Here is a 72,089-nt window from a genome sequence, read left to right on the forward strand (position 1 = left end):
GTGCTCACAACACATGGCATGAACTGTGGGAGCTGTGGATATCTAATTTCAACCCCCAGCATTTGGTATATTGATATAAACATAGATAGATCTATGTCAGGGAATAGATTTTCAAAGATATGTAAATGCATTTGTGTACCTCTCATTGTGAGATCCAGCGTGGTGTAGTTGTATGAGCATTACACTATTATGACTCTGGAGGCTAGGGTTTGAAAATTCACTGAGTGACCTTGGGTATATCACACACTCCCAAGCCTAGAAAACCCTGTGATATGTTCACTTTAGGAGCGACATACGTCAGAAACAACTTGAAGACACATCACTACCAGCAATCTGGTCGGGGTCTAAAAATATTGGCTGCCATGAGACAAAAGGAGCTCACCTTTGTCTATCATAAGAAATAAATGACATTTGAAAAAATATGTAAGTAGGGAAAAAGGAACAATTACAATGATTTAAAAATAAATGTATATTTTTTTCAGATTTTGGATTTTAATGCTATATTAAGATGTTTTAATTCTATATTTTAATTTTATATGTCTGTTTATGTTCTGTGTTTAATATGATTTTAAGGTTTAATGTATAGTTAAGGTTTAATGTATTGTATATACGTTGGTATTGAATTTTGCCATTATTTATTTATTTTGTACATTTGTACCCCATCCTTCTCATTCTTGAGGGGGGACTCAGGGCGGCTTCACAACAGGCACTCGTTCAGTGCCATCCACATTCATGAAAATACATTTAAAACAATTCATTAAAACGTTACATTTTAAACAATACTTGTTTTACACCACTTTGAGTCTCCCCCAGGGGTAAGAAAAGCAGTATATAAATGCACTAAATAAATAAATGAATAAATATTTTAAAGTAATTACAGTATACAGATATTGTACATATTACAGATTGTTATAATTGAATTTTTACATATTTTTCAAATTTGAAATAAATGGTGGATTGGGTTGCTGTGAGTTTTCCATGCTGTGTGACCATGTTCCAGAAGCATTCTCTCCTGATGTTGCACCTGCATCTATGGCAGGCATCCTCAGAGGTTGTGAGGTCTGTTGGAAACTAGGCAAGTGAGGTTTATTTATCTGCGGAATGTCCAGGGTGGGAGAAAGAACTCTTGTCTGTTTGAGGCAAGAGTTGGCCACCTTGATTAGCACTGAATGGCCTTGCAGCTTCAACAGTGGATTGCCTAATGTTTAACAGGGCCTACTTGCATTCAGGCAATCTAACACTGACCAGTCCATGACTGACCACTAGAACAATGATGCACTATATATAATATACTATAGCTCCTTTTTGTACACTGTGTCACACATGCATCTTAAAAAGGTAAAGGTTTTCCCCTGACATTAAGTCTAGTTGTGTCCAACTCTGGGGTGTGGTGCTTATCTCCATTTCTAAGTCAAAGAGCCGGCATTGTCCGTAGACACCTCCAAGGTCATATGGCCAACATGACTGCATGGAGTGCCGTTACCTTCCTACCAGAGTGGTACCTATTGATCTACTCACATTTGCATGTTTTCGAACTGCTAGGTTGGCAGAAGCTGGGGTTGACAGCGGAAGCTCATGCCGCTCCCTGGATTTGAACCTGTGACCTTTCGGTCAACAAGCTCAGCAGGTCAGAGGTTTAACCCACTACCGGGGGCTCCACCTTAGCTCATCTTTTATCATCATTTTTTCATACTCACAATTTGTGCTATTGGGATTGGAGTACATATGTTTTTCCTGGAACTATCATAAGTACCTCTTATGCAGGAACAGGGATGGGAATGAGAGACAGTTTCCCAATATCATCACTCATGATATGAAATGTTGGCCCCTGGGTAATTTTGGATTCTGTTTTATAGAGGGGAACAGAAGACAAAACAAAAGCCCTATCTACTCTTATATTCGGTCCTCACACAAAAAAACAGAAGCTTACTAAGAGCCGCCTACTTATGTTCTTCAGAAGCTGGCACTCGGAAGCTTCTGATGTTGGAGATAATATCCAGCCAGCATTATATAGCTAGTAGCCATTTTGTAACCATATCCTCCGTGAATTTGTTTAATCCCTTTTCAAAGCTGTCCAAGTTGGCAGCATGTCATTAGGTCTTGTGGCAGCAAATTCCATCGTGTGACTGCATGCTTTATGGAAAAAGTACTTCCTCTTCTCTGTTGCAAATCTCTTCCCATTCAGCTTCATTGGAATGTTCTGGTTTTATACAAGTAGAAGTCAATAGATCCCTCTGGGTCCTTCCACACAGCCATATAACCCAGAATATCAAGGCAGAATAACCCACCATATCTGCTTTGAACCGGACTATTGGAGTCCACACTGCCATATATCCCAGTTTAAAGCAGATAATGTGGGATTTTATTCTTCTTTATCCAAACAATTTTTGCAGCTTTTATCATATCATATCTCCCTCCTCCCTTGCTTATTCAGTTTTTTTTCTTAATTAAAAGTCTTAAAACATTATTTATCAAACAGAGGCATTGTTTCTGCACTTTTATTATTTTAGTTGGGCTTTTTGTGTGGACCTAATCTTAAATGTCCATTTAAGGTGTGGTGACCAGACATGTATGTAGGATTCCAAAGGTTATTGCACTACAGATTTCTAAAAAGGCATTATGATACTGATTTTATTTTGAATTCCTTCCTAATGATCCCTAAGAAGACACCCGCCCTTTCCACCAAAATAGATATATTTTTATTGGACAATAGTACAATAGTTTGATTGTTGGACTGGGACTCTCAAATCAGATAATCTGCTTTGAACTGGATTATAAGAGTCTACACTGCCATATAATCCAGTTCAAAGCAGATAATTTGGATTTTATATGGCATTGCAGAAGGGGCCTTAGAGAGAGAGGGAGAGAGCATCCCCTCTAATTGTCATTGTAGTTTCTCATTGATCTAAAGCAGAGGTTAAGATCTGCTCTTCCTCTCAGCTCTGGTCAACATAGCCAATTATATAACATGATGGGAGTTGCAGTCCAACAAAATCTGGAGGGCTACAATTTGTCTAAACTATGCCTGGGCGAGGCTCTGCAGATGTTGTCTTTTCCGTTCCAACTCCCATCGTCTCTGATAATTGGTCTTGAAGGATGAGGCTGATATATGTTCAAGTCCCAACAACATCTGAAAGGTCACAGCTTCCCCACCCTGAAAAGAATTTCATAAAATAGAAGTTAGATAATCTCAAATTGAAATGCTCATTAACTCCTGTGACTGAATGATTTGGCCCAATAGAGGGAAAAATCCCAAAAATGGGCCTGCGTTTTCTACTTTAGTTCAGCAAAAAAGAAAAGGAACTGAAGAGGATAGGCACTCCCCTTCCTCCAGATAGGAATTAACTCCTGGTCGCTTCAAATAAGGAAATGTGATTTTAAAGCATGGATTTTTGAATGAATTAAAGGGTAAATTCCTCATAGTTGGCTTGTATTATTTGTACAGGCAGTCTCCAAGTTACGAACACGATATGTTTGGTAGCTTATTCTTAAGTTGAATTTGCATTGAAGTTGGAATAGGTACATTTTGAAGTGTAACTAGTCCAGCCAAAAATATATATTATATAGTTTTGGATAGCGGTGTTCATTTTGCTGTCTGTTCCCCTGTTCAGAAGATTTCACCTCACTTTCTGTCCCTGTGAGAATTGGATTTTGAAAATTTTGTCTTCTTGTGGAAACAAGGATTGGTGAGAAAGCTTCAGTGGAGACACCTTTTCTCCATGATAACTCTTTCACGAGTGAACTTACCTTCCGAGGGGGAGATTTCTCTCACTTCCTGTTGTCTCACCCCTCTGCTTAACTATCAGTCATTTGCCAGTTAGATGTTTGTAACTCAGGGACTGCTTGTACTCATTTTGTTTTCTACTTATCCCTAGATATCCTAAAGTCACTAGATCTCACCTGATCTTGGATCAGCCTTCGTTAGTATTTGGATAGAAAACTGCCAACAAATTTCAGGTGCTGTAGGCTATATTTCAGAGAAAGGTGCTGACAAAACCAGCAGCTGACATTTCAGGTTTGGGTTGCTGTGGGTTTTTCAGGCTGTATGGCCATGTTCCAGAAGCATTCTCTTCTGACATTCCAGAAGCATTCTCTTCTGACAGATGTAGGATTTCGCCTACATTTGTGGAAAGCATTCACACTTGCTTCAGACAAGAGTTCTTTCTCCCGCCCTGGACATGCCACAGATAATAGTTCATTCATCTCATTTCCAACAGATCTCTGAACAAAACCTCTGAAGATGCTTGCCACAGATAAAGGTGAAACGTCAGGAGAGAATGCTACTGGAACATGCCCATACAGCCTGAAAAACCCACAGTAACCCAAACCTGAAATGTCAACTACTTTTTTCCTCTTATTGGATGTCAAACCTAGACAATTTGTGGCCCATCTCCCCTACACTATCTCTACAAACCAAATATGAAAGAAAACAAGGAAGATTTTGAATCAATTTGTGGATGCTGTGTAGGATTAAAGAGTAACTTTAATTTTATTTGACCACAAATTGATAGAAAAACTGTATTTTTTATTTGGTTACCATCTCTACTCGGAGTGACTGGTCAGTTTGTAACAGCTCTATGCCTTGTGATAATATTTGTGAAATCAACAACTACATCCTTTGTGATCCTATAAAGCTGGATTAAGGATTAATTAGCTTGCCAAATGTTTTAGACTACAGGTTCCAGTTTCTTACCACCTTTCATTTAAACTTCTAGAAGCTAAGTCCAAAACATATAATGAGCCAAATATTCCCTACCCAGACATAAAAGCTGTTATAACAACAGTCTTCTTGTTACAAATGGTTAGGTGTGACTATTTCTTTCTCAGGAACTTGGGTTATTAATAGCTCAATTCCTCAGGATATATCATGTTAATAGCCAAAGATAGTTGGTCAGTGTTAATCCCAAAAGAGGTGCTTTTTAGCACATGGCATCTCTCCTGCAAATCATTTTAACATTTATTTTGGCATGAATAGTGCTGTGGTTGGGGAACATCATGAGCACTGCCAAGTCAGCAGGTTATCACATTTTATCGTTATTTATGGTGCATTTAATGTTTTTAGTTTCTGTAGATACATCATTACGTACATATGTGCAAATATAGGCATTCCAAAATCTGAAAAAAATATTCAGTGTGGTCACAAGCATTTTTAAAAAAGGGTATTCAACCTGTAATACTATTGGTTCCTATGAGTTTTCTGGGCTGTATGGCCATGTTCCAGAAGCATTCTCTCCTGATGTTTCATCCACATCTATGGCATCTATGGCATCCTCAGTGGTTGTGAGGTCTGTTACAAACTAGGCAAGTGAGGTTTATATATCTGTGAAATGTCCAGGGTGGGAGAAAGAACTCTTGTCTGCTTGAGGCAACTGTAAATGTTGCAATTGGCTACCTTGATTATCATTTAATGGCCTTGCAGCTTCGAAGCCTGGCTGATTGCTGACCGGGGGATCCTTTGTTGGGATGTGTTAGCTGGCCCTGATTGATTCTTTTCTGGAACTCTCCTGGTTTTTTTTTTTTTTAGTGTTATTCTTTATTTATTGTCCTGATTTTAGAGTTTTTTAAATACTGGAAGTCAGATTTTGTTCATTTTCATTGTTTCCTCCTTTTTGTTTGCTATCAAGGGGGCCTTCCACACAGCCTTATATCCCAGAATATCAAGGCAGGAAATCCCACATTACCTGAGTTACTTACTTACTTACTTAGGCAATCCCTCGTTGTCTGAGTAGGATTGTCTTACAAGATCGCTGTACTGGCGGTGGGTAACTGTGGAGCCCTATTCTTGATCTGCATGTTCTCCTGCAGTGAAGGCATTGATTTCCAGGTGCAAGGCGTTCCCGGTCGGGGTTGGCTTGACGCGCCTTCCTCTTGGCACGTTTCTCTCTTTCGCCCTCCATTCGTGACTCTTCAAATTCTACAGCACTGCTGATCACAACTGATCTCCAGCTGGAATGCTCAAGGGCCATGGCTTCCCAGTTCTCAGTGTCTATGCCAAAGTTTGTAAGGTTGGCTTTGAGCCCATCTTTAACTCTCTTTTCCTGCCCGCCAACATTCCATTTTCCGTTCTCGAGTAGCCCAGTTCAAAGCAGATATTGTGGGATCTTCTGCCTTGATATTCTGGGATATAGGGCTGTGTGGAAGGGCCCAAAGAATCAAGAGGCATTTCCATAACTAACCCATGTTAGAAACGCTACCGTCACATTGGAACACGCATGCTTGAGAAGGACTCTTCAAAGATGTCAACCTTTTTCTTTCTATCAACCAACATAGGCACTCACCCATTCCCCAACCCACCTACCCAAACAATTATAGGTAGTCAGGTTCCTCCATTAGAAAAAATATCTAAAAGGTTTCAGACCCATCTCTTTCTTTCCTCAAAGCTCTATGTAAAGCAATCTTATCAGAAGCACCATAGAAAGGAACCAAAGAATCAAAAAGGCTTGTAGAGAAATAAAACCTTTTCTACAGTCAGCAGGATCAGATTTGTGTTTCAGAAAGCAGTAAGATCAGATTTACTACTTCCAACTTACAACACTGTTTTCTGAACAATTAAACTGATTAACTTCCAAATTCAAACAATGGGTATACAGCTGAGAATTGCACAGAATGGCCGTGACATTTGTTTGCTCTTAGTTTGAACTTTAAAGCAGCAGAGCTCAAAGTAAGATAGGCTAAACAGAAGACGTACTGAGGGGTGGCTGTCTTGGCCAGGCAGCAGAATCCAGCAAAATCCACAAAACAGTGAATCTTTTATTAAGCAATCTAAAATGCATTATGCAAGCTTTAGATCAGGCATGGGCAAACTTTGGCCCTCCAGGTGTTTTGGACTTCAACTCTCACAATTCCTAACAGCCAGTAAGCTGTTAGGAATTGTGGGAGTTGAAGTCCAAAATACCCGAAGGGTCAAAATTTTCCCATGTCTGCTTTAAAAGTTTCATTGGCTTTTTCATCAGGGTAAGACATGAAAAATCTTACAGGAGAAAAGTGATGGTGTTAGAGTGAAACACCTTCATTTTGTCTCAGATGGTACTTCTGTTGTCAATTAAGAAACCAGAGGGATATTAATGCAAGTAAATGACATTTTCCTTCTTGGGGTGCACCTATACTATGGAATTAATGCAGTTTGACCCCACTTTAACTGCATGACTCGGTGTTCCATTTTCAATATTACTCTAACAACAGAAAAAAGCAGGTCATAAGATACATCAGATGTACATTTTTCTGAGATTTATAGTCTGATGAGGAACCAGCCTATTTGGCAGAGAAGGCTAAAGACATCATAAAACTACAACTTCCAGGATTGCATAGCATTGAGCCATGATGGCAGTTAAATGGTGTCAAACTTCATTATTTCTACAGTGTAAATCCACCCTTGGCCAGGTGAGGATGGGGTCAAATTGTAGTGAAATACAGGCAATAACTTTCAAATCCATTAGCAGTGACAAAGTAACTTCCATTAAAAAGCCTTGCATGGAACTATCTGCTTATAAACTTACATGGGATAATTTGCCTAGATCAGTGAAGCTGCCTTTCTTAAGCAGAGAGCACAGCATTTCTCAAAAGGTCTCTGTAGTGTTACATCTGGAAAAAGTTAGAACACATCACTGCTTTGTGGATTTTGGACTAGGCTAAACCGCTGTCAATCTATCTTCTGTTGTGCCTCAAATATCAATCCATAGAAAGCTTCCTCCCCCTAGTGTCCCATTTTCAATATTACTCTCACAACAGAAAAAAAAACAGGTCATAAGATACATTAGATGTACATTTTTCTTTAATTTTCAATTATTAATTTGAATATCGTGAGCCTGAATGCTGTCTCTATTTGGTAGCAAAACTGAGACTGGATAAGTGGCAATGATGTGAAGGGAGGAATAATTGTATTAATATGTTGTCGAAGGCTTTCATGGTTGGAATCACTGAATTGCTATGGGGTTGCCCAGAATGGGAGAAAGAACTCTTGCCTGCTTGAGGCAAGTGTGAATGTTGCAATTGGCTACCTTGATTAGCATTTAATGGCCTTGTAGCTTCAAAGCCTGGCTGGTTGCTGCCTGGGGAATCCTTTGTTAGGAGGTGTTAGTTGGCCCTGATTGATTCTTTTCTGGAATTTCCCAGGTTTTTTTAGTGCAGCTCTTTATTTACTGTCCTTATTTTAGAGGGTTTTTTTAAATACAGGTAGCCAGATTTTGTTCATTTTCATGGTTTCTTCCTTTCTGTTGAAATTGTCCACATGCTTGTGGATTTCAATGGCTGTTCTGTGTAGCCTGGACATTCCACAGATATATAAAGTGTCACTTGCTTAGTTTCCAACAGGCCTCACAACCTCTGAAGATATGCCATAGATATGGGTGAAACGTCAAGAGAGAATGCTTCTGGAACATGGCCATACAGCCTGGAAAACCCACATCAATCCTTTGTATTAATATTATTCGTGCAATTTTTTTATCCTGGATACAAAACACAAAGGGAACGGTCTTACATAAGAAAGAAAAAAACTCTGATAATATCTTGATTAGAACTGAAAAACCATAAAATATGTAAGCTTTTGAATGGTTAAAACTCAGCTTCAGGCTGATTGTTAAGCAATGTTGGTTGAAGCTGCAAGGCCTGGATTTAGCTACAGCTTTTTGTTAGAAGTATGTGGCAGGCTATCCATGCAATACAAATGTTGCTGTTGTGAGTATTCAAGACCTTTAAGACTTAGGCCTCTTCTACACTGCCAAATAATCCAGATTATCAAAGTAGATAATCCACATTTTCTGCTTTGAACTAGATTATATGAGTGTACACTACCAGATAATCCAGTTCGACACAGATAATCTCGATTTTATATGGCAGTGTAGACTGGGCTTCAAAATGACCCTAAAGCCTTGGTGAGATTTGTTAAGAGGGGATTTGCTCTGAGATGTATACAGCAGCGGAGCTTTAACAGTATTAATTTCAGGTAGGGTAGCCATATCAATCCATTATAGAAAAACAACAATGAATGTTGTGACATCTCTAAAATTAAAAGTGCATAAACCTTTATGGATTTCATCAGATGGAAAGTGATGAAAACCAGAAAGGGGCATAACCAGGAGCAGTTATCTCCCATACACACTAAACAATGTAATCTTCAATCAGGGGCTGTCATCCAAAACTTCTGGCGACCACAGTTTACCTGTCTTTTTCATGTCATAAGAACTATCATGTGCCAGATACTTTGTTATTGTTTCAGTTGGATTTGGCTTTACAACATACTAGGTTATTTTGAGGTTGTATTTAAGACTTCAGTGACACTGGCTTTTAAACTCCTCTTCTGTTTTCTGTCAGAGCATGTCATATTCTGATGGAAATTCCCTTTTGTCCCGTGCAGTCAGAAGATGTTTCCATTGAAAATAAGCATGCACACAGGTATACAATATTTATCATTACCTATTTTATAAGGGTTATCCATCTCAATCAGCAGATTTTAGGTATCAAGAAAAAGTAGCAAATTGTTTGGTGCCTTTCAGCCAATTCTGTCTTAGCACAGCTCAATCCTAGGGTTTTGTTGGCAACATTTATTCAGAAGAGGTTTGTCATTGCCTTCCTCTAAGGCTGAGAGAGTGTGATTTGCCCAAGATCTCCCAGTAGGTTTCCACTGCTGGGAGGAAATCCCAACTCTGGTCTTCTAGAGCCTTACTCTTGAACCACTATAAAGCACTGACTATCCAGTAAGCAATGTTTTATTATCTGTCAATTATCTGACTCATCAACCTCTAAGTGCATCAAAACACTGATTTACAAAACACCAGTTTACAAGAAAGCTACACAAGCTATAAGAATTTAAAACCCAAGTGAAGACCCATCTCTTCTAGCAGGCCTACACAGTCAACTTTGAATCACGGGTTTTGGATATGCATGTTGATTTTTGTACCCTGTATTTACTGTATGTTATTTTAATAATGGTGTGTTTTGATCTATATATTTTATTCAGTGTGTTTTATATTGATATATTTTAGCTTTGTTGTATGGGTAACAAATAAATATAGCCATAATCACTGCTGGTACGGCTGTACCAAAAGCTCCAACATCCTTTTCTTTCTTTGAGTATTTGCATGTATTCCAAAGTTCCATGCATTTTGCAATAAGGTGGCTTCCCTTGGTTTGCAATTATAAGGCCAATGACCCATCAATCATTGTTAAGTTTTGGTTCCACCCTTTCCCCAGGGCTCTGGGAGGAGAGGGAGCCATTTTAGGTCAGTCTTGCATTGGAAAGCTTAGCTACAGGATGTGGATTAGCTCCACCTGTAGAGAAGCGTCGTTTCTCACAGCATCTGGGGGAAATTCCAGGGGAAACAGTTCCAAAGGACTCCAGCTGGAGAATCTACAAAGCCTTGACTGGTAGGTCTACTCGGGACCCAAGAAGCAGTTTGGAGCTGGGAGTAGAGCTGGTCCCAAGCATTTCTAGTAAGGGATGTTCAACCTGCCTTCCAGAAATTGCAGTATGGAGGAGGAGGATTAAATACATCTATATGCGCTCTCGCCTAGCTGCTAATATCAGCTTTGTTAATCTGCAGTTCACCATCCCTCCCCTCCAACAATTTTAGCCCAATCTTAGAGCTTTTAAATGAGATTTTAAGGACTTAATATGTTTGTAATTATGTGTATTGTGTTACATATTGTTTACTTATTTGTTTTACAATTTATGGAGGAGTTTCTGATTTGTTTATATATTATTGTTTGCACTGAAGGTTTGCCATTGTATATTTTGTTGTGAGCCACTGTATATTTTGTTGTGAGTCCCTTCAGGGAGATAAGGTGAGATATAAATAAAGTTTCATTCATTCATTCATTTAAATTGGTAAAAATTAGTAAAAGTTACCTGGTTTACTTTTTAATCTGCCCTCTAAATAGGCATAGAATGCTACAGTTTAGTCCAACATTTAAAGACCCAACCAGGATGACTGACAACATGAATCAAAGGATGGCTGGAAACAATAATGATATCTCTTCTAGGATCAGATGCTTGGCATGTGATATAATAAGGAAGTAGCATGTGAATGGTCTCTCAGTCTGCAATCTTCTAAACAGATGTGTATTAGAGATTCTGTTTTCAGCAGATTGACAGGACGTCAGATATTGAAAGCTTTCATGGGGTGTAAAAGAGGCGAATGGAGTACCTTTCTGGGTTTATTGTTATATACATTTGTTTCCATAGTAGATAAAATATGTTTGGTATGGCAGAATGGGAAGGCAAAGCAGGGAGACACACCATTTTACAGGTTCCTAATCCCAATACTGGGCTAGGAGACAGATTCTGTGCTCAAATGCTGGTAAAGCAAAGAGTGTTCTTAAAACCCAATTTAATTAGTTTTCGTAATCTGTTTGGTGTGAGGCTTCTTAAGAGAGAATCTATTCTCAGTGGGCACACAGAGGATCAGGCTGTGTTGTAAAATATTTCAAAGGACAATGCTTCTAAGGACCCATCTATACAGCTATGGTCAGTTTAATGCAGGAGCCCTAGGTGGTGCAGTGGGGGAGTGGGGTGAGCTCCCATCTGTCAGCTCCAGCTTCTCATACGAGGACATAAAAGAAGCCTCCCACATGATGGTAAAGCTTCAAAGTGTTCCCTGGGCAATGTTCTTGCAGACAGCCAATTCTCTCACACCAAAAACGACTTGCAGTTTCTCAAGTCGCTCCTCACACACACACACACACACACACACACACACACAAACTATAATGCAGTTTAACTAAACAGAATACCATTATATGAGTTTACACTGACTGTTTAATACATTTCAAGCTGCATTATATGGCAGTGTAGATGGAAGGCTAAGACACCCATCCACAACCTAGTGTCCAACTTCTGTTGGATCACAGATGCATCTACACTCTAAAACTACTGCAGTTTGATATCACTTAAATTATTTCTATAAATTATTATTAAATTATTAAAGATTATTTATATAAGGTTATACATTTATATAAGATTATACATCATGAGGAGACAGCAAAGCCTAGAGAAGACAATGATGCTGGGGAAAGTGGAAGGCAAAAGGAAGAGGGGCTGACCAAGGGCAAGATGGATGGATGGCATCCTTGAAGTGACTGGACTGACCTTGAAGGAGCTGTGGGTGGTGACGGCCGACAGGGAGCTCTGGCGTGGGCTGGTCCATGAGGTCACGAAGAGTCGGAGACGACTGAATGAATGAACAACAACAACAAGATTATACATGATATTATATACAATATATACATTATATTATGTATCAATTCCATAACATTGAGCCATAGTAGCTAAGAATGGGGTCTATGCCATTATTCCAGAATAATACAACAGTCCCTTTGAATTCCACAACCTTGGGTGCATCCACACAGTAGAATTAAAGCAATGTATTGTCGAAGGTTTTCATGGCTAGAATCACTAGGTTCTTGTGGGTTTTTTCGGGCTATAGAGCCATGTTCTAGAGGCATTCTCTCCTGACGTTTCGCCTGCATCTATGGCAAGCATCCTCAGAGGTAGTGAGGTCTGTTGGAAGTAGGAAAAATGGGTTTATATATCTGTGGAATGGCTGGGGTGGGGCAAGGAGCTCTTCCCTGCTGCAGTTAGGTGTGAATGTTTCAGCTGATCACCTTCATTAGCATTTGAAGGCCTGCCTGATCTTGGGAAAATCTCTTGCTGGGAGGTGTTAATCTGTGCCTGGTTGTTTCCTCTCTGTTGTTTTGCTGTTGTAATTTTAGTTTTTTAATACTGGTAGCCAGATTTTGTTCATTTTCATGGTCTCTTCCTTTCTGTTGAAAGGAAGAGACCATGAAATAAGAAGCCATTGAAATCCACAAGCATGTGGACAATTTCAACAGAAAGGAAGAGACCATGAAAATGAACAAAATCTGGCTACCAGTATTAAAAAAACTCTAAAATTACAACAGCAAAACAACAGAGAGGAAACAACCAGGCACAGATTAACACCTCCCAGCAAGAGATTTTCCCAGGCTCAGGCAGGCCTTCAAATGCTAATGAAGGTGATCAGCTAAACATTCACACCTAACTGCAGCAGGGAAGAGCTCCTTGCCCCACCCCAGCCATTCCACAGATATATAAACCCATTGTCCTAAGTCCAACAGACCTCACTACCTCTGAGGATGCTTGCCATAGATGCAGGCGAAACGTCAGAAGAGAATGCCTCTATAGCCCGAAAAAACCCACAAGAACCTAGAATTAAAGCAGTTTGGCACTACTTTAATTGTTATGGCTTAGTTGTATTTTGACATGGTCATTAGCCCCACCAAAATTAGAAATCCCTGGACTTCACAGCATTGTGCCAAGGCAGTTAAAGTGGGTCCAAACTGCATTGATTCTACTGTGTAGATGCACTTGCAATGTCACAACCGAGCTCCTCGCGCTGATTTAAATACCGCAACTTCCCTTCCTTCTCTACTTAAAGCCCGGCTCTTTAAACCTACATGAGGATGGGGTCCCTATTGGTCGGCTAGGGCTGTGCTTCTCCTTTTCATTGGGAAGCCATCTGATTGGCAGCTGCTTGGGACCAATGGCACGGCGCGCCGGGGCGGAACCGACCTTGCCAAATAGAATGCGTCGGGACCAATGAGAGGCTCGGAACTGCGGGGATTTAACTCGAGGGGAGGGGGCGGGTGAAGCAGCCCCGGGAAACTCGTGCCTTGGGGTCGGCGCGAGGCTTGGGCAGGTGAGTCTTCCCTTTCCCTCCTCCTCCTCCACTTTCCATTTCCCCGCTTCTTTCTGTTTCCTGCTCGACCCACTTCCGGGAGCCCTACTGTTATCACGCTCTTATTCCGCATTGGTTTCTACTGCAGCTGACCTGTGGTTATTGAGTGAGGCCTGGAGGGAGTGCCTACACTATAGAATTAGTGCAGTTTGACTCCACAATAGCTGCCATGGCTGGTGGGAGTTGTAGTTTCCCAAGGTCTTGAGCCATGAGCCAAACCACAAACCCCAGGACTCCGTAGCATTGAGCCATGGCAGTTCAAGTGGAATCAAACTGCGTTAATTCTCCAGTGTAGACTAGGTATGGGTAAACTTGGGCCCTCCAGGTGTTTTGGACTGCAGCTCCCACCATTCCTAACAGCCTCAGGCCCTCCAGGTGTTTTGGACTGCAACTCCCACCATTCCTAACAGCCCCAGGCCCTCCAGGTCTTTTGGACTGCAACTCCCACCATTCCTAATAGCCCCAGGCCCTCCAGGTGCTTTGGACTGCAACTCCCACCATTCCTAACAGCCCCGGGCCCTCCAGGTGTTTTGGACTGCAACTCCCACCATTCCTAACAGCCCCAGGCCCTCCAGGTCTTTTGGACTGCAACTCCCGCCATTCCTAACAGCCTCAGGCCCTCCAGGTGCTTTGGACTGCAACTCCCACCATTCCTAACAGCCTCAGGCCCTCCAGGACTTTTGGATTGCAACTCCCAGCATTTCTAACAGCGTCAGTGGCAGAGGGGGAAAAGGAAAGGGCCTGAGGTTGTTAGGAACGGTGGGAGTTGCAGTCCAAAACACCTGGAGGCCTGCCCATAGAGAGGAAGTTGTGGAAAGGCAGCCCAGAAAAGGAAGGCCACTTTCATGCTAAACACCCGCTTCTTCTCCGTGCCCTTTTCACATTACAGAAAGGAAATTAAATTGGTTCCAGGACTTCCTCCAATAAGTGAAAACCGTGATGTAGGGATACTCTATTTATTTTATTATTTGTGCATTATTTTAGTAGTTCTACACTCTTAAGTCTTTATAAACTTAAAATAATGTGAAGGAAAGGCCCTTCAGGGCTGGAGGGAGGGAGGACTGAGGAGGGAAAGCGCCTTGTAGAGTAGCGGTGGCAGCAGCAAACCCCACAAAATAGCAAAAATACCATGATATATATTTTAAATTAATATTTTTTGAAATCTGCAAAACAGCGAGTCCACAATTCTCTTTTGATGTTCCCTAGTTTTTTGAGCCTCCGCTGCGTGCATATAATATGAATGCTTATGCTGGCTTATGATCGTAGTAAAGATTTTGTTTGTTTGGGTTGCTGGGAGATTTTCTGGCTGTCTGGCCATGTTCCAGTAGCATTCCCTTCTGACGAACCGCGAAGTAGCGAGGGAACACTGTACATGTGAAAAAAAGATCTTGGAGTCCTTGTGGCCAACAAGTTAAACATGAGCCAGCAATGTCATGCAGCGGCAAAAAAAGCCAATGGGAGTTTGGCCTGCATAAATAAGAGTATAGTGTCTAGGTCAAAGTGTAGTGCCTATAGCAGGGGTCCCCAAACTTTTTAAACAGAGGGCCGGGTCATAGTCCCTCAAACTGTTGGAGGGCCAGATTATAATTTGAAAAAAAAAATGAATGAATTCCTATGCACACTGCACATATCTCATTTGTAGTGCAAAAAACACTTAAAACAATACAATAATTAAAATTAAGAACAATTTTAACAAATATAAGCTTATTAGTATTTCAATGGGAAGTGTGGGCATGCTTTTGGCTGATGTGCTAGGGGGGTGGTGGTGGTGGTAGTGGTTGTGGTGGTATGCTTTCAAATCATTTCAGACTTAGGTCGACCCTGAGCGAGGGCCTGGTAAATGACCCTGAAGGGCCATATCCAGCCCCCGGGCCTTAGTTTGAGGACCCCAGGTCTATAGTGTGGGTCCCCAGGTGTTTCGGTCTACAACTCCCGGAAATCCCAGCCTGTTTACCAGCATTTAGGATTTCTGGGAGTTGAAGACCAAAACATCTGGGGACCCACAGGTTGAGAACCACTAGTCTAGATCCAGGGAAGTCATGCTGCCTTTCTATTCTGCCTTGGTCAGACCACACCTGGAATCACACTGCATCCAATTCTGGGCACTCCATTTGAAGGGAGATGTTGACAAGCTGGAATGTGTCCAGAGAAGTGCAGATAAAATGATCAAGGATCTGGAGAACAAGCCATGGGATGAGTGGCTTAAAGAGCTGAGCATGTTTAGCCTGCAGAAGAGAAGGAGAAACATGTATACATATGTGAGGGAGAGTCATAGGGAGGAGGGAGCAAGCTTGTTTTCTGCTGCCCTGGAGACTTGCTTCAACAGCTCTCACAGTTAGGAAGTTCTTCCTAATGTTTAGGTGAAATCTCCTTTCCTGACATTTGAAGCAGTGCTTCTGCGTCCTAGTCTCCAGGGCAGCAGAAAACAAACTTGTTTCCTCCTCCCTATGACTTCCCTTCACATATTTATACATGGCCACCAGGACTCCTCTCGGCCTTATCTTCTGCAGGCTAAACATGCCCGGCAATTTAAGCCGCTCCTCATAGGGCTTGTTCTCCAGGTCCCTGTTCGTTTTAATCGCTCTCTTCTGGACACACTCCAGCATGTCAACATTTCCATCTCTGATAACCCCTTGGAATGGCACACTTCAGTTGGATAACTTCCACTTGGGAATCTCATGATTCCCAAGTGGAGGAGGGCAAAATTGTTGCCTTCTTGGGTTTAGAGGGGAGCATGGCTAAAGTGGTGGCGCTTCTCCCTTCAAAATGATCTGGGCCTCTTGGACTGCCATTGAGCCAGGTTTGAATGAATCAATGAGGCTCATAAGTGTAAACCACATGGGAGGGTGCCAGTCCCTTTGTGGCTTGTTGTGGGCCAAACATGACCTTAATAGGCAGCTATGGCACAACATACACCTGTGCTGTAATTGGAATGGAGCCTCTGTTGGCACAGTGAGTTAAACAGCTGAGCTGCTGAACTTCCTGACTGAAAGGTTGGAGGTTCGAATTTGGGGAGTGGGATGGGCTCCTGCTGTTAGCTCCAGCTTCTGCCAACCTAGCAGTTCGAAAACATGCAAATGTGAGTAGATCACTTCTGGTTGGAGAAAAAGGCTGGTCCTGGTTCTAAAATGGTCCGGAGAAGCCCAAAATATTGTGAAATTTCCCCTATGACTTGTAGGAGGATATTAGGGAGCAAAATCAAATATTATGGGGGGTGGGTAGAAGTATAGACCCCTGAAAGGGTAGGCTCTTGAGGTTGGGAGTGTGGCCCCCTAATAGTTCCCCATTGCTGTTCCACATTCAGCGCTGATGCCATGCTTATTCTAAAAATCAAGTTCATAATCTTTATCACAAGTTACTTTGGTTTTCGTTTTCTTTCATGCTTGAAAGGAATGCATTGCCTTTTAAAGAACAGCGCTTGGTCTTGAGGTTAATAAAAATGGGACGTCTTCAAAGAAAAATAGCAGTCATTATTTGCAGATGGTTCCTTTTATAGAAGAGCTGTAATATTTTCTTTTGGCTTCTGTTTCCTCTGGAGTCGCTATTTGCTTTGCTATTCTGACCTTTTGATGGAAGAACAGCCTTACTCTTTACAAACCAATAAATGTCTTGCTGTCCTTCCTGCAGCTGTGTTCTCTACCTTCCAGGAATGGTGGGCAGAACTGCTTACAGTAACAACAGCATAGGTTTTATCTAGCAGTGCTGGAATGGTGGCAAAGTCAAATGTAAGATTGTGTTCTTGGAACAAAGCCCGCAAGCTGCTGTATCTCATGATCCATACAGTGGGATAGCCTGCAGTTAGAAGTCCAGTTCTGTGCCTGCGTTACCACTGATAAGGACTTATGTTGTTGTTGTTTCCCTCCAAATCAGTTCTGATGTATCGTAATCCTAAAACGGTTTTCATGTCAAGATTTGTTTTGAGGGGTTGTCCTTGTGTTCCCCTGAGGTTGAGAAAGTATCGCTCAGTGGATTTCTGTGGTTAAGCAGAGTTCAAACCCTGATCTCCAAAATTGTTGTCCAGAGCTCAAACAACTCTGCTCGGTGGTTCTTAGTATACTTATTCATTATTTTTTTAAAAGCCACGCAGACCTGGAATATGTATCTTTCTGTTCAGAAAGTAGGATTTGCACTTTGATGGCGTTTGGGAACCTCTTTCCTTCCATGTCCTTTATTCTACAGAAATCTTGGCTTCAGCCAAGATTTTTTTTTCATTATAGCTTCCAGAATTCCTCTGTACTAATTTAGTAATAATAATTTTTATTTATACCCCACCACTATCTCTCCCAACGGGGACTCGGGGCGGCTTACATGAGGCCAAGTGGTGTTTATACAAGCTGGAATACTCTGGAAGTCATAATCTAAGGAGACGTGTCTCTTCTAAATAGAGCTAAATGTTCTTTCTCCCATCCTGGACATTCCACAGATATATAAGTCTAATTTTCCTGGTTTCCAACAGACCTCACAACCTCTGAAGATGCCTGCCACAGATGCAGGCAAAATGTCAGGAGAGAATGCTTCTAGAACATGGCAATATAGCCCCAAAACCCTACAACAACCCAGAGCTAGATGTAATAATACACTGAGTTTATCGTATTGCAAGATTACATAGCTCCTTCACGGATCCCTTAAGATGGTCCAGAAAGCCTAAAATGACTGTAGCATCCCAAGAGCCAGATGGTGCTGAGGATGACATGAAAATGGAATGAGAACCACAGGTTCCCCACGGATAGATAAATTAAAACAAAAGTAATTATTTCAGCTTACCTGATCTTGATTATGATAATGCGAGATAAGGCCAAGAGCTTGGAGAAGAATCCAGGTCTCCAAACTCTCAGTAGGATTCTAACCTCAGAGGCCGTGTTAAAAATAAATTAGATTGAGCAAAATCTGTAGCAAGAAACATCCAGAACTTTTCCCGTTCTAACACAAATTATTTCTTTCTGTGTGTCCATTCTATGAGGATTCTGTCCCAAAATTTATACAGAGTTGTTTGAGAAAAAGTTATGAAACATTTTGTTTACAATCCATTGGCATTTAGTTGTACAAACACATATATTCAATGGATACAAACATCCATGAATGCTCAAGTTCCATTATACCAGTGGTTCCCAACCTAAGAATTGAAATATGGTCCGCAGCCTCACCATTACTACACCACTGCAACAAGAGCTACTAATCTTGCGAAATCCTCTTATAGTGCCATGGCTTATTAAATATGATTTTCTGTGGCTGAGCAGATGGCGACAGTTTCTGTATCAGGAACTAGATCTGATGTGATCTAGCCAATGCAATTTTCTGAATCAGCACCCCTAATAACCATACCGAATCTAACGTTGACCAAAAACTGATTTGTAATCCTTTTGGTACTAATGTTGGAGAAGTTGTCCCTGGTCCAAAAAAAAAAAAAAAAGTTGGGAACTACTGCATTATACAATGGCATAGTAAATATGATGCTTCTTATATAAAATGGCAAAACCACCATTTGCTGTTTTGATTTTTTAAAACACTTTCAAGCCATTGATAGTTGATATACCGTGGATGCAGACTCCATGAAAACAAAGGACTCAATGTACTAACCTATTTTGGGAATCTGATTTCTTTCTTTATTTCAATATTTATATTCCATTTCTGTGGGAGCTCAGGGCATATGTCAAATATCAGTCACTTCCAGATTAATAACCACAAATGATTGAAATGAGAGCAAAGCATATTAGAATAAAAGCAAATTTTGAAGCTACATGATGTACATGGAACCTTTGAAGTAAATGAGTTCCCAAAGGCGTTAATAAAATGCTTTAGCATATTGATGACATGTTAAGAACAGTACTTTGTAGCTTCCTGTTGTTTTGTCTTCTCCCACCTCATTATCGTACTGAGTGGAGCTCAGTGCATCAGCTCAGCATCACACTTCCTTCAGGAAACCAAACGGGGAAGCAAGGGGCGGGTGGATGATGCACAGTAACCCTTGTTTTATAATGGGGAAGCAGTAGAGGCACTGCTTGTAGTTCAAGGGATTTGCAGAAATGAGAATGGAGGCAATTGCATCTGTGCAGAGCCTTCTTTGAACATTTTGCTGATTTCATAATAAGCAGTGCCGTATGGAATGGAATCAAAAGATTTCACTGTGCTGGGTTGAGGTTGATGGAAGATGTAGCCCAACGCAAAGCTGGCACTGGGTTGAAGAAGGCTTTTTTACAACATTGTATTTAGAATAATTAGAAATGTGGGTTTTTGTAAGTTTAATCAAGATATGGCGCACCCATACATTGAACACCATTAAATTATATGACTTCTAGACCCAGTGTACTGTAGAGCCACCCTGGAGGACCTAGAAATGCCAATAGAGGAATCTTCTCCAGGAATTCTCTAGGTCCATCAGGGCGCCTTTGTGATAACTCCCAGGGCATACTATAGAATTGCCTGGAAGGCTTAGCAGATTCCTAGAGAGATTATTTTTGCCTTGGACACAGGTACCATGGGTATGGGTACTGTTGCTATGTTCGTTGATCACTATGTTGCATGTTTAAGAATCATAGAGAATAATATACTGGAGAGATTAATTCCTGTCTACCTAGCTAGAATTAGCACCCCTGGTGGCACAGCAGCTTAAGCCGCTGAACTTGCTGACCAAAAGTTGGCGGTTTCAATCCACGGTGAGCTCCCACTGTTAGCCCCAGTTTCTGCCAAACTAGCACCTGGAGGCCTGCCCATAGAGAGGAAGTTGTGGAAAGGCAGCCCAGAAAAGGAAGGCCACTTTCATGCTAAACACCCGCTTCTTCTCCGTGCCCTTTTCACATTACAGAAAGGAAATTAAATTGGTTCCAGGACTTCCTCCAATAAGTGAAAACCGTGATGTAGGGATACTCTATTTATTTTATTATTTGTGCATTATTTTAGTAGTTCTACACTCTTAAGTCTTTATAAACTTAAAATAATGTGAAGGAAAGGCCCTTCAGGGCTGGAGGGAGGGAGGACTGAGGAGGGAAAGCGCCTTGTAGAGTAGCGGTGGCAGCAGCAAACCCCACAAAATAGCAAAAATACCATGATATATATTTTAAATTAATATTTTTTGAAATCTGCAAAACAGCGAGTCCACAATTCTCTTTTGATGTTCCCTAGTTTTTTGAGCCTCCGCTGCGTGCATATAATATGAATGCTTATGCTGGCTTATGATCGTAGTAAAGATTTTGTTTGTTTGGGTTGCTGGGAGATTTTCTGGCTGTCTGGCCATGTTCCAGTAGCATTCCCTTCTGACGAACCGCGAAGTAGCGAGGGAACACTGTACATGTGAAAAAAAGATCTTGGAGTCCTTGTGGCCAACAAGTTAAACATGAGCCAGCAATGTCATGCAGCGGCAAAAAAAGCCAATGGGAGTTTGGCCTGCATAAATAAGAGTATAGTGTCTAGGTCAAAGTGTAGTGCCTATAGCAGGGGTCCCCAAACTTTTTAAACAGAGGGCCGGGTCATAGTCCCTCAAACTGTTGGAGGGCCAGATTATAATTTGAAAAAAAAAATGAATGAATTCCTATGCACACTGCACATATCTCATTTGTAGTGCAAAAAACACTTAAAACAATACAATAATTAAAATTAAGAACAATTTTAACAAATATAAGCTTATTAGTATTTCAATGGGAAGTGTGGGCATGCTTTTGGCTGATGTGCTAGGGGGGTGGTGGTGGTGGTAGTGGTTGTGGTGGTATGCTTTCAAATCATTTCAGACTTAGGTCGACCCTGAGCGAGGGCCTGGTAAATGACCCTGAAGGGCCATATCCAGCCCCCGGGCCTTAGTTTGAGGACCCCAGGTCTATAGTGTGGGTCCCCAGGTGTTTCGGTCTACAACTCCCGGAAATCCCAGCCTGTTTACCAGCATTTAGGATTTCTGGGAGTTGAAGACCAAAACATCTGGGGACCCACAGGTTGAGAACCACTAGTCTAGATCCAGGGAAGTCATGCTGCCTTTCTATTCTGCCTTGGTCAGACCACACCTGGAATCACACTGCATCCAATTCTGGGCACTCCATTTGAAGGGAGATGTTGACAAGCTGGAATGTGTCCAGAGAAGTGCAGATAAAATGATCAAGGATCTGGAGAACAAGCCATGGGATGAGTGGCTTAAAGAGCTGAGCATGTTTAGCCTGCAGAAGAGAAGGAGAAACATGTATACATATGTGAGGGAGAGTCATAGGGAGGAGGGAGCAAGCTTGTTTTCTGCTGCCCTGGAGACTTGCTTCAACAGCTCTCACAGTTAGGAAGTTCTTCCTAATGTTTAGGTGAAATCTCCTTTCCTGACATTTGAAGCAGTGCTTCTGCGTCCTAGTCTCCAGGGCAGCAGAAAACAAACTTGTTTCCTCCTCCCTATGACTTCCCTTCACATATTTATACATGGCCACCAGGACTCCTCTCGGCCTTATCTTCTGCAGGCTAAACATGCCCGGCAATTTAAGCCGCTCCTCATAGGGCTTGTTCTCCAGGTCCCTGTTCGTTTTAATCGCTCTCTTCTGGACACACTCCAGCATGTCAACATTTCCATCTCTGATAACCCCTTGGAATGGCACACTTCAGTTGGATAACTTCCACTTGGGAATCTCATGATTCCCAAGTGGAGGAGGGCAAAATTGTTGCCTTCTTGGGTTTAGAGGGGAGCATGGCTAAAGTGGTGGCGCTTCTCCCTTCAAAATGATCTGGGCCTCTTGGACTGCCATTGAGCCAGGTTTGAATGAATCAATGAGGCTCATAAGTGTAAACCACATGGGAGGGTGCCAGTCCCTTTGTGGCTTGTTGTGGGCCAAACATGACCTTAATAGGCAGCTATGGCACAACATACACCTGTGCTGTAATTGGAATGGAGCCTCTGTTGGCACAGTGAGTTAAACAGCTGAGCTGCTGAACTTCCTGACTGAAAGGTTGGAGGTTCGAATTTGGGGAGTGGGATGGGCTCCTGCTGTTAGCTCCAGCTTCTGCCAACCTAGCAGTTCGAAAACATGCAAATGTGAGTAGATCACTTCTGGTTGGAGAAAAAGGCTGGTCCTGGTTCTAAAATGGTCCGGAGAAGCCCAAAATATTGTGAAATTTCCCCTATGACTTGTAGGAGGATATTAGGGAGCAAAATCAAATATTATGGGGGGTGGGTAGAAGTATAGACCCCTGAAAGGGTAGGCTCTTGAGGTTGGGAGTGTGGCCCCCTAATAGTTCCCCATTGCTGTTCCACATTCAGCGCTGATGCCATGCTTATTCTAAAAATCAAGTTCATAATCTTTATCACAAGTTACTTTGGTTTTCGTTTTCTTTCATGCTTGAAAGGAATGCATTGCCTTTTAAAGAACAGCGCTTGGTCTTGAGGTTAATAAAAATGGGACGTCTTCAAAGAAAAATAGCAGTCATTATTTGCAGATGGTTCCTTTTATAGAAGAGCTGTAATATTTTCTTTTGGCTTCTGTTTCCTCTGGAGTCGCTATTTGCTTTGCTATTCTGACCTTTTGATGGAAGAACAGCCTTACTCTTTACAAACCAATAAATGTCTTGCTGTCCTTCCTGCAGCTGTGTTCTCTACCTTCCAGGAATGGTGGGCAGAACTGCTTACAGTAACAACAGCATAGGTTTTATCTAGCAGTGCTGGAATGGTGGCAAAGTCAAATGTAAGATTGTGTTCTTGGAACAAAGCCCGCAAGCTGCTGTATCTCATGATCCATACAGTGGGATAGCCTGCAGTTAGAAGTCCAGTTCTGTGCCTGCGTTACCACTGATAAGGACTTATGTTGTTGTTGTTTCCCTCCAAATCAGTTCTGATGTATCGTAATCCTAAAACGGTTTTCATGTCAAGATTTGTTTTGAGGGGTTGTCCTTGTGTTCCCCTGAGGTTGAGAAAGTATCGCTCAGTGGATTTCTGTGGTTAAGCAGAGTTCAAACCCTGATCTCCAAAATTGTTGTCCAGAGCTCAAACAACTCTGCTCGGTGGTTCTTAGTATACTTATTCATTATTTTTTTAAAAGCCACGCAGACCTGGAATATGTATCTTTCTGTTCAGAAAGTAGGATTTGCACTTTGATGGCGTTTGGGAACCTCTTTCCTTCCATGTCCTTTATTCTACAGAAATCTTGGCTTCAGCCAAGATTTTTTTTTCATTATAGCTTCCAGAATTCCTCTGTACTAATTTAGTAATAATAATTTTTATTTATACCCCACCACTATCTCTCCCAACGGGGACTCGGGGCGGCTTACATGAGGCCAAGTGGTGTTTATACAAGCTGGAATACTCTGGAAGTCATAATCTAAGGAGACGTGTCTCTTCTAAATAGAGCTAAATGTTCTTTCTCCCATCCTGGACATTCCACAGATATATAAGTCTAATTTTCCTGGTTTCCAACAGACCTCACAACCTCTGAAGATGCCTGCCACAGATGCAGGCAAAATGTCAGGAGAGAATGCTTCTAGAACATGGCAATATAGCCCCAAAACCCTACAACAACCCAGAGCTAGATGTAATAATACACTGAGTTTATCGTATTGCAAGATTACATAGCTCCTTCACGGATCCCTTAAGATGGTCCAGAAAGCCTAAAATGACTGTAGCATCCCAAGAGCCAGATGGTGCTGAGGATGACATGAAAATGGAATGAGAACCACAGGTTCCCCACGGATAGATAAATTAAAACAAAAGTAATTATTTCAGCTTACCTGATCTTGATTATGATAATGCGAGATAAGGCCAAGAGCTTGGAGAAGAATCCAGGTCTCCAAACTCTCAGTAGGATTCTAACCTCAGAGGCCGTGTTAAAAATAAATTAGATTGAGCAAAATCTGTAGCAAGAAACATCCAGAACTTTTCCCGTTCTAACACAAATTATTTCTTTCTGTGTGTCCATTCTATGAGGATTCTGTCCCAAAATTTATACAGAGTTGTTTGAGAAAAAGTTATGAAACATTTTGTTTACAATCCATTGGCATTTAGTTGTACAAACACATATATTCAATGGATACAAACATCCATGAATGCTCAAGTTCCATTATACCAGTGGTTCCCAACCTAAGAATTGAAATATGGTCCGCAGCCTCACCATTACTACACCACTGCAACAAGAGCTACTAATCTTGCGAAATCCTCTTATAGTGCCATGGCTTATTAAATATGATTTTCTGTGGCTGAGCAGATGGCGACAGTTTCTGTATCAGGAACTAGATCTGATGTGATCTAGCCAATGCAATTTTCTGAATCAGCACCCCTAATAACCATACCGAATCTAACGTTGACCAAAAACTGATTTGTAATCCTTTTGGTACTAATGTTGGAGAAGTTGTCCCTGGTCCAAAAAAAAAAAAAAAAGTTGGGAACTACTGCATTATACAATGGCATAGTAAATATGATGCTTCTTATATAAAATGGCAAAACCACCATTTGCTGTTTTGATTTTTTAAAACACTTTCAAGCCATTGATAGTTGATATACCGTGGATGCAGACTCCATGAAAACAAAGGACTCAATGTACTAACCTATTTTGGGAATCTGATTTCTTTCTTTATTTCAATATTTATATTCCATTTCTGTGGGAGCTCAGGGCATATGTCAAATATCAGTCACTTCCAGATTAATAACCACAAATGATTGAAATGAGAGCAAAGCATATTAGAATAAAAGCAAATTTTGAAGCTACATGATGTACATGGAACCTTTGAAGTAAATGAGTTCCCAAAGGCGTTAATAAAATGCTTTAGCATATTGATGACATGTTAAGAACAGTACTTTGTAGCTTCCTGTTGTTTTGTCTTCTCCCACCTCATTATCGTACTGAGTGGAGCTCAGTGCATCAGCTCAGCATCACACTTCCTTCAGGAAACCAAACGGGGAAGCAAGGGGCGGGTGGATGATGCACAGTAACCCTTGTTTTATAATGGGGAAGCAGTAGAGGCACTGCTTGTAGTTCAAGGGATTTGCAGAAATGAGAATGGAGGCAATTGCATCTGTGCAGAGCCTTCTTTGAACATTTTGCTGATTTCATAATAAGCAGTGCCGTATGGAATGGAATCAAAAGATTTCACTGTGCTGGGTTGAGGTTGATGGAAGATGTAGCCCAACGCAAAGCTGGCACTGGGTTGAAGAAGGCTTTTTTACAACATTGTATTTAGAATAATTAGAAATGTGGGTTTTTGTAAGTTTAATCAAGATATGGCGCACCCATACATTGAACACCATTAAATTATATGACTTCTAGACCCAGTGTACTGTAGAGCCACCCTGGAGGACCTAGAAATGCCAATAGAGGAATCTTCTCCAGGAATTCTCTAGGTCCATCAGGGCGCCTTTGTGATAACTCCCAGGGCATACTATAGAATTGCCTGGAAGGCTTAGCAGATTCCTAGAGAGATTATTTTTGCCTTGGACACAGGTACCATGGGTATGGGTACTGTTGCTATGTTCGTTGATCACTATGTTGCATGTTTAAGAATCATAGAGAATAATATACTGGAGAGATTAATTCCTGTCTACCTAGCTAGAATTAGCACCCCTGGTGGCACAGCAGCTTAAGCCGCTGAACTTGCTGACCAAAAGTTGGCGGTTTCAATCCACGGTGAGCTCCCACTGTTAGCCCCAGTTTCTGCCAAACTAGCAGTTTGAAAACATGCAAATGTGAGTATAGCTTTGCTGGAAAGGTAACAGTGCTCCATGCAGTCATGCCAGCCACATGACCTTAGAGGCATCTATGGACAATGCCAGCTCTTCAGCTTAGAACTGGAGATGACACCATCCCCTAGAGTTGGACTCTAGTAGACTTAATGTCAAGGGGCAACCTTTACTTTTTACCTACCTGGCTGGTGTCTCTTTTGTACTGCTTTACCCAGACAAACCATATTCTTTTGACTCAAGCTTTAATGGATTAACCTTGCAAAAGCAAACGATCTAAAATATTGCTTCCAAAATAACAAATTCTAATTTTTACATAGTATGGCTTCAGCTCAGTGTGAATCCCACCTGATCACAAGATACGGTTGCAGAGCTAAATCCAAAGTTTGTAAGATCTGGCCACCTCCAGCTGCAGGCTTTCTGATAACTGAAAATCTGGTATTGCAAGGTGTGCTCTTATATTTTTGTCATCTCTTGCTTTTCTTTAGGTTTTTAAAAGGTTTGTGAGTCTAAGAGAACACCACAAGGTTCTCTGAGAAGAGGGAAGTATGATCACCTTCATGAACAACTCTGACAGCGAAGAGGAACCCTGTAATGAGAGAACATCCCTGATGTCAGCAGAGAGCCCCCTCCTGCCCCCTTACCACGATGTTTCACAAACCCCTGCAGCAACAGAAACTCAGACACACAGGGTGAGTATATCCTGATTCTGAAAAGAAATATCTATATTCTATAATGCTAGGATCACTCACTAGCAGAAGTGAGGAATCTTTGCACCCTTCAGTGGATTATTATAACTTAATCACTTATAATTAGCCACACTGGTTGGAGCTTCTGGGAAGGCCACAAAAACTGCAGAACCCATGGTTCCCTACTCGTGTTCAATAGATTATGTGTTTTCCTACTGCTCCTTTTTCGCTTTCTGCTTCAAAGGATGTTACTCCTATTCAGGAGAACTAGTGATGATCCAAGACTTAGGTTTTTTTTGTCTTTTTACTAATGACAAAGTGAGCTTGAGTGAAGAAATTGGATGGCTACCATTTATTATTATTATTATTATTATTTGTATATGCATATGTATTTATACTCCATTTTTTTCTCTGCCAAAGAAGACTCAAAGCAGTTCTTCTGTTCTCTTCTGATATCCCTTTTCCTTTTTGTTTATTTCTCAGTTTGTAGACACCTGAATTGTCTTGATTTTTGGCAAATGGAGAGCTATGCATGCAGCTTGGATGGGCCATTGCCAGTCTAGCAGAATTTTTGGAAGTTAGTAGCTGGACTGTGACCCCCAGATCTCCAGAATGATTGCAGTCCAAAATGTCAAGTTTTGTAGTTAGTGAAACAAATTTTGTAGGCATGGTAATTTAGTGGCAAATCAAGAAGAGTGGAATTGCTGAAGGTCTTCTGACAGCTAACCCTACTTTATGATTTCATTGTAGAAAAGACGTACTGGAAGCAGTGGCTCTAACAAAACCGCTGATGGAAATGTGCCTGAACCAGATGGTGCAGCAAGAGGATCTGTTGCCCTGGACAATGTGGAGGAAGAACTGACCCTAAAATATGGAGCGAAACATGTGATCATGCTGTTTGTGCCTGTTACGCTATGTATGGTTGTGGTAGTCGCCACCATAAAATCAGTACGGTTCTATACTGAGAAGAACGGGCAGTTGTAAGTCCTTCTTGATTATTCCTAACTCATTTTATTGTACAAGCTGTAGCCTTTAGCTTAGGGTTTCATCTAGACCAGCACTCTGTCTCTGAAATTCATCTCACTGTAATCCTGCATTCTCCCATTGTTGTTGTTATCCTACTCTATTTCTCATAAAAATAGACCCAAAGTGGCTAACAATAAAAGCAATAAAATATAAACAAATTAAAACCTACAAAATGAATAGAATAAACATTAATCTCATTGGTTAAGGTCTTCTGGGGAGACCCTCCCCTCAGTCCCACCTTCTTTACAAGTGCGACTGGTGGGGACGAGAGACAGGGCCTTCTCAGTGGTGGCCCCTTGCCTGTGGAACTCCCTCCCTAGTGATATTAGATCAGCTCCCTTCCTCCTAGCCTTCAGAAGGAGAGAAAAAACCTGGCTCTGGGACCAAGCCTTCAGAGAAGCTGTGCAATAATATAATTGAAATATGTGCAATGATATGGAATGGTCTCAGACTACGATTTTTGGATGGCATGATTTTAATATTGAATGTAATTTTTATATTTTTAATATATTAATTTTAATTCACTGGATTTTAAGCTTATTGTTGTATGTGTTTAAGACATTGAATAATTGCCATATGCAAGCTGCCTTGAGTCCCCCTTGGTGTAAAGGAAGGTGGGGTATAAATAGGGTAAATAAATAAAAGAAATAATTAAAAATAAGCAGCTATTTATCGTATCAGAAGCGAAATGGGTAAAGAGAACATATAGTGGAGAGGTTCTGAACCTGTGGGTCCCCAGATGTTTTGGTCCTCAAATCCTAACAGCTGGTAAACTGGCTGTGATTTCTGGGAGTCATAGATCAAAACACCTGGGGACCCACAGGACCAACGGATTTTGACCGTGGAAGCAGAAAGTCCAAGTTGTCTTACGTTTCTTGTAGTTACAGACTTAAGAGTTATATTCATTGTTGTACAGGTAAACTTTCAGCTTCCATGATAGAACTTTCCTTTTTGCTCTATTGCTCCTACAGTTGCTTTGGAGGCTTTCTTATCTCTCCAAAGCAGCTGCAGAAGTAGATAGGTGCATCTTGTATAATGAACTACAGGGGAGAAGGGAATCTGCTGACATTGTGTGGGTGGATTCCTCCACAGTCAATCTCTTGTGCTTTGTGGTTCTGCAGAATCTATCCCTTGAGGTAGGTCACCTCACACCGCTTAGTGCTAGGATTAATTCAATAGCTGGAAGAAGGATATTATTACCTTTTATTTGGTGTGGGGTCAAGTCCAAATTTTTTTTATGGTTAGTGGGCTTGTGTAGCCTGAATTTATACAGAGTTGTTGTGGTTTTCTTGCAGAATTTATACCCCATTTAGTGAGGACACACCTTACGTGGGCCAGCGTCTCTTGAGCTCTGTGCTGAATACCCTTATCATGATCAGTGTCATACTAGTAATGACAATCTTCTTGGTTGTGTTATATAAATACCGCTGCTACAAGGTAAGGATGGTGAATAGACTGACAAGAACTCTCTAATAATATGTTGACTGATAACATTACTTAGTCATAACTGCATTTCATTGTGTTTATTCTCAACATTTTTTGAAGACAAACAAAATATCTCAGTAGTCCTCAGAATGGGGCTTCACAATTTTTCTTATTTACCTGTGGTCAGGTAAGTCAGTGGTTCTCAACCTGTGGGTCCCCAGGTGTTTTGGCCTACAACTTCCAGAAATCCCAGCCATTTTCCCAGCTGTTAGGATTTCTGGGAGTTGAAGGCCAAAAACATCTGGGGACCCCAGGTTGAGAACCACTGAGGTAAGTAGTGCTTATGATACTGCTTCAGCTAGCTAGTTCATCTCTTCTAAGTGGCTCAGATATGTTTCAAGAAATCCTATATCCACAAAACCAACCCAACTGACATTACAAAATTCCTCTTTGTGATCATGGATTGATGCCATAGCTCTAGTTAACAGATTTCTTGCAGAACCATCTTGTTTTGGATTTCAGCCCAGATAGGAATGGCATGCTTGTGTTGGTTCCAGTAAGTCTTTGCAGTTTTCACTCAGCTCTTATCACCCAAAATTCTTTTTGCAATTTCCAAAGGTCTATCGTAATACTATTTTGTGGGTGTTTAGTCAGACACTGAGTTAAAATATGCTTTCCAGAATCTTATGTACACTAGGTAATTGTATGGCTCTAACATTTAGTTGTTTTATCTTTCTTTATTCTCAAAAATATTGGTTGTAGTTATGAATTAGAAACTTAAGGTGCCTCTGACATGATGTGGTGATGATTGGGCAGCCCCCAGTTCCTCTTCCAGTAATTTAAGTTTTTGTCTTGAAAGGGGAAAAAAATCGTAGTAACTTGGTAAATGGCGTGAAAGTCTCTTTTTCCCTGACTTGAGACTCTACTGATATATTGGACTACAAATTATGGAAGTCTGTTCTTGAGACTGAAATTAGGATCTTGAAGTGAGAACTTGAAGTTAATCTATGTCATCATATTCAACTCACTCTAGAAGCCAAGATGACTAAACTGAGACTGTTATACTTTGTCCATATCATGAAATATGTCTGCTCACTATAGGGGATTTTATTTATTTGTTTATTTATTTACAATATTTCTATCCCGCCTTTCTCAGCCTGAAGCCACTCAAGGTGGCTTACAGGTTGGCAGCAATTTGATGCCATAACAATCCGCAATATACAGTTAAAACATTTAAAACAACATAATAAAATCCATACAAAACTATTACAACATATAAGAACCAATGACTTCCTGTTAATCTCATATTCTCTGGTTTCTGTAGGTGCAGGGGCGAAGTAGTGGGGCAGTGGGCTGACTCTGAAGAGTCCTGGCATTGAATTGGATTTTAATTTCACAAATAAGTGAATGGGGAGTCATGAGTGTTGCTTGCCCAGTTTTTTTAATTTGTTTTTCATAGCTTACTAGGGGAGGCTTTTCTAGTAAAATTCAGTAAAGGATAGGTATTTGAGCATGGTAAAATAGAATTGTAGTTGGACAAGACGCTTCTGTGTAGAGCTGGGGTGGTGGAGATGGGACTCTTTTCAGATGTTGTTGGATTGTTATGCTGATCACAGGTGGTGGGAGCCACAGTTCCCACAATCACTACAACAGATTTAAAGCCAAATAATAATGAGATCCTCTGGTAATAGAAGGAGAAAGAACTAAAGCATTGAGAGGGAAGCAGCAGACTTCTCAAGCCTGAAAAGTAGTCTTGTTATTTTATCTTCCCAAGTAAGAAGCTGACTGAAGAGAGGACTGGGAAAAAGATGCAGTCAAAACTCATAATCTGTATTGTACTATCTGAACATAGCTCCCTTTGTAATCCACCTCGGAGGCTAAGATCATTTGGGGGCCTTGCTCCCAGTCTCATCCCCCTCACAAGCGTGACTGGTGGGGACAAGAGACATGGGCTTCTCAGTGGTGGCCCCTCGTCTATGGAACTCCCTCCTCAGTGAAATTAGATCACCTCCCTCCCTCATGGCCTTCAGGAAAAAACTAAAAACATTACTTTGGAATCAGGCCTTTGGTTAGTAATGAGAGCAGTGCAATAAGAGACTATAAATTGACGACTTGGACTGGCCCTGAATTATGTCCTGGATTAGTGATTTCAAATGATGTTTTAACTGGTTTGTTTAAATGTTATTGGTTATTTATCGATGATATGTGTACACACAGCATTGTATTCTTGCCTTTGTAAGGCCGTCCTGAGTCCCCTTCGAGGTTGAGAAAGACGGGATATAAGTACAGTAAATAAATAAATATCTAAATGAACAGCGCTTTCTTTCTCAGTGTATTGTCTTTCATTTGCAGTTCATTCATGGTTGGCTCATTCTCTCATCTCTGATGCTTCTGTTCCTCTTCACCTACATCTATCTAGGGTAAGTGTACGTGAAAATTATTGATTCAAACTCTCGAACAATTCTGCCAACCAGTTTATAGTAGACTGCCAAAGGTTACTAACCTCAAGTTATTTTAATGAAATTAAGTAACAGCTAAAATGCATTATTTTGTATGGCTTTTGACCCCCCCCCCCCAAAAGAGCTCTTGGACTGTGTTTGGGTGGGTTTAAAACATTTGTAAAATACTATTTTGATTTGGGGTGCTGTGTCATTTCCAGGCTATATGGCCATGTTCCAGCAGCATTTTCTCCTTACATTTTGCCTGCATCTGTGACTGGCATCTTCAGAGGTACCTAAATAGGGCCTAGATCAGAAGGATAATCTAAAGCAGTGCAACTGTTCATTCTGCTCTCCCTCAAAATAAAGCAGCTGATGTGAAATGTACTTCTGCAATGAATTAAGACCCCATGCCTTTCTCCAGCCCCCAAATCCTCTCTGCCTCTTACCAGAGGTTTGTGAATATTTTGACTTCTGATTGCAGCTCTTTAGTGTCTGTTTCTGACTAACCACCTTTTGGGATTTGTGTTTTTTTCTGCAGTGAAGTGCTAAAGACCTACAATGTGGCAATGGATTACCCAACCCTGTTCTTTGTCATTTGGAATTTTGGGGCTGTTGGGATGATATGCATCCATTGGAAGGGACCCCTGCAACTCCAGCAAGCTTATCTCATCATGATCAGTGCCTTGATGGCTTTGGTTTTTATCAAATACCTGCCTGAGTGGTCAGCCTGGGTCATTCTGGGAGGCATTTCCATTTATGGTATGTCCTCAGTGGGATAAAATTTTAGAGCTTTCTTTGTTCTCATTACAGCACTTTAAGGAAAACATGGTGCATATAAGCTAGCCTAGAAGGGTCTTGGCACCAGTATTATTCCACACAGTATGATGATTCCCTTTTTATAAAGAATTTGCACTACGTATGGAAATAATTACCTTTTGCATTCTACTTCATGGTGCCATTTTCTTCTGCTGTGGCTGTGTTCAGACAATAATGATTAATCATAATTTGTCCTCTGTTTCAGGTGTCCATAAAAGATTAGAAAGTTCTTCAGTTTTTTAAGTTAATGATAGTTTCTCATGCCTAAAAAAATTACCTAATGCAAAGTAAGTTATCTAAATTTTGTTTGAAACAGACTACCTTTTTTGTTTCATCTGGCATCAGTCCATCATAGTTAATCAAAAGCGGGGGGGGGGGGGGTTAGAATAGGTGCTTGCTTTGTGTCATCTTGTTAAAAATGATTAAAAGTATAAAATTATACTCTCAGTATTATAAGTTTATACTCTCACGATATCTTCATGTCTCTTTACAGATCTGGTAGCAGTTTTATGCCCCAAGGGACCACTCCGAATGTTGGTGGAGACAGCACAAGAGAGAAACGAACCCATATTCCCTGCACTTATTTATTCCTGTGAGTAAAATAAGAGACTCTGTATTTGGGGGTGTGGGGGGTGTGGGTGGGGGTTATTGAAGGGACTAGGGCTAAGGTAGTAGTGGAAAATTACTAGCCAAAGCACAGAGTTCAGATAAGGGGACAGTTCAAAAGGGAAATGCCTAGTAACAAGCAGGCACAGGAGGGGGGAGATGAAGGAGGGGGAATCGGCTACTGACGAAAAGCAGGTGTAGAAACACTGATAAAAGCTGGTGCCAAATAGAACTACGTCTCATTCTTGTGTGGCACTTTTTCCTTTTTGTTCACCCGGCAGGGTGGTTTGATCAAATAAAAACCTGTTGAATGATCTTCCGGTGTTTGGTTCGATAAAGCAGTGGTTCCCAACCTTTTTTTGACCAGGGGGACCAATTTGACCAGGGACCACTCGCCAACATTATTTATTTTATTTATTTATTTGGTGCATTTGTTAACCGCCATTCTCAGCCCTTCGGGCGACTCATGGCGGTGTACAACATATAAAAAGGCAATTTACAAAAAGACAATTACAAAACAACATATTAGCAATACAACAATTATAAAGTTACACTAAATAATCCGCTTCGTCTCATAGTAGAATCGTAACCAATCTCATATTCCGTGTTCCATTCCAGTCATCTTTACCACAAAAAAATATGGAACGCTTCACGAATTTGCGTGTCATTAGTACCAAAATGGTTACGAATCAGTTTTTGGTCAACTTTAGATTTGATTTGGTTATTTGGAGTACTGATCTAGACACCAGTACTCCCCCTGGAGTACTGATCTAGACACTAGACGCTTCCAGGCGCCACATAGAACATCTCCACTCAGGGGGAGGGAGGATGAGGAGAAGCAGTTCTCGTACTCGTACTTTTGTGGGTAGTCAGCCTCTCCCCTCCCGACATCCCCGTTGCCTTGGCACTATAAGAGGGTTTCACAAGACCAGTCGCTCTCATTGCACCGGTGTAGTAACAGTGAGGCCGCGGACCATATTTTAGTTCTTGGGGACCCAATTCAATTGGCACTGAATTGGGAAGCTCTTGTCCATAGGCTCAACAGCTGGTAGTCCGCGGACCACAGGTTGGGAGCCACTGGGATAAAGAGACCCTGGAGGTTTTTGGGCCATTTGAGAATGGAGGGACACGGCAGCATACCCCAACAGTATAAGAACTATTATTAAATCAGAATTAGATCATGGGGGAATGTGTTTTTCTGGAAGAAAGACTTTTTACTGTGTATTCTATAGGTACAGAATGTAGTAGCCATCCAGTCAAAAAATGCTGCCAAGTTAGGCTTGAAAGCGGTGTAAATACCTTTGGAAGTCCAAGGACCTTTCAGATATAATCATAATCCCAATGCATTGTTCCTCACTTGTCTAGCAAGTCTTCCAATAGATAAACAAACGAACAAACAAAAAACAGGTTAGGTGCAGAAGAAAAACCCTACATTGTCCAACAGCTCACCCTTGCTGCCTAAGAAGATGCCACAAGGAAAAAGTTACCAGACAGTTATTAACATTTTAAGTGCAGACTATCGTATTAGAATAGAAGCTGACTTGTGTGTCTCAGAAGATAAGCAGACCTGTGCAATTAACCACGATGAACTGGTTCAGTTTCTGCACTGCCATCTGGTCTACGTCAGCTAGTTTTCATTTGAAGAACCTCAGAAGGATAGTGAGCGACTTGAAAAATGATTAAATAAGGCCAGTTTTCAACATTCAGAACCTAAGACAGATACCTTTTTAGTTTGACATTGCTATTTCCCCTAAGGCTGCTCTGTGCCTTGACTTTCCAACTGACATGTTCATCAGATAAGAGGTATTCTATCTGATCTGGCTCTCCCAGGGAAGCAGCATGACTTCTCTTTAGAGTTATGTGTAAACATAATATACTGCATTCAAATAAGTTGTTGTCATAGCGGTTTAAAGAAGGAAGAAACCTAAATCCCATTTATAGTAGATTCTCAGTTAATCAGGATGTAAGCGACCAGAACTTGAAAGCAAATGGCAAAAAAATCAAAATAAAAAATCAAAGAATTAATACTTGAAATAAAAAATGAAAATTATTTTTAGTGAATTGTTACAAGTTTATTTGCTTTTCATCGCTATATTAATAACAAGTCAATAAAGAAACGTCAGGAGAAATGCCTCTAGAACATGGCCCTATAGCCCGAAAAAACCTACAAGAACCAAGTCAATAAAGAGTTTATGGTATGGTACAATATGGGATATAGTGTTATTTAGGTCTATTTTTTAATAGTAATGACCAAACAACTAGAAACTGCATTTATCTGGCATCTATCAGTCTCCAGGGTAGCTGACTAACTCAAAGTCTATTGTATAAGACTGGGAAAATATCCTGTCTTTTGTGTTTCTATTTAAAATAACACTATATTACTGTGTATACTAACAAGTCAGCATTAGAATAAAGATATATGTATGTATATGTAATAAAGAATAAAAATGTATGTATGCTAATAGTCTTAACTGTTTTGATTATGATTTCTGAGCTATTCTAATAGTCTCAGCAGCTTTTCTTTCCTAAATAATGTATTTTACTCTACCCCACATAGCTGCTATGATATGGACTGTAGGAATGGCAAAACCAGACAGCGCACGGAGAGGATCTTCTGAAGAAACATGGGATCTAGGTGACCTATTCATTTGATACTGAAAAAATCTATTTCACTAAGCAATATATGTATGTGCTCTGAAGATGAAGCCTGTTCCATTCTCTCTATAACAGATCTTCCTGGGAATAGATTGATTTAGTCAATGCAGTATTTGTTCTTTCTCTCTCCCCCCCCCCACCCCCCACCCCCCAAAATCCTTCTCTCTTAAGCACTGAGATCTTTAGATGAAATCCTGCTTTGGGCTGTATCCACTCTCCAGAATAGATTCCCTAAAAAACCAGAGAAACATCCTAGACCAGTGGTTCCCAATCTTTGATCTTCCAGGTGTTTTGGACTCCCAGAAATCCCAGGAATTGTGGGAGCTGAAGTCCAAAGCACCTGGATGAATAAAGGTTGGGAACCACTGTCCTAGACAGAAAAGTGTGACAGTCCCAAAAGTGTGAGACTGAACCAGGATGGGGCAGGACTAGGCAATTATGGAGAGTTATCATAGCAGGTAACAGACCTCACAACCTCTGAGGATTCCTGCCATAGATGTGGGCAAAACGTCAGGAGAGAATGCTTCTGGAATATGGTCATACATCCTGGAAACCTCAAAGCAACCCAGTGATTCCAGTCAGGAAAGCCTTTGACAACACAGCTTTTAATCTTTTTAATTTCAGAAATACTGTCTTTCACCATGAAACTGAGAATGCACAATATTAAATTATTTTGTGTGTTGTCCTCTTTTTTCATACTTTGGTAAATCAGCTGAAGGGGCTGAAAACCATCAGAATTCCTCATACACTGATCCTGAAGTTGCTGAGAGGAGGCACTTAACAGATGGTCAGGCTGGCCAACGAGTTGAACGATCTGATCGACAACTTGGTCAAATGGGACACAACCTAGAAGAAATGGAGGAAGAAGAAAGTAAGTTGAAACTGTTATCTTTACACAAATAGTATTTATAAATTGATACACAATAATAATTCAGAAGTTGTGAGGATAGGGTGGAAGAGAGACATTTTTGATACCTTGAATTCATTGGAGGAGAAATGGGATATAAATGTGATTGCTAATACTCCTTCAAGCTGTGTCCTTCCTTTCTCCCAAAATTGCAACTTAAGTCAGCTAGAAGCCCAAACTTAAGCCAAAATTCTGGTTTCAGATTCTAAAGCACTAAATGGTGTCTTGGGTTCAGGCTATGTCAAGGAGCACCTCCTCCCATTAGGTATCTAACTAGATCCTAATGTTGTCATCCCAAAGTGCTCACCCGCCAAATGAAATGAGGCAGATGACTTACAAGAGGTGCCTTTTAAAACTCTTCTTTGTATTGCCATTACCCAAGAGAAACTCACCATCTCACTACCTCTGAGGATGCCTGCCATAAATGCAGGCAAAACATGAGGAGAGAATGCTTCTGGAACATGGCCATACAGTCCAAAAATTTTCAAAAACCCACTCACCATCTTGGTTAGCGTTATCAAAGTATTAATTTATCAGTTTCCCATTGACTTTGTAGATTTATTCTAGTTTAAATTAACACCTAGATTTAATTATCCCAGGTGGTTTAGGATCTATTTTTATGCTTCTGCATTTATGCACTGTTATTCGACAGGTTGTTTAATATGCTGTTATGTGTGGAATGTTTTATTCTCTGCAGTCGGTTTTGCAGTCTTTTTGTTTAGTCATTTTTTTGTAGCACAACTGTTACATTTTATATTTTGTTCAGACTTCACACTATTTGCAGAACTTGGTTTAGTGAATGGTTTACAACAAATGAATACACAAATTATTTTATTGATTCATATAGTAAGATGGAATTTGAAATTACAATAAATCTGCCTCTTTTGCTTTAAATTTGTGTTGTGATTCAGAATTTATCTCTAAGCAGTGTAATTACTGTCCATGATTAGGACAGTATTAGGCACATGTGTGAAACTCAAGGCCTGTGTGCCAAATCTGGCCCTTCATGTCATTTTATGTGGCCCTCCAGTTCCTAGATTACAACTCCTATATTCCTTATTATTAGACATCATGACATGAGCTGATGGAAGTTGTGATACACTTAGTCCCTGATCATGACTATCCAGCCCTAATTTACTGATAAGGTTTATCCAGCACTTTACTCCCAGCCCTGGCCTTATAGTCTGCGTTTTGCACAAGTCCTTGCCCTGCCCTCTCTAATGTGATCATGCCCACAATACTCTGTTAATGGTGGCTGACGTTGGTTTTGATATGTTTTTATACTTTTCTGGTTTTAATTGTTTTAATTTTTTAGTTTGGTTGTAAATTTTGTTTATGCCGGGCTTGGTCCCTATGTAAGCCTTGCCAAGTCCCTTTGGCGAGATGGTGATGGGATACAAAAATAAAGTTGTTGTTGTTGTTATACACTTAACATCTGAAAGGCTGCTATTTGTTCTGTTTCGTAAGGATAGACTTGTGGATATGATGTCTGACTTTAAAATATCCTTTAACCCTTCCCCATCCTCACAGGCAGAAGTGCTGTTGGGTTGCAATCCACATTATGCCCAGTTTACATGGCAGATAATTACAAGTGATGGGAGTTGTCATTCAATGTCATCTAGGGACCCAAATTGCATAAAAATAAAGAGCACCACCCACTATGTGTTTTATATATATATATATATGGCTCTCTGTATCCACGGATTCTCCATCCATGGATTCAACAGGAAGGTTCATAAACAATTGGTGTGAATCACAAATGGGTAACTAACTTTCATGAGATTAAGGATGTAATGTCCTGAAAGATCTGGGGTCAGAACAAAAACTACCTGCCTTGTGATATTTCTGCCTATTTAAAGAATGCATCTACTGTATATTCTGTCCACTAGTCTGGAAAGTTGATGGACTTTTCTATCTTTTCGAATAGGAGGTGTGAAGTTGGGACTTGGAGATTTCATCTTCTACAGCGTGCTTGTGGGCAAAGCAGCCGCAACCGCTAGTGGAGATTGGAATACAACTTTGGCTTGTTTTGTAGCCATCCTCATAGTAAGTGAAACCAACATGTTATGTATTGATATGATTATATTTTCAAAGTCAGTAAAGACAGGATGGCAGGATAGCTGTCCTTAAGGGCAAGATAACACTGTAGCTGTAATATCTGAGCAGAAATGAAACACAGGTTTCAGAATGACAAGGAGTAGGGATGTGCAAAGATTCCTATGTTTCCACCTCATAGATTATTCTGTGCAATGAGGCCCCACACACTGAAATTTTTTACATATTTTCTAGCTATATCCATTTTTATATATTAGCAACTATTAAGTAAATGTTGCTGGATTTTTTTTAGAAGTGTGCCTACTTTTCTTTGAATTAAGGATCTCCACAAAATGAGTCCTCCCAAAAACATCTTGGAAATCATGAGTAAATGTTGCTCATTGTGCTAAATTTAATGGTGTTGCTCATTGTGCTGTTTTTCAAAAGGGACTTTGTTATGCCCTAGGTGCCCCAGGAAATTATGTATTATGGATAACATTGTACTTGTGGGTTATTTCCAAGCTCTGTGATCCATTTATAGCCATGTCTAGCCTGACCGTTGGAAAATTCCACCCAGAGTCAGATATGATCAGAGGCTAAGATAATCTGTCAAAATTGGGATGAAGGCCAGAAAATGCATGTAGACGCAGGGGTATGTAAGAGCAAGCAGATGCCTAATAGATTAATACAAAGGCGCTTTACTAAGTCTTTCTATGTTAGCATCGCAGTTTGGCCCTGTCAAGATTTATGAGGGCTAATATCTTCCTGCAGTCCTGTTTTCCGTGATTTGGACATAGCTTCCTACTCTAGGACTAGTTTAGTTTTCTTTGTTCTCCTTCATAAGTTAGTAGTAGAAGGATTCTTCCAGGAAATGCATGATGACATTGAGCAAATTTTATCCCATGTTCAGTCTGTGCCATTGCAAATCCTATTACACTGCCCAACACATTTTGGTGCCTCAGATGTTAGACCTTTTTCTGGGTATATTTGACATGCCGATTTTGAAAATGTCTCCAGTTTTGATGTCCTCTATCAGCTGTAGTTTTTGAGATTCAGAACATATTCTATCTATTCACCCGTAAAAAATCATGATAACCATATCTAAGAAACTAGAGCTGATACAGTCTATCCAGTGTAATGAGCCCCCGGTGGCGCAATGGGTTAAACCCCTGTGTCGACAGGACTGAAGACCGACAGGTTGCAGGTTCGAATCCGGGGAGAGGCGGATGAGTTCCCTCTATCAGCTCCAGCTCCTCATGCGGGGACATGAGAGAAGCCTCCCACAAGGATGATAAAAAAAAAACCATCAATTCATCCAGGCGTCCCCTGGGCAATGTCATTGCAGATGGCCAATTCTCTCACACCAGAAGCGACTTGCAGTTTCTCAAGTCGCTCCTGACATGACAAAAAAAAATCCAGTGTAATTTTCTGAATCAGCACTCCAAATATCCCCAGGAACAGGCCTAAAAATCAAGACACCAGTATATTTTTTAAATTTTTTGGTGTCAGGAGTGATTTGGGAAACTGCAAGTTGTTTCTGATGTTAGAGAATTGGCTGTCTGCAAGGACATTGCCCAGGGGAACACCTGGATATTTAATGTTTTGCCATCCTGTGGTCACCCCACTCCCCGGATTCGAATCGACAACTTGTCAGTCAGTCCTGCCGGCAAACCATTGTGACACCGGGGATTCCAATCTTTTTTTTTTTTTTTTTTTTGGTTATTTAAGATGCCACAGGGTGCTGTGCTGCATAAAAACAAGTCAATAGCCAAGATCTGGAATGTGAGGCCAAGGTGATTTCTCTCTCTTTTTTGTCTTCACTGCTTTATTATTTGCAGAGTAGACCTTGTATATGACAGTCAACACATGTGAGGATTGGAGCTTAAATTGTATATGCATCGAACCTGGAATTTTGCACGTAGTGCAAGCAGTAAAGTAGCAACTATCTTAGTCCCTTATAAACTACTATAGGGTTCATAAAAGCTTAGACCATAGTAAATCAGCTAGGCCTAATGGATTTGAGCATGCCTAACTCTGTAATGCATTTTGATCTTTAACTTTTAAGACCTACAAAATGCTTTATCAGTTAAATATTTATACATGGCCTTTTGTCCATATGGAAGAGTGTCCTGGCCTCTGCTGAGTCATGTTTTTCCCCTTTCCTTTTAGGGCCTTTGCTTAACCCTTCTGTTGCTGGCAGTATTCAAGAAAGCATTGCCCGCCCTTCCTATCTCCATCACATTTGGCTTGATCTTCTACTTCTCGACAGACAACCTCGTACAACCTTTTATGGACACCTTGGCAGCTCATCAGTTATATATTTAAAAGGGATGAGTTTTCTCTTTCAAAGAGCCTTCTTGTGCATCAGGACAATTTCCAATGGATACAAATATTCTATAGCTTCTATTTCTAGTGCCATATATCTGTCAGGAAACACTGTAAAATAAGTGTGCGTCTCTCTTCTGTGATTTAACAGCTAGATCCTTTAACTGCGGATGGTAACATTTGGCTGAGAGTGAGACCCATGCAGAACAATCCTGTCTGTGTTTTCTGAGAATTGAGCCCCATCTAACTTGGCTGGATTCAGTGGGATTTGCTTCCTATGGCAGACCTCTTCTGAACAAGAGAACCTTGTGATAGGTTCGCCTTCAGGGTTGCCATAGGTTGGAAATGACTTGAAGGCACACAACAATGAGTATGTACAGGATAGCACCCCTGATGTGGCCTTTAGATACCTGGCCTGCCTCTTTCATGTTACAGTCAAGTTGCTTTTGCATCATACTGAAAGTGTGCTGGTTGCATCAATACCTCATGATGAGATGAAGAATTCCACAATGGTATGTGAGTGGCTGATAAATCAAGCTTCTTCTTAACACTGTAGCTTTGGATCATAATGAAGAACACCTAGGTGGTTGTTTTTAAAAGTCAATTTTTATTACTATGCTGGAAAAGCACATTTTTTAAAAGGTGAATGAAAAGCAAGGGCAGGAGTTGTGTTCAGACGAGAGACAAGTGAGGATATTTCTGCATGGGAGCCATCTCAAGAGAGAAAGCAAGACCTGTTTGAACCAAATGGTGCCTCTAGCAGATGAGGTGCTTCCTTGAAGGCTTCTCCTGCTCTCGTTTGGGTGCTTCAGGGGAACTGCAGAAAGGAAAATGCAAACAAACGATGTAGTCTTGCTTTCATGGGTTTTACATGTTCATCCCTCTCATCATTCAAGCCACTTGGAAGATTCAGCCTATTTGTGAACTTGCCTTGCTCTTATCCTGAAATGAATATATCACAAAGGAAGCCACATGAATTTGCCCATATGAACTTTCTCTAGCTGCTTTCCTGGAATTGAACATATCAGTGATCAAAGAAATGGGAACATACTGGGTAGTGTAACTGTCTTCACCAACTTGGTTCCAGCGGATGTGATGGATTACAGTTCCTATCACATGCTTCTTAGACAGTACAATGCTATTGTGGTATTGAGAGTTGTAGTTCAACGCATCTGGAGTTGGGCAATTTGGTATATGTGTGCAGAACACTGACAGAACCCTTGCCCAGTATTTTGTTGACTGCTTACCAATCTACCAGGTAGTCTACAAGATCTCTTGCATTGCACTGCTCACAGAACAGTTCTTTGTTACATGCCATTGGTCCAAAACCTCTATGAGACAATTACTTTAAAATCCAAACCATCTAAGTAGAAGTTATATAATAAAAACAGAGAAAACACAAAATATGAAGTCAGTGCCCAGGTACAGTTGTTCTCAAAGTTGTAGTCCATCTCTAGCAAACTCCTCATTTTCCCTCTTCTGGGACTGTTAGGGGAGAGAATGACATCAGGTCATTGCACGCAGCGACTGCCATTAATTACTCTGTTTTGTTCCTGAGAGGAGTGAAGAAAAGGCTGTCCTCCAATTCTGGCTTTTTTTTCTTTCTTCTGGCAAGTTTGTCTACATAGATCGGCTTCTTTACTGGAGGCCTTCAAAGAAAGCTGTGGTCTAACTGGATTTTGCGTCTGGTTCTTCGTCTTCGATCTTGCTACCCGCACGGGAGGTGCCTCCACAGTTGCCGTTTTCACCATCGTCTCCTTTGGCTTGCTCAGGACTGGGATCTGTGATGCTTTTGAAAGGAAGCCTGGGGCTTCTGGCTTGAATCGCCCACATTTAAACACAGGTTTCTCTCGCTGCTCCTTTAATTTACGCAGTTCTTTTTCAACTTTGTAACACTGGAGTATTTCAAGCTAAGATGCATACGCTGCTGCATCTTAGCTGTTGTTTTTGAAGTTTCATTTGGCTTAGGTTTTACCTTGGGAGAGTGATTTTCCTTCGTCTCCTCCAGTTGAGAAAAGTTGTTCTCCCTTGATGCCTGTGTATTCACATCTATCAGTCCAAACTGCCGGTCCCTGTTAAACTCCTTGTGTCTGCTCTCCTTCTGAAGAAGAGATTTCCGATGGGCAAGTTCTGTCTTGAGCAGATCTTTTTTGTACCGAGTCGAGAAATTAGTAGCCATCTTGTCTGTTCCTTCTCTCTCTCACACGTCCGACCTCATTGAGCTCCCGAGCTCCACAGAACAGTTGAAAAGAAGCAATTAGTTCTGGGTTGTTGTAGGGGGTTTTTTGGGGGGCTATATGGCCATGTTCTAGAGCAATTAGTTCTACCTGTGGAGATCTGCCGCCTAGGTTTCCCTTTCCAGACCTGTGCTGCTCACTTTGTCAGAGCGCATCTAGCAATAGCTCTTAGTAAGGTCAGGTTGGAACATCTGGAATGACACATCATTTCTACTTCTGCCATATACCTAAGACAATGAGTTTCTGTCTACTTTTGTGGATACAGAGCAAAAAATACATTATTATGTACACACACACCCCTTGCATGTTACATTTTTATTATTTTAAAACTCCTTGTTTTAAAATACACATGGCAAAAATCAATCCTCCCTCCCTGCCTGTTTTTTTGGAGTCTGTTTATAAAAACTGCTTTTTATAATAATTATTATAAGGGGCTGGTGGAGAAATTGAGGAATGATCATGATAACACAAAACCATTGTATTGTTTCTAACATGAATAAATGACATCTCTGAAATTTCCGTGTATACGTCTTTCCATTTGTGGACCATTTTCACTTGTTTGGTAACTCTGACATCTATACACATATTAAAAGTGAAAGTGTGTATGTGGTTGGGGAAGTTGTGCATCAAGACCCCCATCGATAATGGATCTGGACCACGTTTGGCACACAGAACCCCCATGACCAACAAAACATATTGGAGGGATTTGGGGGGAATTGGATTTGACATTTGGGAGTTGTAGGGACTGGGATTTATAGTTCACTTGTAATCAAAGAGCACTCTGGACCCCACCGACAATGGACCTGGACCAAACTTGGCACAGATACCCAATATGCCCAAATCTGAATACTGGAAAGGTTTGGGAGATATTGACCTTGATTTCTGGGAGTTGTAGTTCACATACAGAGAGACCTAACCCCACAAATGATGGACCTGGATCATACTTGGCACACAGAACCACCATGACCAACTGAATATGCAGGAGGCCTTTGAGGGGAACTGACCTTCATTTATGGGAGTTGTAGTTCACCTACATCCAGAGACACTGTGACCTCTACTAATAATAAACCGGGACTAAACTTGGCATACTGGACCACCATGACAAACTGAACATACTGGAGGAGTTTGGGGGGAACCGACCAACTATGGTGGGAGCTGTAGTTCACCCTACAGTCAGAGACCACACAGATCCCACCAATGATGCTTCTAGAGAGAAACTTGCCCAACATGACAAACTAAGTACTGATGGAGTGTCAGGGGGTTAACCTGGTATAATGTGTGTTGTAGTTCACCCACAACCTTATGTATTTTGTACAATTAAAAATGACTTTTTCAAATAACCCGGGCAACCCAAGATAGTAGCTCATAAAACAAGACTTTTATTAGGATACCTTCAGTGTTCCAGTGCAATCCAATATTTTACTTATAAAATTCCACAGGCAACCAATTCAGGATCATCCTTCTGTTTCAAGCCTTTGCCACAATGGATCAAAAAGATTTTAAACCATAGACTATCTTGTGTGTGCCCCTGTGCAGAAAGGAGTGAGTGAATATGTGGCAGCTCAGTGCAGCGCAGAACTCTTTATGCTCCCAATTAAAACAGATTCAGCCAACAACAATTTCCTCTTTAACCATCTCTTCCCCCTTTTTGGTGAAAGTAATAATTTTTAAAAAAACAACAGCAGGAGCAGTGAGAGAAAATAGGGAATGTTAACAAGTTTGGCTCTGGACTCCCTCTAAAATTCCAAGTAGAAGACTGAATAACTACATAATAAAACACTTGTCTGTGAGCTCCCACTGAATCTTCATAGAGAGCACAGAGACCTCTTGTTCTACCTCCATAGGATCCTTCCAATGGGTACTGGCCCATTGGTGGTGGGGCAGGGTGAGGGATGTTGGGGAAAAGTTTCTGGCCAGTTACAGGTGAACATAATAACCAAATTCCTACATGTGTGCATAACTCTTCATGTTCATCTTCACACTACTTAGCAGCTTTGGGGACCTTGTGGCTCACTTGTGGCAAGCCGGAAGATGATGCACACTCAAATGAAATGCACCTGCTTCTTCCTTCTCTCAGGAGCTTAGAGAGGCCTGATTTTCATGGTCTGAATTGCCTTCCCGCTCTCTCCCCTTGTCTTTGGCCATAAGGAGGAGCAGGACCTTCTGTGCCCCATCAAATCCATCTATAGGCGACCCTTATGTGAATCACTAACTGGATGCTAGCTAGTGCTGGACTAGATGGGCCTTTGGCCTTACTAGCAAACTATCTGAACTGTCTAATTGTAAGCAGGAATGCCTCTTCCTTAACTAGTTACGATAATCTTTGCTTCTTCTCCAGGGCACAAGTTCCCCTCTGATTAAGTTTGTTGAATCCAGCACCCAAATCAATGAATTGCAATATCATTTTGCTGTGTGCTTTTTTTTTTTTTTGCTTCAAGAAAAGTGATAAAATGTATTGTGATCAACACATTGTCTCATTAGGGAATTCCTAATGGAATCTGGAGATGATTGGGAGAAAATATCTGTGGTGGAGTCTCCTTCTTTGGCTGCTTTTAAACAGAGGCGCGATGGCCATCTGTCGGGGGTGCTTTGAATGCAATTTTCCTGCTTCTTCGCAGGTGGTTGGACTGGATGGCCCACAAGGTCTCTTCCAACTCTATGATCCTATAATTCTTTGCATAGTATCTAGTTTTACCAAACAAAGGCCTCTGTGCAGCTATTCTATCTTTGGTTTTTCAGTGAATTTTTCAATGGAAAGAGAAAAGACAATATGGTGGCAGAATAGGGGAAGGTTGCCATTATAAACTAGTTGACTCAAGAAATTTGCTGCTTTAGGCAGTTGTGCAGATGGTACTCAAGTCAAGGTGCATAGTAAATGAGGAATACGCACACACGCACACACACACAGTAAACGTAAACACCTGTCCTAATCCCTGGCAGTAAAAATGGCAATGAAAATAAACATTCTATCATTTCAAGACACTCATTGGATTGAGTGGGATGCACTTAGTAGACCTAGAGTTGCAAGAGATTTAGGCACACCTAACCAATATGCCGAATATCTACCTGGGATTATTAGCACATCTTGGCCTGTTACAGGGCCACCAGTACTGAAAGGGTATTGATCTTGTAGACATGTAAATATGTTTAATGAATGAAAATAGTGATACTTAGCTTTACGCAATATATGGAAAGTGGTCTTTTCCATGGCTTCCTGAATTCCCTTCCAGTGGCCATGCTGCCTGGAGTATTTGGGGAGCAGTAGTCCAAAAAATGACTGCCATACTGTGCAGCATATATAGACCAGAAGTCTGTGCACAAAATTTAGAACGAATCTATTTATTTCACTGACTGGAGAACTTGATCAAGTTTAAAATAATCAAGAACAGATGTTTATCAGACTATGTTCCATTGCCTTAAACAGAGTTGGACTTAAAATCATGAATCTGTGCTGCACTTAATAGAGATGACATTGTAAAATTGTTCCCCTTTATAAGAATTTTAGGCCTAGATTATGGTCTAAGGGCAGTTAATACAACCCCTTATAAAGGCAGTTCTCATTATGTGCGTGTATTAATAGGCAACACATATTCCGACAAAAGGTTTCAGCAGGCTTTCCCCCCCTCATACCCATACATTTATTATGGCAAATGTAATGAGTAGAATGAAAATGACTGCATAACTAAGTGCTGGGTTGTTGTTTTTTTAAGGTTTTTTGTTTGTTCTTTGTTTGTTTGTTTTTTGCTGTGAGAGAGCGCATTTTGTTCCCACCCAAACATTTATTTCATGTCAGAAATGGGAGAAATTACTTGTTCGACACAGACTACATTATCATCAGCATATTGGAGTTCAGTAACATGTTGTTGTGACCTTGGTTTTGGCTTTCAGTCAGTTGAGGTTAAATAGCTTGTCCATTAGGTGATTTTCCAGAATGGATTCTGTCCATTAGGTGATTTTCACGCCAGTAGGAAGCTTCCCATAACAAGGTGCAGTGATGAAGATGGAAAATAAGGTTGGGGCAATAACACATCCCTGTTTGACACCTGATTCCAACTTAAATGGGTCACTTTGAAAGCCATTGCTGTCCAAGACTGTTGCCATCATGTCATCATGGAGGAGCCACAGGATGTTCATGTATTTGTCAGGGCATCTGCCATTTGAAGGATGGCCCAGAGAGCACTGCGATTCACTGTGTTGAAAGCCTTTACAAGGTCAATGAATTCCATGTACAGAGGTTGATTTTGTTCCCTGCATTTTTTTTTGGCAGTGTTGTGCAGTGAAGATCATGTCCTCTGTTTCTCTGGAGGGACAGAAGCCATTGAAGAGAGGACAGACCAAATAAAGAGATGATGATATAGCAATGCAGGGTTGCACTGGTCATGCAACCCTGCATTGATATATCCTCTCTTTATTTGTTGGCCTCAGCCTGTTAAATCCCTAAACATTTGTGGTGGTTTTCCCCTCTTCCTTGTGTACTATTACTATTCTTGTTTGATTTTGTTGTTAGAATGATCCAGTCTAGCTGAGGAAGGTTAAGATTTTGTGTTGGCCACTAGAGAGCAGTGGAGCAACATTGTGCCTCACTCCATAACAACAAAAAAGCTTCTAATTTTTTCTCTCAAACTGAGCCATTGTTCTAATAGCCAGGGAGGATATCTGTTCAATTGGGCAGCCTGCATCACACCTCCTCTGTGTCACTGCTGCCACCATTCCTAAACAACAAAGTTAGGAGATAGTCTAGAGCAGGGGTCCTCAAACTAAGGCCCGGGAGCTGGATATGGCCCTCCAAGGTCATTTACCCTGCCCTCGCTCAGGGTCAACCTAAGTCTGAAATGACTTGAAAGTACACAACAACAATAACAACCCTATCTCATCAGCCAAAAACAAGTCCACACTTCCCATTAAAATACTAATAAATTTATACTTGTTAAAATTGATCTTCATATTAATTATTGTATTGTTTTAAAGTGTTTTAGCACTTTTTAGCACACTACAAATAAGATATGTGCAGTGTGCATGGGAATTCATTCATTTTTTTTTCCAAATTATTATCTGGCCCTCCAACAGTTTGAGGGACTGTGACCTGGCCCTCTGCTTAAAAAGTTTGTGGATCCCTGCTCTAGAGTTTGCTGGAAGCACAGAGTATCTTGTAGCTTTGGAACAGTCTGGGCAGCTAAATTGGGTCCAACTTGACCTGATCCATCTCCAGACAGGATATTGGTGCCATTACCCTTTCCCTATGCTCATTAGCATAGGGAAATGGGATGGATCGTAGTCATGTAGCCACTGGTGCTACTCCTAGCGAGCCACTAAGCTGTCTAGGAGCAGTGGTGGTAGCAACACAACTACGAATCATTACCCTTTCCTATTCTAATGAGTGCAAGGAAAGTATAATGGCACAGTGTCCAGTCTGGACATTGGATTTGGCTAAATCAGACCTGATCTAGATGTCCAAAGGGTCCCAAAGCCATGGAATAATTCAGAGTTTCCAACAAAGATAGTTTTAAGCATCAGTGGTTGGGCAAATCACACTCAGATCAGCCTCAGAGACAATGGCAACACCCCGTTTTAAATAAATCTTGTGATAGGTTTGTCCGAAACAATATGAAGACACAGCAACACCTACACAGATTTGATTTAATTTTGTTAAATACATGTACATAGTTTAAAAAATTATAAATTCTTTTTAGAAGCAGGTCTCTTCAGGAATTTATGGCATAAACTCCCTGTGCTGCATTTTCTCAGGGCTGGTATTATGGCTCCCAGAATTCTCCTTAAGCAATTGATGGCAGGTAAATGCTGGGGGCTGCAGTCCAAAATACACCTTTCTCAGTTCTGTTGGCAACCAGTTGAGCTCCTGCAGAGCATAGCCATTCTTTGGGATTCCTGGCCCCATATACACTGACCATATAATGCAGTTTCATAATACAGTTTAAAATAGGGTTGAACTGCATTATATGAGTCTACATTGTAATATAATTCAGTTCAATGCAGTTACACTGCATAATGAAACTGCATTATAAGGCAGTTTAGATGGGGCCTGTGTCTTTTCCCTTTGGTTTTATGTCACCTTCAAGGGTCATTCTAGTCCATGCCTGTGTCTTCTCAATGGAACAAAATGGACAGAGGTGGATGTCATTTTCTTGAAGTCCATCCAGGCTACTGGAGTGTTTATCTTCCACTGCATACCAATCTTGCAGATAAGAACAATTAAAGCTAACACAAATGATAGCATGGTGTGTCTGGTTCTCCAAAAGTATCAGTGCTCAGCACTATTTATGCAGTGATATAGAGTGAGATATAAATAAACAGCGACACTGAAGTTACGGCACCCGGAGATATTTATACTCAAGCCTGAGAGGCAGGTAAACAGTTGGACAACTGCAGTGGAACTTTCCTCAGCAGCTTCCTGGGTGAGAAGCAAGAAGGTGGAGCAGCAATATTCAGGGACATCTCAGGATAAAGACAGGTCAGCCCTCAGGCAAATGAGGTAACTTGCAATGATGCAATATTCAGTGTATGGAATAGGAAGAAGCAAGCTATTTATAGTGAATTGCTGAGAGGACCCTAGTGGGGTGTATACATCTTGAGAAGAAGTAAATAGGACAACTGATCTCCCCAGAATCCCAACAGGCTGAAGTTTATACATGGAAAATGGTTTCAAATAAAACTCCTTGCTTCACATACTCTGACCAAGGTTAGCTGATTTCCAGTCTTAATTGCTATATGATCTCTAGTCCTGTAAATCTTTTAAATTAAAATGTGTTTTCCGTGTATTTTCTGTCTGCAACTATTTTTCTCACTTTGTTTCCTACCTCTGTGCTATATACTTTAAGCATTTGATTATATTAAGTCTTCTATAAGTTTTGTAAATAAATAAATACTCTTGGTCATCCTTTTATAATGTACTCATCCATTTTTTCCTAGCTCTGCCCTACAGAATACTTTACCGGGATAGCTTAACTTGCTTGGTCCAACAGTAGGGCTAGCCTTAATGCTTATAGTCTGTATCGGAGGTTCTCAAACTGTGCTCCGCAGAGCCCTTGGACCTCCACAAGCGATAGTGAGGGTCTCCACAGCACCATGCTGCTTCTCACCTCCTCCTCTTTCTTCCTCTTCCTCCTCCTGAGAAATGCAGAGAAATTAAACTTTGGAGCTGTCAAAACAGAATCCCAGAAAGCAAGCCTAATTGTTGTTGGGGCATCCAGAAGCTCTGGAGAATAGAACAGAGGGGGATCGGAGGGCCTGAGATCAGTTGCTGTGGCCACCACCATCATCTCTCACCATCCAATGTCTAAAACAGCTGACTCACTCAGCCCAACAATTGCATGTTGAAAAGCCCCAGAAGTCTTTTCATGGATAACAAAGTAAGTATGACTCAAAAGTAGAGTTTTCCATAACTGATATGAGAAAGTCTTGTTGCAATGTGTTGTTTCAACTAAAGCAGGGACATCTGGAGATGAGCCACTGAAAAGACCTTGATATGTGTGTCAGCTGTTGTGAAGGAGTGTAATGGAGGTAAGCATTGTATTGCACATAAAAAGGAGGGCATGTGACGTTCCTAGCACTTCTTGTATTGGTTAGATTCCATCCTCACTGAGCAACTCAACTAGAAACGAGACATTCCTGTCAATGAAGAGCTTACAGAAGTTAGTTTTTTGGATTACAGCTCCCAGAAATGCCTAGCTACCATGGCTGCTTATATGACCTCCTTTAAAAAAAAATGACCTCCTGAATATCAGCTAGAAAAGAGGGATATTGATTGGTGATGGTCTTTGAAAAATTGCTTTTTAGACAATTTTTCTAAAACATTTGGAACCTGTAGTCCAAAAGATACCTTCTCCAAGTTCTACGAGAAACAGTGTCAAAATAAGAATTAAATCACCACTGCTTAGTGCTATATTGATTTAAGTATTATTTTGGCATTGATTTCAACTGCAGCTCACATCAGACATGCATCGAATGATTTTTCGAACAGATCCATTGTACCAAGTCACTTAAACATCAACAAGTAAGTGAGTTGAAATGATTAACTACTTTTAAGCCTTTACTTGAAAGGCTCCAATGGAAAAGTTTCAAACTTTCTGATTATATGTGCTGGGAAAAGGGATAATCATCATCATCATCATCATCATCATCATCATCATCATCATCATCTTTATTATTGACCCATCTCCCCGAAAGGACTCGGGGCGGCTCACAACATAAATAAACACAATAACAATATATACAAAATAGATGTCAAGTTAATAAAGGAAACAAAAAAGAACAAAGTAAGCAAATCAAACAGTAATGAGTAAAAACATTAGTTAAAACACATTTAAAATGCAGTGGTTCCACTAGATTAAATAAGCTAAGTGAAAGCCAAAGTACCAGAGTGCATCCATAAACAAAGACCTCGTCCACATTAAAGGGATATTACTAATAATATTCAAAGGCCTGTTTGAATAGCCAAGTCTTTAAGTCCTTCTTAAAAGTCATAAGGGTGGTTCTTAAAAGTTGTGCAAGATGTCAACAAGAGATCCAAAATAGCCAGAAGTACCTCATTCAAAATTACATATACTGGGAAAATTGAGTTTCTGTTGCTATACTTTGATTTCCTCCCCTTGCATTCTGTAATTAATGTTATAATTCACCCTATCCTGCAGACAGCAATCAACATTCTTATGTAAATGCTATGTGGGCAGAACCACCCTGAAGCAAAGGACAGGATGGTGCCATCACTCTGGATAGAAACCAAAAGATCAGTCAGTTCACATTCACTTTGATACTACCAATGAAGGCAGCGGGTTAATTTAGAATAACGGACAAGCCCCACTGCAATATCTTTGAACACCTCCTTGACATTCATTGAACCCTAGATTCTGTTGCCAGAGGCAACTACTTACCCTGTCTAATGGCAGGGCTGGACCTGCATGGAGGCTTCCCCAGGCCTATTCCATATTATTGGCTTTTTTAGCATGGTAGTGGAAACAGCCCCTCTAAGTAGAGCTCTAAGATCTCAGGGCTTTTGTTACCAGGCCAACAGGATACAAGTATTTTCTCGATGGGTTTACATAGGTACAGCAAGATCCCCATAGCCATGGGGAGTATGTTTCTAGACTGACCAACTGCAGATATATCCAAAGGGTCATTAAATTGGCTGACCCCCTAATGATTCGAGTACAATACTGTTGTGGTAAAGGACCTAGAGATTCTTAGAGAACTATACCTTCCAGGAATTTGCTAGAGCTTCCAAAACAACTCTATATTAACTTCTGAGGGAGGTGTGAGGAAAAGGACCTTTTATTATATTCGTTTGATGCAGGTTTCACTTTAAATGTTTGTATGTGTCATCTTTATGTGCAACCCAATACTGAAAACTGTATTCAGCTCCAATATGATCTTCAGCCATCTTCCTTGGAGTATAACTTCACTTTAATAGCCTGACACGAGCCTTTATTGTAGTAATTGAACAAATAAATGTTTATTTTTGGATTCTCAGGCACATAAAAGCGTATTGGTTACACAGTTCTTTTCTTCAGTTTCTCCAGGATTCTCAGGCACATAAAGTGTATTGGTTACACAGTTCTTTTCTTCAGTTTCTCCAGGATATTGTTACATCCAAATCTTACTTATAGATAAGTAGAACTTGTTATATTATAACTCTCTGAACAGTTTAGCTTATGTCAGCTTGGTTAGATAACTATTCACTTTCAAATATGATTCCTTCTCAGCCTTCTGGCTGGATAACTTGTATCTTATATTTTCTTTTTTATATCAATAGTTCAACTATAAACTTATTCTCAAAGAACACTTTTCTTCTCAGCCACACTGACTGATGACTTTTACTCAAATTATTCTTTTATTATTTCAGTTCTGCCCCTGAAGGCACAATACAGTACTGGGATTTTCTTTCACCTAGCTCGAAGGCTAGATTCTTATTTAAATTGTTCCTTTAAAACTTTAAATAGCAAGGCTGAAGACTTCCAAACTTAGGCCAGGAACTTCCTCACTCCAGCTCTCATACGAGAGACATCTTCCCTTTAGCTCACTTGGCTAAAGACTCACTCATATTTTTAAAATGTCCCTTTTTCTCTTTTCAATTAGCTCTGCCCCTTTTTCCTCCTAGCTAAACTGAAATTGATACATTTCTACTGCGGGGGCAATGCTACCATGGCAATGCCTCAACCAATCAGCTGTAGCCAACTTCTGCCTGCGCTGGAAATCTATCAACATTAATAAACACAGTCAAAACTTCTATTGTAATTAGTTATTCCGTTACAGGAGGCATACCATAGAACAATGGTTCTCAACCTGTGGGAACCATTGTTCTAAGTTTCGGCCTTCAACTCTCAGAAATCCTAACAGCTAGTAAACTGGCTGGGATTTCTGGGAGTTGTAGGCCAAAACACCTGGGGACCCACAGGTTGAGAACCACTGCCATAGAATCACTTAGAAAGGACTTAGCAAATTCCTAGATAGACATTTTTTCCCAAGTGTAAGTGAAATCGTGGATATTGATTTTGTGGTTATGAGGGTTGTCTCGTTGTAATTTTTATTTAAATACCCTACTGTGTACAACTGTACTTCATAATGATACATTAAGTGCAATGTATTGTACTTAATAACAATAATAATCAGAGAGCATAATACATTGTCAAACAGACAAGGCTGTGCTTTGACTTCCCATGGTATGCCTCTTGGATGCCCTGGGAAAGAGAAGTATAGGCATATGATAAATAATGCATAACACACACCATCATGTCACTAGTATAAATTTATCATGGCTCCACAACAGAGCACGTAACTGTAAACTAAGACAGAGCATCTAAAATAGATGGAAATATTTGAAAAGGAAACCTGACTGGAATGTAAATTCAAGAAGCTCAAATTTAGAATGGGTATTATTCTAAACAAGATAGGTAACATAAGTAAAGATAAAGGTTTCCCCTGACATTAAGTTGAGTCGTGTCTGACTCTGTGGGGTGGTGCTCATCTCCATTACTATGCTGAAGAGCCGGCGTTGTCCGTAGACACCTCCAAGGTCATGTGGCCAGCATGACTGCATGGAGTGCTGTTATCTTCTCGGAGAAGCAGTACCTATTGATCTACTCACATTTAAATGTTTTCAAACTGCTAGGTTGGCAGAGGCTGGGCCTAACAGTGGGATCTCACACCACTCCCCAGATTTGAACCACCAACCATTCGGTTCGCAAGTTCAGCAGTGCAGTGGTTTAACCCGTTGCACCACCAGGGGGCTCTGATAGATAACATATCCATAGATGAAAATTTCATAGATGAAAACTTGGAAATCAGAATTTAAGTAAAAATGACAAAAAGTTATTGAGGAAGACCATATACCAGTAAGTTAGGAGAAGGTGTGGCAGATTTCTTTTGCCTAAGATGACTGGGAAGGGCAAAATTCTCTTCCTCTGGTCATTTGGAGGTTTTGTGATAATTGTGGTCTACAATGACTTTTTGGCTTAAAATACCCAGCATTCCTACTTAGGATAGCCAATGGTAAGGGAACTTGTGCCAGTCACACTCTCTCATCCTCAGAGGAAGGCACAAGCAACCCCTGCCCAAAAAGAACCAAATATTTTCTACAAAATCCTGTGATAGATTTGCCTTAGGGTTATGATAAATGGGAAATGACTTGAAGGGATGCAATAACAACAGCAAAAGCACAAAAGCATGATGAGGTTGATAGTTGATACTGGAGAAAGTCTGCATTAACATATAGGACAGCCCTGGACACTTGACAACCTTCACCTCCTATATGGTGTTATTTGATTTCTAAATGACCTGGATGTGCTGTTGTACACGTCCCTAAATCATTTGGATGAATGAAGTTTGCAGTATTAAAATTTGCTAAGCTTTTCTCCGAAATATAATCAGATTGGCTGAGTCATACATGTTACGTGCCAGACAGTATGCTGGCAGGGAGGGAAACTCTTTCACCCTTGCTTATTCATTCTATATTATGTTTTTATATCATTTGTATTTAATTTTGCACTTCCTACACATATTTTCTCCCCAATACTTCCCACTTTCGGGTCTATATTTCATGCTGAAGATGAACAAAATAAATTACAGTAGTTTGGTGAGCATTTCCTCATGGAAATATCTATCTCATGCTTCCTACGGTTAGCTATGGGACAAAAATCATTTGGGTTTGAAAATCTGTGCATTTCTAAGGCTTGCAATACATTTTTTATCTCTCTCTCTCTCTCTCTCTATATATATATATATATATATAAAGAGAGAGAGAGTACGCGCAAAAACACACACATTTAGTCAATGAGGAACATGAGTGAAAATGCATGCATTAGTAAAATTTGAGGAGGGGGAAGCATACTTCATGCTGAACACATGAAGGTTGTGAGTAAAGCAAATATGTTATTTTTATCAAAGTCTACTTCATTTTTGTCTTTTGAGTGGTTGATATAAAACAAGTTCTTTTTATGGGAAAGTATATAGGCAGTCATGCCAGCCACATGGCCTTGTGATCTCCAAAAGGTGTTTTCCAAAAAGTTATGAATGCCATTTTCCAAAAGTCAAGTTAGTCTAGAGCAGTGGTTCCTGATCTTTGATCCTTCAGGTGTTCTGGACTTCAGCTTGCAGAATTCCTGACAGCCAAGCTGGTTGGGGCTTCTGGGAGTTGAAGTTCCAGAGGACCAGCAGTTGGGAACCATAGGTTTAGGGATACAGAAGGCAATCCCCTTCTTGGCATCGTTGGGATGGAGGATTAAGGGCAATTAAAGATGGATAGAAACATTTCGGCACTATAGAAAAGCAACTTACCCTGAGATCTAGGCTGCCCCTGTCCTATGTGAACAGGGGCGGTTCAACCCATTACGCAAAGTAAGCATTTGCAGTATAGTTGATTTTGCCCAGGGGTGCTCTTGAGGCACTCTTGGGGGAAAATAGACCTTGACATATGTGAGTTGTAGTTACTGGGATGTATAGTTCACCTACAATCAAAGAGCATTCTGAACTCCACCAATGATGGAAGTGAACCAAATATGGCACACAGAACTCCCACGGCGAACAGAAAATATATATCAGTGATTGGGTTTTGGGGGGGGGGGGGCACACACCAAAATACTGTTTGCTTGCCGTTGAAAGTTACCTAGTGCCGCCTCTATATGGAAGCTAATAGTCCCTTTCTTACACAGAGGTCATTGAATTTCTCAACAAGTCCCTGTCCACCTGGAAAACATTTATATTCTGTCTAAGTAAAACCTGCCAATTGTAGTCCAAATGAAAGAGATTTACCTTTGTTAGGAGGTAAAAGATCTCAAGTCACAGCCCCCCATCCTCCCCCCCCCCAAAAAAAGAATTCTTAAGAGTCTTTGTTTTTTTGACCTGTTCCTGGGGTTATTTGGGGCACTGATTCAGAACATTGCATTGGATAGACCGCATCAGCTCTAGTTTCTTAAATACACTTATGATTTTTTATGGAAGAGCAGATGAAGTGTGGTATATGGCATATGGAGTTGTGACCTTTTGCAAAGGCGCTCAAGACTTGGCTGTTTGGTTGTGCATTTAAGTAACCGGATCAAATTTTGCCATAGTCACTGCTGAATGTTTTTATGTTGAATGTTTTTATGTTGAATGTTTTATGTTGAATGTTCTTATGTTGAATGTTTTTATATTGAATGTTTTTATATTGAATGTTTTATATTGTGTATAAACTGTTTTAAATTGTAAGTCGCTCGGAGCACCTTGGTGGAGAGCGACTAATTAAGAAAAAAAGTGATGATGATGATGATGATGATGATGATGATGTTGATGATGATGTTCTGTATCTCTAAAATGGGAGTGAATAAGAGAAAACTGGCACCAAAATGTGTGTTGGCCACTGATTCATTCTGGCAGAAATAAGACAAAGAATTAAGGATAAATGCTATCACTGTCGGGGCTCACCCAAGACACTTTGTTGCCTAAGATAAACCAGCAAGTGGCCCCTCGTTCTGTCAATCCTCCAAGTGTGTAGAATCCAAAGCCTGCCAGGTGTGGTAGTGGGTAGATTAATAATTTGTTGTTTATTCGTTCAGTCAAAGAATCGTGGGCCATCCAGTCCAACCCCCTGCCAAGAAGCAGGAAAATTGCATTCAAAGCACCCCTGACAGATGGCCATCTAGCCTCTGTTTAAAAGCCTCCAAAGAAGGAGCCTCCACCACACTCTGCTTCCAACTCTTCGTGACCACATGGACCAGCCCACGCCAGAGCTCCCTGTCAGCTGTAGCCACACCCAGTTCCTTCAAAGTCAAGCCAGTCACTTCAAGGATACCATCCATCCATCTTGCCCTTGGCACGTCTTCCTTTTTCCTTCCATTTTCCCCAGCTCATAGATCTTACACTCCAGGTTCCTATAGTGTGTTGATCTGTAGAACATCGGATTAGTTGTTCACCTCCTGCACCGTTGGCTGCTAGCCTTCCTTTTGGCTTTGAGCTAGCTATGTCATCACATCTGGGGCCAGGCATGTAGCCGGGGGAGGGGGGGGGCTTGGGGGGCTTCAGCCCCCCCCCTGAAATTCTCATGGTGGTCCGCAAGAAGGCCTTACTGGTACATTATTTAAACTGTTATGTTATTCGTATCATGATCACCATGCTCAATATATCCCATATGCATGGGGGTATTGGGGTAATGATACAAAAGGTTTGCTAGGGTAGACCCTCCTTCACTCAGACTCAGCACCCCCCCCCCCAAACAAAATCCTGGCTACGGGCCTGTCTAGGACTAGTTGAACTTATCCTTTGCTCCTCCCCAGTAGCATTTTGACCATCTTCTGACCTGGGAGTCCCATCTTCTGATGGTATACCGCCATATCTCTGGTTGTACTGATTCATTTAGCTTTCATGGCAAGAATGATGGGGTGGGCTGCCATTACCTTCCCCAGGGATAGTGTTTGATCTGACCTCTCTGTCATGACCTTCCTGTCTTGGGTGTTCCTTCATGGTTTCGCTCGTGGCATCACTGAAGTGCTCAAACTACAGCAAGGTGTCCCAATAATAGCAATAATAATAACAATAAATGGAATAAGTAAATATTTGCAAAATGTCAGCATGGTTTAATGGTTTGAGCACTGGACTATGAGTACACAGACTAGGATTCGGATTGGCCATGAAAACCCACTGGATGACCTTTGGCAAGTCACAGCTCACTATCAGAAGAAAGCAAAGGCAAAACAGATCTTACCAAGAAAACCCTGTGATAGACTTCCTTATGGTTACTACAAATTAGAAATTACCCAAAAGATGTACAAAAACAAAATATTTGCTGCTGTTTCAAGACTGGTGACAGCTTGAACCATTTGCTTCACTATAAATCTAGTGGCAGGACAAGATTAGAAGGAATGATTACAAGAGTGAACTCTTCTTAGATCCCTGATGCTCTCAGGGTAAAGAGTTCAAGGAAAAGAAAAACAGCAACCAAGAATAAGGATTTAGATTGGATTTGCAGAGCTCATCTCCAGTGTGCCAGCCGCTGGACTGATGATTTCTTTTATTTCCAGGAAGTCTGAATTGCACTAAATTTGGGGGAGCAAATAATGTGACTCAAGTCCTTGCTTTGCCAGTGCACAGTTTCAGTTCTGCTTCTGAATTGTGGGCAGGCTTGGTGATAACAAATAGATGGTGTTTTGTTTTGTTTTGTTCTTGAGATGTGGCCTGAATGACTGTATGGTTTATTTGCTTTATTCAGTAGTACATTGTACACTTTACCATTATTATGATTACCTCTGTTAGCTCGTAATCATGTGATATAAGTACAGCAATTTTAATAATTTTCCAATACACAACTGAACTTCATTTTAGGTTCTTAATAAATTGTGAACTTTGTTTTTGTTCTTTTCCGTTAATTACTTTTTACGATCATTTCAGTTTTAATTTGCAGTTACTTAAATTATGGCTACATTTAGGTAAAGAAGAAATTACAAATAAATAAATAAAAGTACACCACCCTTATAGTTTCTCATAAGCCCAGGGCCTGATATAAAATATATCATGTACAGGTTGAGCACCCCTTATCCAGAAATCCAAAATGTTCCAAAATCCAAGCCTGTCTACACAGGCGACTGTAATATTACTTTTCCTTGAACTCTTTACCCTGAGAGCATCAAGGATCTAAGAAGAGTTCACTCTTGTAATCATTCCTTCTAATCTTGTCCTTTGATTGTTGACGGTTTGGCTCACACACACTTTGTTTCAAGCACAAAATTAATAAAAAATATTGCATATAAATTTATCTTCAGGCTAGGTGTATAAGGTATATGAAATACAAAGGAACATTGTGTGTTTAGACTTGAGTTCCATTTTCAAGATATCTCATTATATAGGTGCAAATATTCCAAAACCTAGGGGGGGGGGGGGAATCAAACATCCAAAACATTTGTGCATTTCAGATAAGAGATATTCAACCTCTATTAGGAAAGCCCAAATCCACCTAGACAGTTTAGTGGGTGCTGTGTTAATTGTCGTTTCCAACTTGTGGTGACTCTAGGATGGATCGATCATGGATTGTTCTTTGTATATTTGTTCAGAAAGAGTTTGCCATGACTTTTCTCTGAAGATGGAATCAAACCACTACATCACACTGATTGTGTTCATGTTGAGTATCTATTACAAGTGGGATTTGGGGAGTTGGTACCATAGTTATTATTCCTATAATCTCAGCAAAGGAGTTTCTGCAGGTTTCACTTCTATGCTATTGATCTTGCGAGAGTGTGGCTACCATGCCATTTTCTAATCTATCATGCCCATTCTCATCCCAAGATCAGAATGGACATGATAAAAACAAGTAATGGGATGGGGTGTTATTTCCTTGTTATATTTATAAATCGTACTCTCTGCTTTTCAGATGTCCAAAATAGTGGATATAGAAACTGCTAGAAATAAGGAAACTGGACAGAATCCTCACCCAGGAAGCCATCACCTGTGTTATAGGGGAGATTCAAGAGTTGTAGTCCAAGTCAGTTGCTTTCTTTCTTATCATCATAAAAGGGAGATATGCAAAAGCAAAAATCCTATCTGCTTGCACAAAGGATTCCCATAGACTTCTGTGTTTTTGTTTTCGTTTTGCCTGCCTGCCTGCCTCTCTCTGCCTCGCCTTTGTTTTGGGGCCCTCTTGCCTGTGTTCATCCACTTAATTGATCTAGTCAAGGTAGGAGTGTCTAATGCTTCAGAATGAGATAAGGAAACTCCTGTTAACTTTAAGAGTGCTTTGCTTTCTTGTACTTTGGCCCCAGAACTTTCTTATTTTTCTTTTTTGTTATTGATGCCTGTGATCTCATTCACCTTGAACAGGTGCAATTCAGATCTAGGCTCCAAGGCTGCCTCTGTTTTGCACATAGTATGATACCGAGTGGTACTGGATATCTTTAGGGAGAAGGAGGACCATTATTGCTCAATTAATCCACAGTGTTGCCTGCCTCATGAACACTTGACAGGTCTGTTTTCAGGCATACCTTTAGAAACTGGTTCCTTCTGCGACCCTGGAAATGAGAAATAGTTATACCCATAGTCTCATTTTAGGGGAATTGCGGATCTTAAAATTATATAGTCCAAAAGCATACAGTGAGACCTCCACATTTGCTGTGGTTAGGGGGCAGAGGACCCACATAAGAGCAACCCCCCTCCAAATTGCACAAACACTGTGTTTTACTTGAGAAAAACTCTATTTAGGAAGTTCTAGATTCTGCAGCACCATTCCATGGTCAATATCTGCTAGAAGCTGACCAAAGAACTGCACTGGAGGATTTCGAGATTTCTAGAGAGGTGTTCTCTCTAGATCAGGCATGGGAAAACGTCAGCCCTCCAGGTGTTTTGGACTTCAACTCCCATAGTTTCCAACAGCTAGTAAGCTGGCTGGAATTTCTGGGAGTTAAAGTCCAAAACACATGGAAGGCCGAAGTTTGCCCATGCCTGATCTAGATACCTCTGGGAAAAGTTCGTAGAATTATAGTGGAAAACCTAGTGATTATTGTTGTTGTTGTTTATTTATTCAGTCGCTTCTGACTCTCTGTGACCTCATGAACCAGCCCACATCAGAGCTCCCTGTCAGCCATAGCCACCCCCAGGTCCTTTAAGGTCAAGCCAGTCACTTCAAGGATACCATTCATCCATCTTTTCCTTGGTCGGCCCTTCTTCCTTTTTCCTTCCATCTTTCCCAGCATTATTATCTCCTCCAAGCTTTCCTGTCTTCTCATTATGTGGCCAAAGTAGTTCATCTTTGCCTCTAATATGCTTCTCTCCAGTGAGCAGCTGGGCATTATTTCCTGGAGTATGGACTTGTTTAGTCTTCCTGTGGTCCAAAGCAGTCTCAGAATTTTCCTCCAGCACCACAGTTCAAAAGCACATATCTTCCTTCGCTCAGGCTTCCTTATGGTCCAGCTCTCACATCCATAGGTTACGACGGGGAATACCATTATCTTAACTATGCGGATCTTCATCGCCAGTGTGATGTCTCTACTCTTAACTATTTTATCGAGATTGGTTATTGCTCTCCTCCCAAGAAGTAAACATCTTCTGATTTCCTGGCTGCAGACCATTTCTGCAGTAATCTTTGTGCCTAGAAATACAAAGTTTGTCAATGCTTATACGTTTCTCCCTCTATTTGCCAGTTATCAATCAGTCTGGTTGCCACAATCTTGGTTTTTTTATGTTTAACTGCAACCCAGCTTTTGCACTTTCTTCTTTCACCTTGGTTAGAAAGCTCTTCAGCTCCTCCTTGCTTTTAGCCATCAAAGTGGTATCATCTGCATATCTAAGGTTGTTAATTATTATTAGAGATAATATTTTAATAAAACTGCAAATACGGAGGGTGGACTATAATTTTACCTAGGTAATATGAACAGAATTCAGCTTTCTTCAATAGTAGATATTTGCATAAGAAAGGGAGGCTTAAAGTGCATCCTGACTTTTTAAAAAGACCAGAATGTCCCAGGTTTTGTTTGTGTTTTTTCCCATTTTATTTTAGGGATCCATACATATTTTATTTGACCTAGAATATTTTCTATCAGCTTCCAGCATGATCATAGATGTTTGATAGTAGCATCCCAGGAAAATTTATTTCAACCCAAAATAAACTCAGAAAAAATAGGAACAAGATCAGGGCAGTGGGATCACTCATGGACAGCAAGTTGAGTAGGAGTAATGCTCTTGTTCATGTCAAACAAAACAACAGTCTGTTGTGTTAATGCCTAGGAGAGGGTGGTAAGTGATTCACTGAAGCAACAATAGCATTCTTTGGAAAAAGAAAAGCAGGGAAAACACTCACTTGTTCAGATGAGAGAGGGTGGGAGGCACCAAAGGGACTGACAGATTCTCCATACCTTCTCCCCACAAACCAAGAAGGCGGCATGGGGAGAAAGAAGAAAGATGTTGCGCCAAAGGAGAATTATTAAGGGTTTAAGGCGCAGTGTAGCTGGTGGTATGGGGAAGGGAATACAGGTGATTTTGAGGGTCATCAAGAACTTACATAAGAGAGAGGGCTAGAGGACTTACATGGCTCAACGTGGTGCAAAGGATATTTGCTTTATAAATAAAATGATAAAAATTATAAGTCTCTCTGTGTATTCGGCACCCTCCTTGGATCTGGGTGTTTTCAATTAGTCTGCATATGCCCTTAGAAGAGTTATTTTAATTATTGATTTAAACCACTCTTGCACTGTTCCCCAGCCAAAAAGATTGACAGAGTATCATCGAGAAGCAGGAAGCAGATAGAAGAAGCTGGATCAGAGGTTCTGGGTTCTTGATCCTTGTCAAGAAGTCTGTTGTGTTTTATAATTTGGTGGCTGCAAATCAAACTGAGAAGAGCGCCATGTTCTTAAGTGTGCTAACTGGACCGGCAGGAAAAAAGGATCTGTAATTGCTGGGTTGGAGGGTAAGAGAATATTAAAGATTGTGTAATGTTTGCAAAGTAATTAGAAATGTTTTACAACAGAGCTGTTATACTGCTAATGAGTTGGAACAGCAGCTTCCAGACAGTGAACTGTGGGAACTTGTTGGCTTTCCCTGGTCATTTTCATGACTTGGCACAGTCTAATGATAATGGATCATGAGGTGTTTTGAGTATCTGGAAGAAGCTATGCTCTTGCCAGGGGGTAAGATGGACCAAAACAACCTAGCCTGCTTTGGCAAGGAATGTGGGAGAGTCTATGGTGTAGGAATTGGTTGCAGGCTTATGCCTTTTCTAAACATGATATCTTGATCCTAGTAGTTCAGCATGCTCTTATACGTGCCCATGTAATGTCTGCTCTAATTAAGGGGCACAGGATCCTCACAAAGGTGGGAAAACTTCACACACACCTGCGCGCACACACATATTTTTACCCAAGAGATCATCTCTAGGAATCTTTAGGTCCCCCAGCACGATGCTGCCAGAAGTTGATCACATTAATCAAACCTGTGAATATTCAAATCCACAAAATTTAAAACCACAATGGAGAGGGCTGACACTATTTTTATACTTAAATACTGGCATGCAGAATGTTATACTAATAAATCTATTTTTAAAAAATGCAAACATAACACTGAAGCAACTATCCTACACATACTTTTCTTTCCAGTGTGAAAGTTTAATTGTTCTCAGTAGCATTTACTTTACTGTAAACATGCTCAGGATTGCACTGGTCCAAAGATTTCCTTCATATGGGTGAGAAACAAAAAAAAGCTGTGGATCATTGCTTTTTGGATGACAATTCCTAGAATCTTCCAGCTAACATGCCCACTGGGATTTGTAGCCTTTTAAAAAGTAAAGGTTGTAAATGGATTCAGAAGAACTGGATGTACACATAAAGTATTTCAAAGAAATTTTGTGTCTCAATTATACTATATTTTAGTTTGTGCTTCCTTTTGTGCACCCTTTCAAAAGACACCCTGTCCAAAACAAAAACAAAAACAGCAAGTAGCAGAAATCTACTTCATTTTACATGTGCAAATATTAATTAACAATGCATGTCTTAGCTCCTGGTCAAGACTGCATTCTTCTCAAGATAACTTGACAATATAAAATATATAATTTTGTGTCCTTATGATCACCATGCAAATGCTTAAGTAAGTACCCAAAAGGCATTAAATACCATCTGATCTTGGAATCTAAGGATAGTTACTTGAATACAGATTATATTGCAAAGTAAAGAATCAGCAAAACCACCACTGAGTGTTTCTTGGCTAAGTAAACCCTATGACATTTATGGAGGTGCCCTAACTCAACAGGCAACTTGAAGACATGCACACACATAACCAGTTTGCACAGGTTATACATTAATTTAAATGGCCTTAAGGAGAACCTCCTCTTGAAATGGTAGTCTGTATTACTTTGTTTACTTCAAATGCTCTTGTGGTGTAGGTTGGGCACTTCTAGTCTCAGCTACAGTACAGCCGCTGAATTAATTACTGAAAGATAAGTCAATGTTTACATAAAGCCAATTGATTTGATGGGACCACTCTGATTTGGCCTAGCAGTTGAATTTGGGCTGTACATACCTGCTTTGTGCTTAGCTCAATCTTACAGATGAATTGTTAGTATTGCTGAGAACCAACAGTAGCTATTAACTATTTTCTTTTTTAAAATTCCTGTATATGATACATTAAGCACCACATTGTCACATTATGTTTTTTAACGCATGTCTCCTTCCTACTTAATGTGATTCAGCTCCAGTTGCCTTAACCTAGTTTATCTCAAACAATGAGTGTAATATTACAGGACAACATGTGGCTGTTACGCATGACAACAAAAAATGCTACAATGGTAATGATGTGGTATCCCACAGGCTTGTTTCATAACTGTGTCAGCTCTGGACTTGCTCTGGCTTGTTACCTACCTTATCTATCTAGACAAACATATACTCCCTAATTTGTCATTCTGTTTTTCTGATAAAATACAATCCACTGTGAATATTTACAAACATGGTAATGAAGAGCACTGAGTCGATAACACTGTTTTGGAGAATAATGACTCTGTGTGCAGCACGCACCAAGCTATGTACTCCCCCATATCAAGCCATGTTCTCCCTTCTCATATATCCAAAATACTGAGTCATAACAAGAAGAGGACAGACTTGGCAGTGCTGTTCATTCAGAAAGAGTACTTGATTGCTTATGCTATCGACCACCTGCATTTCTACTTTAACAGAACAACATCATTGCTTATTTATTTATTTACGGTATTTCACGCCCACCTTTCTCAGCCCTAAGGCGACTTATGGGGTGATCGCACATCTGCTGTTCAGTCTATACATCTCTAACCAGGGCAATCCTGCTTCTTGTAGGGCATGGGCACTGGACTTTCAAGTAATTCAGAATCATGGCTTGGAACATACATTCAAACAGCATGGCCAGCAATGCAGTAAAGTATCCTGTACTGTACAGGCAAGAAAGACACGGGACAGATGTGTCCCCCAACTTCTAAATCCGTTGTCCTATGCTGCCAAAGGCAGACCAGGTCAAAAAGCACATAACACCTTTTGTAGACAGCCATTTCTACCACAGCTCCTAATTACACACTCAGAGTTGTGTAAGCATGTTGAGTATCTTATGCCTTTCCTCCTCAGTGTCCTTTTGTGAACCTTTCATTCTTAATGTTAACTTGAAGTCTATGTAGTTTACTACTATGTGGCATCACCACAGGAAGGCTAACTGCACATGTATCATCTTAATGTACCAAAGGAAGGATAAGCATGTATCTGCACTCTTATTGTAGTTTGACGCCATTTGAATAGCCATAATTCAGTACTATGGATTCATAGGCCCCATCTACAATGCCATATAATGCAGTTTCATAATGCAGTTTAACCACATTGAACCTCATTATATGAGTCTACACTGTCATATAATGCTGTTCAGTGCACATAGGGGCCAAAGTTTTTCAAGGTAACTTTTGTCTTCTCTGCCAAATACTGCTAATGTCTCATCAATTTACAAATCCCAGAATTCCATAGCATTGAACCATGGCAGCTAAGGTATTAATTCTCTAGTGTAGATGCAGCCTTAAACTGGCCTTGGTGAGGCAAAGCATTCATGTCAGGTAGCAGATGTCATGAACAGGGAGTAACAAAAATGATGTAGGATAGAGCTGTGCAAACCACATGACTTGCTCTGTATCTACTAAGAGGAGACTCACTGTTCTCAAGTATGATGGAAAACACTGCCCCATCAGTGGTGCTGAAAAAAATCTATTTGGGTTCTGTACAGGGAATGGGAAAGGAATAATAATTTGGTTTTTGCCTCAGGCAGCTAAATACCTACACCCAGTCTTGCTCTCCCATCATTATCCTAAATGTGTATGCCATGTATGTCTTACATCAGAATATGAATTGTGAAATCATTTATGAAGGTGATAGACAGCAAGATTATTACCATTCACTTGAGCAAGGCTTACCTAGCTTACATGCTTCCCTATTAGATTTGGAGGGATATTCCAGCACTTGAATGGCAGACCACCAATGAATCCCAGTTCTGTAGGCTATATTTCAGAAGAAGAAACTGGTAAAACCACATCTGAGGATTCCTTGTCTATGAAAACACATTCATGAGGTTGACAGGCAACTTGAAGGCATACATCCCAGAACTCAAAACGGCAACTTGATTGCCTCGGGCTGGAATGTAGTCCACTGAGAAGTTGTGCTGTCCAGAGCTACAAGGGAATAGCACTGCCTTTAGGCTTGATATTTATACTGGAAGTTCTACTTCTTTCCTATCCTGGCCCACTGGGCAGTACTTTCTACTTGATGTGTTTCCCACTTGTGCTGCTGAATGTCAAGGGCCCTGAGTTGCACAATGCCAACAAAGTTCTAATGCACATATAATTGATATTTCTGTTACCCCGAGGCTCTTTCACATTATGCAGTTATAGCATTATGATTCCACGTTAACTGCTATGGCTGCATCCTGTGGGGTCCTGAGGTCTGCCGTTTGGGAGAAGACTACAGCTCCCTGTCTTTTCAAATTTTAAATACTCATTTCTAGACTGCAAATCTTAAGAATCCATAGGATGGAAACATGGCAATTAAAGTGGAACCATAGTGCTATAATTTTATAGCTGAAAGGACCCTCCTCCTAACTTTACAAAGTAAAAGGAGGCTTTGTGTGATAGTCCACAAAGACTAAAATTTGATTAGGGGATATATTGGCTAAACATGAAACAATTTTTAGGCTCAAATCCTATATTTTGTCTCAACTGGAGCAGACCCAGTGAATCCATGAGGTATACTTATGTGTTGATATACAGATGAGATGTAAAGTATTGATACTTTTAAGTGAGATGAAAAACTGGATTTTACTTCAGATATGCAGAAAATGGCATTTTAAAGATGTGTCCTAGATCGCAATTTATCCAATGTCAGGTATTTATAGGCATACTAGTTCTCTTGAATATCTGTATTTCATCAGATTTGTCTTTTTTTCTTGTATAATTAAGGTTGGTAATTATGGTAAAACCTCAAACATGGCAAAATTTCCTACAAAAACAGTTCATGTGTGGAAAAGCTGTGTAACTCTGTCTCAGTCTGTGATTCATAATTGTCTCCAAGGTTTGCTTCTACTGCATCTAAAATTAAAAATGCATAGTCAGAAATCAGATATGATGAACTCTGTGTGGTTTATGTATACCACCCTTCTGATGTGAAAGTACTTGCTTTGTGGGAAGCTGCTCGTATTTAAACAGGTCTTAACTGTGACCAAAAGAAGTATACGCTGAAAGCTGTTGCTATAGTCTTTGTATATAACATTATGGGAAAGTAGAAGGCAAACGTGTTTGACCAGAATGACTGCATCACACCCTTCTTCTTAAATAAATATTGGCGGGCAGTAAGAGTCTGATATGTTTTTCACTGGGGAGAAAAACAATCAAGGAATGCATTGTCAAGCATGGATCAGGACATTTCTACATTGCATACTCTCTAATAATATGTTCCAAAAGAAGGGAACAAGATAGGTGTTGTGAGATACAATGTGTAGGAGATATTTTACATTTTTCCTCCTGGTAAGCCAGTGTGGAGTGCTGTATGGAGCTGGACTCCTTAGAGAATATTTGACATGTTTACATAGAATGGGGTTTTATCCCATAAAAGTGCATCTGTAGGACTGTGGCCTGATTAATGGATCTGGGATTCCTTTTGCAAATGCTGCTCTTCTCAGAATGTCCTAGGGTAGACTAATTCCAATCAGTATTCAAATCACAGTTTTCCTCAACTCAGAAGTCCCAACATTCATGTCACATATATCAGGAATGGTGGGAAAAACAATGCCAAACACATTCATCTCAGGCCTGGGAAAGGCTGCTCTAGAAAAGCATACTCCTTCCATAATAAGATGATGTAAAGGTTTCTTTCTGAATTGTGCACTGTGTAAAGGTCTCTTTCTGAGGTGTATCAATCTAGCACACTGGTTCTTAATCTGTGGTCTGCGGACCACCAGTGGGCTGTGAGGGTGAAAATCTAGTCCCCGAGCTTCCTTCCTTCCTCCTTATTTATTTATTTATTTTATTTTATTTCGTGCCGCCTGCCACTCCTTCCCTGTCGCTGACTATGCCATATGTTCTGTATCAGAAACTAGAGCTGATGTGGTCTATCCAATGCAGTTTTCTGAATCAGCACCCTAAATAACCAAACTGAATCTAAAGTTGACTAAAATCTGATTCGCAACCCTTTCGGTACTAGTGCTGGAGAGTGGTTCCTGATCAAGTTGTCCCTAGAAAAAAAAAAGGTTGGGAACCACTGAACTAGCAAGACAGAGTGGCATTTTTTTCTGTAATTAAAACGTATTTTGAATGCATAAAAGTCAGCATGTTTTACTATTTTATTTTTCAGTGCAAATGATTTGGTTCAATTTGGCCTATCTTCGTGACCGCATCCTCCCCTATGAACACAAAGGGGGCGGGCACAAAGATCTGCCAGGGAGGCCCTCCTTGTGGTCCCATCAGAAGTGTGGTTGGTGTGGACGAGGGAGAGGGCCTTCTTGGTGGTGGCCCCCTGGCTCTGGAACGCCATCCCTAGGGAAATTAGGCAAGCCCCAACACTGTCCTCCTTCCATAGGGACCTGAAGACATGGCTGTTTAAACAAGCGACACAATTGTAATCCTGCCTCACACTTTATCCCATGCCCTCTTCCCATGGTTACAGCACTGCACTTCTCTCATTCCCAATTCGATCATTTGCCCCATTGATAATGAGTGCTGTTTTTAATTAAATGTTAGTTGTTGTTTCGTGCTTATATCTTTTATTTAATTATATTTTTAATTGTTTTCATTTTATGTTCTGTTTTTAGGCATCTTGTGCTATGTGTAAGCTGGACTGAGTCACTTCGGGGAGATAGTGACAGGATACAAAATTAAAATGGTTGTTGTTGTTGTTGTTGTTGTTGTTGTTATTCATTCTCAGAAAGCATTTTTACTGCTTCTGCCTTGCATTTTGTACCCGTGTAACATGTTGTTTATATTTTGATTAAGTTTTTTTAAAAGTGTGTTTGTGGAGTAAAATATTTCTCATCCTCCCCCTCTCCCTTCTTTCCTTAAATCAAGTTTGAAAGACTGAGAATGTTGCTAATGCTTTTAAGATTGCAGGTTTACATATCAAATATTCACCATGGATATGAACAGATAGATTCAATTTCAGTTTCCATATTGAGACATCACAGCAAAAAAAGAAAAGAAAAATATTAATTTGATATGACTAGATATGTGTTTACTCAGGAGCAAGTCCTACTGTGTTAAATGGGAAATGTTATCTAAAAAGTAGTGTTTAGGGCCTAACACATCTAGCCCAAGTACTAAGACATTTAGCTTTACTAATTTGTCTGAGCCTCTTGCCAAGCTCCATGAATATTAGCATGTAATAACAAGATAAACTTCCTTGCCAAGAGCCAGAGTGTTTGTGTGATGGTAGATAAGAATAACCTGTTGCATTTATATGGTGCAATTGATCCAAGGTCCAGTGTTTCGCTCTGGAGACACTTTGAGGGCTGCAAGGAATGCCAACTCTTGTTCCTGCCCCAAAGAACCAGGAATAAGTAGAGGTCTGTTCTGAACATTCAAATTCGTTGTTGTTGTTGTTGTTGTGGTTGTTTTTGTTATATCTCACTTTTTCTTGATTGACACAAAGCAGCTCATAACATTAAAAACAATGCAGTTTAAAACCCATACCATACAAATATTAAAATATAATTAACTATACAAGTCAATTAAAATGCCTTCAAACACTTAAGAACCTACAATTATAAAATACCCTAGCTTGCTCTTATAACTTTTTTCTTTAAAATCTCTCTTAAGGTGTATCTGCACTGTGGAATTAATGCGACACAATTGCCATGACTCAATGCTATGGATTTATACATGTTGTAGTTGTACAAGGTATTTCGCCTCCTCTGCCAAATAGTGCTGTGGCCTCATCACATTACAACTGCCACCCTGGTTCTTTGGTATATATCTTTGGCTGCTTTGAGTGTTGAGAAAAAGCACCTAGCAATTCTATCTATCTATCTATCTATCTATCTATCTATCTATCTTTTATAAACACTTGAGAAGTGTCTGACGTGTGATCCAATACAACAGCCCACATAGTGATCTTGTTTGCTGTGTACTAATCTTGTTGTGTTTCAAATAATAATAATGACAACAATTATAAGTTATTGAATTCAGATTATAGCACCATTTCCTCCTACTCATGTTCATTCCCTCCGCCTGCACTTATACAAACTGAATGAGTGGAGGTTCTATTTTTAAGGCTACCATATTACAAGGATATTTACATATTCAGGCTTAAAAGTTCTCCTACCAAATATCCCCATATCATAATTATTGTTCAATTATCTCCTTGTGCCACTCTTGCCCCCATTTTTTTTGCATTTGCTTTAAATATCCTGTGACTCTTTCCAGCTAAAGTTCACTTAACTTATTGGCTTATGTATCAAAACACTATTTTCTGCAGAAGCAAAGCCTTGAGTAAATGATATGGCTATTTTCTACATAAGTACATGAAATATGTTGTCCTCGATATTGTAAAGAGTGATATTGAAAAAATGTTTCAAACTATTCTACTGCAAACTATTCCAAGTTGGGTGAGTATTATGCTATTGCTGAAATACTGCCGTCAGGGTAAATTATCTTAGGCAATGCAGTGTTGAAAGCCAATTTCAACATAGCAGAAGAGTAAGAAAAATATCCACTCGAAGCAAGACATTTGAATAATATTTATTCCAACTGGGACTAAAGAAAACTATTTAACTATATAAAACAATGGGAAACTTCAAATTAGGATCATGAAGCTGTGAGAATATAGGGACAGGTATAAATACTTTATATTTAAAGTTCGATATTTCTGAACAAAAGTTAGTTATACAATGTGTCAAATCAATATTAATTTGTCACATTCCATACACAACGAACATGTATCATCATGAACAGCTTGCTGAACCATAAAATGCCATGGTGTGTTGGCCTTCATGTATAGAGTATGTTCAATGTGATGGAGTCATGGGAATTGTAGTTATATAAGGTCTTTAGCCTTCTCTGACAAATAATGCTGGTGCTGCACCAAACCACAGTTTCCACAATTCCATCGCATTGAGCCATGACAGTTAAAGTGGGGTCAAACTGTATAGGGTATGCATCTACACA

General features: G+C 40.4%; 1 protein-coding gene across 2 annotated transcripts; it reads left to right on the plus strand.

Moving 5' to 3' along the window:
* Positions 1-13,562: 13,562 nt before the first annotated feature.
* On the plus strand, positions 13,563-44,004 carry PSEN2 (presenilin 2). Of its 2 annotated transcripts, none has more exons than XM_060754167.2 (11): positions 13,563-13,670; positions 26,817-27,020; positions 27,768-27,997; positions 29,339-29,480; positions 31,821-31,888; positions 32,448-32,668; positions 33,219-33,317; positions 35,889-35,966; positions 36,699-36,857; positions 38,821-38,939; positions 40,656-40,739. In XM_060754167.2, exons 2-11 carry the CDS (start codon positions 26,877-26,879, stop codon positions 40,722-40,724), a joined length of 1,329 nt encoding a protein of 442 aa, XP_060610150.2. In that variant the 5' UTR covers positions 13,563-13,670; positions 26,817-26,876; the 3' UTR covers positions 40,725-40,739. The 2 variants fall into 2 exon arrangements, with proteins under 2 accessions (XP_060610150.2, XP_060610149.2); XM_060754166.2 differs by lacking the exon at positions 40,656-40,739 and adding an exon at positions 41,097-44,004 and having other exon boundaries at positions 13,565-13,670.
* Positions 44,005-72,089: the final 28,085 nt, after the last annotated feature.

Source organism: Anolis sagrei, chromosome 1 (assembly GCF_037176765.1).
Source record: "Anolis sagrei isolate rAnoSag1 chromosome 1, rAnoSag1.mat, whole genome shotgun sequence".
In the NCBI taxonomy this organism is placed as follows: Eukaryota; Metazoa; Chordata; class Lepidosauria; order Squamata; family Dactyloidae; genus Anolis; species Anolis sagrei.

Bases quoted from the DNA above. Each gene is read 5' to 3' on its own strand.
- PSEN2 (XM_060754166.2), top strand. From the start codon at position 26,877: ATGATCACCTTCATGAACAACTCTGACAGCGAAGAGGAACCCTGTAAT. The intron at 27,021-27,767 runs GTGAGTATATCC...ATTTCATTGTAG, and splicing joins CAGAAACTCAGACACACAGG to AAAAGACGTACTGGAAGCAG. The intron at 29,481-31,820 runs GTAAGGATGGTG...TTTCATTTGCAG, and splicing joins ATAAATACCGCTGCTACAAG to TTCATTCATGGTTGGCTCAT.